Below are 52,376 nucleotides of genomic sequence, written 5' to 3' on the forward strand. Positions count from 1 at the left end.
AGGTATGAGATAAGTCAAGATAGAAACTCCATCTGACTTTTCTATTTTCTGGCCATTTCTCACAGCCAGAGCACTTGCTGAACACAAATGACGTCACAGTACAGTGTCACGCACCAAGTGTCATAATTCGCACTGTTGCAACTGAAGAGATATCTCCATCAGTAACGCAGGCAGAACTTGCTGGTGATTCAGACATTCATCCAGTTGACCTAGTGGACACTCCAACTTCCTTGGAAACAGATGCCTTTCCAGATGACATCCACCAATCCAAGTTGGCTGTTGGGGAGCAGTCCACTTACAGTGAAGATGACTCATCTAAATTTAGTGAGAGAAATAGCACTGAACTCATTGATAGAGTCATGGGAAGAACAGAAGAGATTTTGAATGCAGGCCTCAAGCGTGAAGATTGTCAGTCTGATTTGGCTGGACCATACGTTTCTGAGGTAAGGAAGCCATACATGACATTGTAAGACAAGCCTAGTGGGACAGGCCTAGTCTGTGAGATCAGCTCATGTTAAATAGCAGTAGCTATTTAAATTTTTACTGGTTTCCAAGGTTGACCAAGTGTCATATTATACATCTTTAGGTGTATACTAAAGGTGTTGTAACTGTGAATGTTCCAAATGTGTGCCATGCAGTTGCACTTGTTAAGAAATTTGTAACTGGTCACAGTTTCCTGTTGAGTGTTCATTTGGTAGTAAACCAAGACCAGTAGTCTCCCTTGGTACAAATCAGTTCCTTCATAATCATATCTATTGCTTTACTCCTTCCTTAGTTGTTAAAAGCTATGTGCAGTGTGTCAGCTAGACTTGTCAAGTGTGTGTAATTTCACAGAAGGGGAGAGACAGGCAACTAGAGAAGGGCATTTTTTTAGCCTTGGGAACCCTTGGAAGCCATATGCATTACCAAAAGCAAAACAAAAACTGGAAGTGGCTGTTGGTCTAGTCTTGAAAATGTTATCTCTTTTGATGTTGAAACAATGGGGGGGTGGGGAAGGACCCAACCAATAATTTTTGCTCCTGGAGGTTATCAGGAAAGGCAGTTCACCCTTTTTATGACTAGAAAAGGGGAAGTTGTGGTAAGTCTAGCAGATCAAAGGCTTCAGAAACAGCTGGAGGGGAGGACAGTATGTGGCCCCAGGGTCACACTTGACCCACTCTTACTTTGGGGTTGTAAGCTTTCTCCCCACTGGTTTGCAGTAAGAGTTCTGCTTTACATCCTGTTTAGTTTGATTTTACCATACTTTTTGAAACCCTTTACAGTTTTACTGAAACATTATTTGAGTTGTGACATATTTCATTCAGGGTGAGATAGGTAAGAAATGTACTGCAAGATCTTTTGTTTCCCAGTTCTAATTGCCAAGAAGTTACCCGATAGCTACACTATTTTATTTCACTTTGATAATCTTTACAACTAAAATACAAAGTGTACAGCTGGGAAGAAATTTCCATCTGCTACCCATAGTTTATTTAGACTTTAAAGTCTGGAGCAGACATGGCCATGATACTGGATCAGGAGACATAGCTGTAATAGTTTTCTGTTTGGCTCCATCCTTCTGTAGCCCCCTGGATCTAGCCATTAACCTTTGGTGGAAAGTAGGGTAAGCAGCAAGCGGTTATTTTCTTATAGATGGATGCACAGTGGGAGGCAGATAATGTCTCTGCTTTGTGATCAGCTTATAGAAGAACACTTGTCTGCTGCTCCACCTGCCCTCCACCAGCAAGGAAATGGCCAGCTTTGGGGAAAGTTTTGATCATCGTGCAGTCAGAAGGGAAGCCCAACCTCTGTAACAACTAAAAAGTTAGTTGTTATAGTGTATATCTAACTTAAACTACAAATTCAACAACAGGGTGTTAGCCAATTGTATGTTCTGCTATTAGAGACTTTATAAAAGCTCGTTTCTTGTCAGTGCACATTTGAAAAAAGCTGGTTTTGTCATGACAGGGTCTCAGTTCTCCCACAGTAGAAGAACAAGTTCAACAGTCTACCATGGATGAAACTGTCCTCATTGTACCTTCTCCCCATGGCTTTATCCAGACATCAGATGATATAGACAGTGAACCAGTCTTGCCTTTAACTACACTAACAGGTAACTGTGGTGCACCTAACCTTGACAAAGCAGTATGGATAGGGCCTTCCTAAAACAAGTTGTATATTTTGTCTTTTCTTCTCCTTTCTTGGAATAAATGGCCTCTTTTGCCTAGAATTGGAGTTGCTAAGAATTTTGGGCAGCACCACTAGACAATAGGATATTTTTTGTGGGGTGTGTGTGTGTGTGTTAAAGATGTAGGTCCACTCTCTTTTGTGAAGTCTGAAACTCATCAATTTGCTAGAGCGTCAGTCTAAAAACAATGTGGGTAAAGCTGTCTTTGATTGAAAAGTACCTTCACCAAAGGGTTTCTCGAAACGGATCCTTTTTAAGATTTCTAACCGTAATTAGCATGGCCTATCCAATTCAAGAATAGAAGAGAGTTGTTCTAAATAAACCCCGTGGAAGGGGTATGGAGAGCGAGACCTCTTTGTTAAGCCACAGCCCAAAAAACAATGATTGTGTCACTGTTTATGCTTATGATAATATTTTGTTACAGTAGCTAGAACGTTTGCAGATTCACAACCTTACATATATATTTTGCTTGTTCCAGATCCTATATTACAGCACCATGGAGAGAATTCCCATATCATTGGATCTTCTCTGGATAGTCCTGGTTCAGAAGACTCCAAGGATGTTGAAGACCTAGTCAGCTGTCACTAAACATGGTTTATAGTGTGACTTTGGTGTCATGTTAAACAGCTGTCTGTAACCCCTATACTGTACCACCTTTCCAAAGAAAGCACCTACGGAGATAGCATGTTACAGGCACAGCTGATCAAAGCCAAGGTTTTTGTCTTTCATCAGGGGTTCTTGGAAGAGCAACCAAATTGGGCACTGAGGGATTTTGTGCTGTGCATCAACATATAGTAACATGAGACAGTCTACAAAGAGGGAAGTAGTTTTTTCACTTTGTGCATTAACTTTCATATTTCAGGACAAAGGAATAGTCCTGCAGTAACTACAGAAACCAGTGAATGTCACTAGAAAAGCTATTTTCCCCAATACTGTTACTTCCAGTATGTGCAAACAGTATTACCGTATTTTCTGGTGTATAAGACGACTGGACGCATAAGATGACCTCCAAGTCGTGTGCAGGCAGCGCCCTGGCCTACTATAGGCCAAATTAAGGAGGTCTGGCGCCCACACGCACTGGCTTGAGGGGGCCTCTGTGGAGGCCTTGGAAGGCGGGTGTCACAAGTGGCAGTAGGTCCTCCCGCAGTCCGGCCCAAAAAGGCACTAGACGCAGCAGAAGAAGCTGATGGAGTGGAGTATCCCAAGCAGTGGCGGCGGGGGCAAGGCATAAGGGGCCAGCTCTTTCCCTCGGCCTGACCATCCCTCTCCTGCCAGACCGGCTCTGAAGCCACTTCTCCACCACCTTTTCCGGCTTCCAGCCCCCAAAACCAGCAACGGTGGCGAGAAAAAGAGAGCCTGGCTGCAGTGCCTATTGAGATAGGAAACCACAAGGGTCCCCCCCAAGACAGCGTGGTGGCTATGCCATTCACCTGTCTCTGTGGAGGCCGCCAAACACAACCCAGTGTATAAGATGAGGGTAAAAAATCATCTTATACGCTGGAAAATGCAGTACACTGCTCAGTTCACATATGTGACCTCAGTAGTTATTAAATAATCTGTTGCTGGCAATGGATGATAGGTAAAGAGTTATTAGATGTAGTTTTTAGACTTCTATTCCTTATGCTGAACAGTAAGCATAGAAGGAAGGGAAGATTAAAACGATGAAAGGGTTCTTTCCAATAAACTTTTTTTTTTTTAAAAAAAAGAACCTTCTAAGTCAGTCATTGAACATGTCTGTTCAAACTTATTACAGAAGATAAAATCAGCTCCCCCAATGAATTCAGTGCAGCAAATGTGGGTAGCATAACTTTCTGGACCATCGATAGAAGATCAATGATGAACATGTTTCCGCTTCTACCCACATAGGAGGGATCTAAACAGGACACTAAGCTGAGTGTGGTTTCAAGGAAATAGGACTCTACAACAAGGCTATGTTTTTAAAAAAAACTATTTATTGCTGTAATTAGCTTTCTCAGAAGTCAGTTTGTCTTCAGTCTGTGACTTTGTTCATGTGAAAATGAATTTGTAGTTAACAAAATCACCACTGAAGGAGGGAACAGGAATTACTGTGTTCAGTTTCATACAAGTGAAAACCTATTTGTCTTCTGTAGCAGTAGGATGTCTTTTTATTTATACTGTAGTACAGGCATTTGCAGTGCTGCAGTTTTTGTACAGTGTAATAAAAAATGCATTTTTTCCCAAAAGGAAAAAGCTCATGCCATTCTGAAAAAGAAGTGTACAGTTGGAATGTTCATTAAGTGCACTAATAGCTCTTCCTCTGCCCCCAGTAAAGCAGAGATGTCATGTCATATGGCAATCGTTGACCCCATCACAGTAGAAGGCTGTGAAAGTATACATCTCCATGAAGACTCAAGGACTGCTCCGCTCTTGTACTTGATGAGGCCTTTGTGACTTGGGATCAGTTATCCATCCTGAGATCATTTTACCATGGTGCCCAGAACCACCTTCATACATTCTAGCATATACTGGATGACAGTCATTTCCCTACTTCATGGAAGTAGAGGTTGGCACATATACATAACATAACAATAGAGAACAAGCTGTAGTAAATTAGATTCCTAAATTTAGGTTCCAGGTCTCCTTGTCGATACCAGTAGATCTGGGAAGGGAAAAGAAAATACAACTGCATTAAATGACTTTTTGAAGCAGAGGCACAACTTCGTATATATCCTAGTACTCCTGTACTCTCTACATCTATATTCATTCTAACACGCACATACCAGCCACCCTCCTTTACTGTGGCAAAGCAAAGCCATTCTGGTGTGCCACTTAATGTCCTTCCCTGAGGAGTGAGTGGAAAGGTCCTTGTCTAATGCCCAACTAACTCCAGGCTGAAACAGCTTATATTGTCATTGTAATGGTGTGGCAGAACTCAAAGCAGTAGGCTCATGTACCTCAGCACTAACACATGAATGGGAAAAGAGCACAGTATGCTTTCACTTCCCTCCCAACACACTTGAGTCAAAACAGCTAATCAGCTGTTTTTTCATTTTTCCATGACACACCATGCTTGACATTCCTTTCACATTTCTAGAAAGGGATTGGACACTTGGAAGATCTAATCTCTTACAACATTTACATAACCAATTCAGGCAATTTTAATTTTATCATTCTGCAATATAAATACCATCTACAAAATTCCACTGAAACAAGACAGCTTTTTGCTACTTTAAATCTGCATGTGGAAGGATTGCATTTCTGAACTGTCTAGAAACAGAGCCAGAGCTGAAAGTGGATGAGGTCAGTCATTTTCATTCTCTCTTCCCTCATGGGAGTATCCACATAATGCACAAATTATTTTTGCCAGAGGTCTGAACTGTATTGCTTACCCTTCCCTGTATGTTCTTATCTCTGAGACAGGTATTAGTAATATACACCAATTCAACATTGCTAAAACAGATCAACTGTCCTCCAAGGGAAATCCTGTAATTACAGACCTACCGTTTTCCACATGCATTCTACATTTGTAATATTCATAACAGTTAACTTAAACATTCTGCTTGTTTGTCATGCAAGCTACTCAAACTACTGCTGAGTTCTGCTCAAAGGGCCGAAATAAGGCACCAGATCCCACCTGATCTTGAAAACTAAGCAATGTGAGCTCTGGTTAGTACTTAGATGGGAGACCAGCAGCAAATACCAGGTGCTGTAGGCTGTTTCAGAGGAAGGAACTGCAAAACTAGCTCTAAGTATTCCTTGCCTAAGAAAACCTTATGAAATTCATGGGGTCACCCTAAGCCAACAGCCAACCTGAAGGCACACAAACACAAAACAGACTTTACAACATAGTATTCAATGAACAGGACACCAGCCAATGTGCATTAAAGGCCATATTAGCCAAGCTCTTAGGCAATACCCTCTCACTCCCACCCAAATGGAGCAAGATCCATTTAACCTTAACCGAAGCAAGTGCAGCAATACTTACAAGAATGCCAGCCGAAACACTACACAAGGAGATGCAGAAAGCAAAAAATATATTCACTGGTTTTGGAGGTAGTTGAGGAAACACAAAAGCACTGATTAGAGTGACCTATAGGACAGAACACAAGGATACAAGCATTACCTTCACGCTGAGAAAAAGGTGCAATCTTTGTTATGTACTTCACCATGGTGTCTAACATGGTCTGCAGATCTGTAGGAATGCAGTTTAGTCAGTTTCATGTAACTTTTTCACAGACACAATCCTGCCAACAGAACTAATTATGGTGAGATTCCCTCCATTTCTTTAAAGGGGGCTTTTAGCTACAGCTGAAACAGTGTGCACCCTCTATTTTTAGTTCCAAGTTTAGCCTACCTTTTGCCCGAGAAAGCCAAAAGCAGGTAACATTTAAATATGGCCTTCCAAGGTTTGCAAAAGCTACTAGCCCAGCTGTCTGTGTCTTCTTATGTTGGAACCATTCACTTGGGTGCTGGTTTCAGTTCACTTTCATTCCTTATTAACAGGGCAACAGTGTGTGAGCCCAGCCAACTGGATGAAAATCAGTGGTGCTCCAAGACCACACACCATCAAACAACTTGAGAAATATTCAAGTTCAAGACCTGATTGCAGGCTGAATTCCTTGGAGATTAAGGCTGTCCTTTTGTTTGACCATCTGGCTTAGTCAACCAGGCTGGATATCAGTAGCACTCTTTGTGCTGTGACTATTGTGCGTTATTCCCTGTGCCAAAAACACTCTGGCTTGGCTTTTTAAAATCTTTAGCAGCATAGGCAGGTGGTTACTTTGAACAGGAAAAGAAAGAATCCAGCCAGGAAAATAACATTGGTTTGGGCTGATTTAATTATATTAAATTGACAATTTAATGACATAAAATTCATGTAATTAAATTAATTGCCTCCAGGGAGCGCTTCACATAAATGTTAAGAATGCTGCATCTTGAACTAAATACAGTGCACCCTTACTTTACTCGGGGGATCTGTTCCAGACTCCCCTGCGTAAAGCAAATACCGCCTATGCTCAAGCCCCATTTTAATGAATGGGGCTCGTGCATGCGGCAGCGTGCAGGCGCCATGGGCGCATGCCAATTCATCTCTATGAGACGCACCGTCCCTTCTCCCCTGATGTGGGCGCACTGTAAATAAATGATTTCAAGGCACTAGATTCCTCACATAAAGCTAACATTTGAATGAAGAGCTCTCTGGAGACAGTCACACAAATGCTGAAACATAGTTGTTACCACATTTTCTATGCACAGATTGACTTTATTCAATCACTTTATGGTAATGCGTATGTTATTGGAAGCTTTGTAATACTCCTAAGGCAACTTAAAAATAATGTGCGGCTGTTTTAATTTGGGCAGGAGGTATAGATGGAAGACGACCTTAGGAAGACAAAATGTCAGGATAAGACATACAAATATGTAACCTGGAGTTACACATCTGTTGCAGATCCATATTCACAGTTCTGACGTCATCCCAATGGTGGCACTTTTGCCACATTCGTAAATCCATCCTGCAAATCTATGTCACTGGGCATCTGTTGTGCAGAGAGAAGGGAGACCGTTCTCCTGGCAATTGTGGGGTAGAAAATCACATTTCCACCCTTGCAATAATCAGAAACACAGATCCCTTGTAGCACTTCTTTGTTGCAGCCTCATTCACTGGCAGGAATGGGGTGGAAACATCCATCAATTCTCCAATCTCCAGCAGAATGGCCCCTCTCTCCAGGCAACTGATGGATGGTACAATAGATCAGGAATGGTCAGGCTGGGGTACACTAGTTAGCTATAATAGTTATTTAATGACAGCATGTAGAATTCTGGCCAATAAAGTTATGGAGAGCCCAGGTGAACCAAGTCTAACCTTCCAGATGTTGCTGGACTGACCTGCATAGCTCATGGTGAGAAATGCTGGAATTTGCAGTATAGAAATATCGAGACACTACACTTAGCTCATGCCAGGGTAAAAATAAGACTCTTACAGTACTAAAAACTCAGAGCTCTCATGCAGCTCATGCCAACCCCTAACATCTCTAAATAAAAAAGAACCAGTGCTGATAAGCAACCTTACAAATGTCAGCTTCTCAGAGTAATTAACGTACAGAATTCACTACACGATGTAGCAATAGCTGGAGTTTTAGTTAGCTTTTTTAAAACAAAATGGGAGCTGAAACAAAATGCTACCATACATTCCCATCTCCTAACAATCAGGTTCCTGTTCAATGCCAACCAGACATTTATTACTTCCAGGATAACTTCATCCTTCTCCCTATCCATTTTCTTTTCCTAAGTTAATATTCAGTCCTGAATCATAAGTACAATAGATCCATGGGATCAATGCTGAAGGGTGAGTCAAGAGATAAATCCCACTGATTCAATGGGTCTATTCTAGTCAGGACTTACAATATGAAACAGACTTCAGTTTTCTTTAGAATTTCTTTTTGGAAAGATGAAAACAGGCATCATCAAATAGCCATGGTTGCATACTGGTACTTGCCTTTTGCTTCTGTTGGCTCCTTTTCTGTCAGCACCCATCATCCAAGACTAAGGCAAAAACTCTCTGCTAAAAGGTGTATCAAATGAGCCATAATGTCTAAATGAAACATGTACAGAGCCAGTTATTCCCACTATTTCTAACAGAAGGTGCTGACCGGACTGAAGCTAACACAGGGCCACTGAACAAGAGGAAGGTATTCTTTCGGCATGCTCAGAGAACTTGAGGGTTTGAAAAAAGATAATTTAAAAATCGCACAAGGGCAGAAAATACTGAAGGGAGACCAAGGCCCTAATGTTCACTGCCTTATAGCTCCTTATAGCTGCATAACCCTGTTACAGTTCAGACGGTATGGCTTGCTGGCTATTAGATGGTGAGAATGCAAAGCAACATTTTGTGGCAGGCTCAAAGCAGCTGAGCTTGGCCCATACTCACTCTCTCATTCTTATAAACCATGATTTTGTATTTAAACTGAAGTGTACCAAACTAAACTGAATACTTACTGTAAGCAGCAAGGATGTTACACTGCCAACAGCTAAATTGATTATTCTATCCTAAAAAACAAAACAAAAAGTGGCATTATGCAAAGTCGTAACATTCTATGAAATGATTATAACAGGACTACCAAAAATCCACTTCTTTATGGTGCTAATTTTGTGAGCTTACAATCAAATAACATCTAAAGCCCAGACATTAAGAGTTTTAATAATACAAACATGCCAGATATAGATACAATTAAAATTATTTTAAAATACAAAGACAGAAAGGCCATTTGTGAGTGGTACATACACGCACATTCACACCTGATGACTGCAACACCAGTATCACCTAACACCAGTTAAAATACTTTTCTCTTCAGTAAGGTAAAGGATATTCCTGCCATTAAACTTAATAGCATCAGTTACCAGTGAAATGTGCAAACCTGTCTGCTGTTTAGAAATGCATGATATCAACAGAGAAATCCATCCATCCTGTTAACCCTCAGGCCAAATCACTTTAGCTATAGAGGTTGTTATTGATTTCTTCTTATTCTAGTGAAGCAGATACCCATTTAAGTGAACTTTTTGGATGGGACAGCTTTTGGCCTTACTGTTATTTTTAATGTAGTCTCCAGAAGTACAAGCTGAGCCAACAGTAAAGGATTATAGGAGAGAAGTACAAAATATCCAAAGACCAAAAGCTCCTCAACTGCTGCTTTAGGGTTTTTCTATTTCTCCATGGAGCAGGCAAACTACAGTACATTGTTACAATCTTTAAAGCTCTAAGCCTCATTGAAATTTCAGTGAACTATGATAATGCAGTTCAGCTCTTATGCTCTTCAGATGTGTTAGACTACAACTCCCATCTCAAGAGTCATTGTCCAACACTCAAACCACTACATTACCCTGGCTTTCTTGGTGCATACAAAAAACTCTTTTCAGAGTATAAAACTCTGTTCCAAAATCTATTAGTTGCCATTTGCAAGGTTAGAGATAAGCTTTTTAAAAAGAAATCCCTGCAGGCAGATTTTCAAATGCTTTGTTAAATATATTGTAGAAAGTCCTGCTTTATACAAACCAGACTCCCATTTGACTTGCTGTACTTTCATAGACTTTATTCCATGTATATGTTAACACAGTATACAAACATAGGCAACTTTCATCTGCTCAATTGATATTTTACATTAATGCCTGCATACTATCTCCTTTTCCTTAACAGCCCTTGAAGATGGCCACGCAAATATTTCTTGACGAAAAGATACCAGACTTTAAAAAAATAAAATAAAACATTTGTTTAAATACACAGATATGTTCCCAGACCATTCTTTCCATCAGCTTCTACTGTACTGGATTTTTCATTCTTGGGGCTGGTTGTTTTTGGGCCAATTTTCCCCAAGAGATCCAGTAACCATCTTGGCACTGGCTCTTCCCCCTGCCACCCCTCTTTCTAACTATTGTCTTTGCACTTCATATTACAATTCACATTGCCCATGGTCACATAGACCTGGTTGCTACTGTGATTCACAGCCTGCCCAATGTACCGAGTAACCAGGATGAACATTACCACAGTACTGCTTTGTTGTCAAAGGTTAAAGTTATCACAGCACTGAGATCAGCATCTCTAATGTTTGCAGTTGAAGCTGCTCAACTAAAGAAGAAGAGGCTGGCAAAAAGCTAGGACTGGAGACCAGTAGCTCATACAAGTCAGAACAGGTCTATGAAGGCGCAGTGGACCCCTTCATCTCCATATCAGTGGCACAGATGTCTGTATTTACTGGAGTGAGTACAGTTGTAGAGAAATGGCCTGCTCCTACCAGAAAGGGAGTTACTAGTTGTCCTGCACAGCGAAGGACTATTGTTGACTCAGTTCGTGTAGCTCCCATGGGAATCCAGAAAAGCTGACATCTTACAGTATACTTTATGCAACAACTGGGATTGTGAAGGAGAGGGGAGATGTCACCTAGTTTTTTATAAAACCTCTGGCAGAGAGACTGGGCTAGGATCTTCAGCATACTTTGTGCGTGGATTAACAGAAATATGCAACTGCCTATGATGTGTTATGAAGTTTTTAAAAAGCCATGTCGCTGGCAGCAAAATGTGAATTGGGAAGCTTTGCACTTCATGGTGCTTTGCTGTTCTGTATAAGATGCATGTGTATTTCTCCAACTGCAATTTCTGACTCCCAACTCATACAACCATTTTATAGTCTAAAAAATTATTCCTGGCCTCATATGGTACACAGGAAAGCTGGCCACCACTGTACTTTCAAATACAGAAGAAGAACAAATGCTGGATATGACCTGAGGCTAATGTTATTAAAACAGGATGGGTTTTTTTATTTAAAAAAAACTGATTTGTTGAAGAAATAAAGGATGTGTCTAGACTGAAGGCCAGTCCACTAAAAATCCTGTACAGATGGTCAGAGAAACAGGATAACTGTGATGTGGATGAAAGAGAGATCACCTATATTTGGAGTAAAATATTTTGTAAGCAGAGCTTTAAACACAAAAGGAACACCTCCCTTTCCCTTGAAATGCAGAATATATTAAGTGGTCCATTGAGAACATCAACCATTTTCAAAGGGTCTACAAGATAAATTCCCCGAAGGGACCGGATCCCATCTGATCTCAGAAGCTGAACAGGATCAGGCCTGGCTATTACTTAGTGACACTGCCAACAACGGGATACAATAAAAAGGAATGCAATCATGAATCACCTTTGAATATTCCATGCCTTTAAAAATGTCATGAAATTCATGCAGTCACCATATGTTGACAGGTGACTTGGAACACATGCTTTACTTTTACATGTGACTTGGAACACATGCTTTACCATACGTCTTGAAGAACTATCCATCCTCTGCCTTTGCATTCCCAGCCATTCTACTAGCTTCTGACCTCCATGAGGAGGTCACAAACTAAGTTCTGCAGAGCAGAAGGGAAAGGGAGGAAGTTTGTAGAATAAATTTGAATTAAGCAAATTAAGTGAAGCAGGATTTGGCAATACCAAGCTTTAAGGAAAACAAGCAACCAAGAGACAAGCTAGCCTGCCCAGCTGTAATCAGGACCCAGGGATTAGGATCAGTTGTTGTCATAGCATTAGGTGGCATTAAATCTGGCAGCCTTCTGTGGAGAATTAACAGCAACAACACTTCCACTTAAAGCTTGCTGCTTTAAGAAAGGAGTACGACAATTGAAGATAGCTCCTTCTTCCATGTCAAAGCCCAAATTCAGCTGTCTGTCAACAACAAAGTAAGGGGCTCTGCATACATCAAGTGTAAGCTTCAGTAACTGTTTTATGTGATTGTACTGTACTTTCCAAAGGTGTCTTTGGGGGAGTATAGAGAGAATGCATTAGCTTACAAGAGCAGAAACCCTTAAAGACCTGGAATAAATACTAAGAAGGATCAAGGAAGAAAGTGCAAAGGCAGACTTACTGTTTAACTTAAAGAAAACAAAAATAATGACCATGGAGAATTTACACAAATTCAACCTAGACCATGAGGAAATAGAAACAGTAAAAGAATTCTCATACCTGGGATCAAACATTAATAGAAATGGGGACTGCTGTCAGGAAATCAGAAGAGGATTAAGCATAAGGAGGGTGGCTATGAAAGAACTAGTAAAGATTCTAAAGACACACAACTCAGTACAAAAGTTAGAATCATACGAGCCATTGTATTCTCAGTTATCCTGTATGGATGTGAGAGCTGGACAGTTAAGAAGATATCAATTCATTTGAGATGTTGTGCTGGAGAAGAGTGCTGAGGATCCTGTGGACAGCCAAAAAGACAAAGAAATGGGTCCTAGAACACATCAAGCCAGAGATCTCCCCAAAAGCCAAGTTGACAAAACTGAGGCTGTTGATTTCTGGACACATCATGAGAAGACATGACTTACTGGAAAAAACAACAGTGCTTGGAAATGTGGAGGGAAGCAGAAAGGGTGGAAGGCTGCATGTTAGAAGGATGAATTCTATTAGGAGGTCACGGGTATGACTTTGCAGGAACTAAGAAGATCAATGGAGGACAGGGAGTCTTGGAGATGTCTTATCCACAAGGTCACTATGGGTTGAGATCCACTCAAGGGCAGTTAACAACAACAACAACAACTTCCCAAAGGTGTGTTTGGAGGAGTGTAGAGAGAGTGTATTAGCTTACAAGAAAACTATAAAAAACTCAACAAATTTTGTTTGTGGTTTTAGGGACTGGGCAATGCTGGTGTCAGAACTGCAGCCCTCTCTGTGGTGTGTTGTCCCTTTTAAAACTGAGCCATCACACTGTGCAGAGAGAACCCCTCAAGCTTTTACATTTGTCAACACAATGCAAATAGGATGACTGGACTACTGTGTCCCTGACATGTCTTCTCTCCTTCTGTGTTGTTGACAAGTGGAAAGTGATCACCTGTAATGCCTCCACCAGTCTGAGTGGTTCCTTGTTACTAGAGTGGAGTGAGACTGGACCAAAAGAAAGCCATTCCAACGTGACTTTGGAAATATACCGATTTAAGTTTATCATGAAAATTGACAGCAGTGGAGAATGATATAGCCAGTGACAAGGAACACTGATCTTTTGCACACATGCTTCTGAACTGCATACATTAGATTCAGCTATACACTTGACAATATTACTCTGAACAAAAATGTGGCACTGTGTCAAGTGTGTTGTGTTCATTTGAATTCCACCTGCATTGTTGGTTCACCCCAGATTACTAGACTTTTGTGGGGAGGGAGGGTCTAACTGAAGGAAAATTAATGTCTCTGTGGTGGCATTAAAAATTGCATGTATATTCACTTTGTTGTCTAAAGTTGGGAAGGGAATCATGTGGCCCTCCAGCTAGCAAAGCTAATGGTAAAGAATGCTAGGAGTTACAACACCTGAAGAGTGGCATGATTTCCTACCCTGCTCTAAAGAACAGTATATTTCCGTGCATTTTAAATAAACATATTTCATAGTAAGAGTAAAAAATAGCTAAGAATAGGGAAGGTGAACAATTTTGTTGCCTCAGAAGTTCTCAGCCAATTTTCTAGCCTTTCACATTTTAAAAATCTGTTATGTCTTGGACAAAACTGCCCCAAAATATGTTAATGCTCATGCCCTGCAAAAGCTAATAGGGTGGGAATTGTGCCCTTAGGTACAAGGGTTCCAAAACCAACTGAGCCATGGCCATTTATCCTTAAGGTAGGCTGATCCCTTAATCCATACTCACAGACCATTTGTTGATCTTCATGTTATAGAAAAGTACAAAATAGAGACCCATTAAGGCTAATCCTCTTCAGAATGTATCCCTTCAAAACTCTGGAAATTGTACTGTATAATCTTCACCCCCTTTAGTCTTTCAAGTGCTGTTTTTTGGCATCAAGTTGGCTTTGACTTATGACAACCTTCAAGAGACTGCTGGGAGATCTCCAAGAGCCCTTGTTGTCAACATCCCCACATAGGGCTTGCAAACACAGGGTTGTAACTTCTTTTACTGAGTGAACCCAACAGTCATATGGTCTTCCTCTTTTCCTGCTCCTACATATTACCATCTTTTCCAGAGAGCGATGACATCCCATTATTTGTCCAAAGTATGACAGCCTCAGTTTAGTCATTTTGACTTTTAAAGAGTTGAAGCTTGATTTGCTCTAGGATTCATCTATTTATCTTTTTGATAGACCATGGTAACTGTGGTATCCATAGCATATGTCCCATACATAGCTGCCCAAATGTATAGTTTTAATGCTTGTGCCCTGGGAAAACAAATGCAGTGGAAATTGGGCCCCTTTCAGATATAAGAAGAGCAAAGCAGCAAATAATAGACACTGTGTCTTGTGATACAACCAGAAGGACACTACAACTTAGTTTGACTACTTCATCCACTAATCAAACTAGGAAATTGGTTTAAAATTATTTCAACTTATTTTGTTATTTCTATTTATCAAATAGACTATTTGCCTAGCAAATAAATTCCTCAAGCATCACAAAATAATTTTTTAAAAATAAAACATCTGAAGAAAACCTAAAAGAAATCAACATCACTATGAAAACCAGAACAAAATCAATACAAAACAAGCTAAACAGAAAGTATACTGACAAAATCTTGCTCCATTTCATGTAGATGTTGAAAACCAGCAAGATAGGACCTTGAAATAAAAACACCAGGATAGAGGAAATAATTCCCAACCCCACCTACTTCAAGTGACCTTCCATGAATGGAATTATACAAAGTAGCCTCACCCATTCTAAATTCGGACAACTGCTCCTGAAAAATGACATGGAAATGGCAAATCACATCTGATTAATCCTTGACTAAAGCAGTATTATGAAATTTATGGGGTTGCCATGAGCTGGCAGGTGACTTGAAGATACATTTATGCATGCATACACACACACATATATTAAGTTTCCATAAAATTAGCAGGGCTGCACTCCCCATCCATTCATCACAACTCAATTTCTCCCTGATCAGGCACTCAAAAGCCAAAATTATCCCAGAAGGTGGTGAAGTCTGGTTCAGGCCTAAGAGCAGATCTGCATCTCAATTGAAACATACTCAGAAAATCAGGATCATCCAAGAGGGCCAGGAATCCTGTCCAAAATAACACACTTGAAAACCCTTTCCAAGGAAAGCTTATTTGCATCTAGCCTTTTGTTAATAAGATCTTCTGTGTCTATAGGTGGCAAAGACTACTTCACCTTACAAAATCCAGTGACTAACATCTGAATCTAATCAACTGTCTAATCCTTGCCAGATATACATCAGTTAAATCAGATGTAATTATATTTCCTCAAGTTTTCTTCACATGAGCTCAAGGTGTTTCAACTTGTCTCATGCAGCTCCATTGCCCCTAGTCCTGGAGTGTACCACATGGCTCTGTAATGGAGGATCAGCTACTCGGAAGCTAGTGTGCCACCAAATGACCAGGGCTATGACAGTCCACCATTCATACCAGTAACAAAACCATCCATATCCCTCTACTAGCTGTTAAGTCTTTTCTGGCAGATCATCCTAATATGTTACTCACCTTTCCACAGGGGAACAATTCAATATTTGACCATGACAAGGGACACGGTGCAAAATCTTCCCATCATTCTCTCATCACTGTTAGAAAAAAAACAACTCTCATGTAACCTGTTACGCGTTTGAGGCCAATGACATACTGCAACTGCCCCATTCTTGTCATGGTGGATATGAAGTGCTGGACCATTTCCAGATTTGGTAGACTCTCCATGCAGAATGGGAACTCCCAAGACATCACAGAGGTTCTCAATGACAAGTCTAAGGATCACCTCCCCATCAGCTTTGGAAGCAAAACTAATGGGGACCAGGGTAGGCAGAAAACCAGCAGAATCCTTAATTTGTCTCGCTTGCTCATACAAACACTCCAGATTGGCAGACATTAGGAGCAGAATCCCAAAGAAAACAAAATGTCTGTTCTCTTCCTTTGCCCTATGCGCTATTCTCAAAGCATCACTTCTAAAACCATTAGTGCCACATCTAGTACTAGTATGAGCCTTCAAACTGCTTGCTGACTTATGACAACTTCATTATTTCATTGGTTTCTCTTATGCAAAGAACACTCATGCCTTTCTTTGAAATATAGCCTACAGCACTTGGTATTCTTTGGTGACTCCCCTTCCATGTACTAACCAGCCCTGAGTTAGCGTCCAATACCTTCATGTAGTTTAGGCTTAACCAAAATTGGCAGCAAAAGTGGAGGAAAACCTACATTGTCTTTTGGATATTCCCTTTCAAAAAAGAAGAGAACTAGTGCCCTAGATAAGAGCAGGAACATTCCAGCACCTTCCTGCTTCTGAGAACTTATTTTTCTTACAGTTTAGCCCAGAGAAACACTATGCAGCCTCTGGCTCTTTCAAAAGGGGGATGTCCACCCAGACCCTCAAGAAATTGACCTGCTACAGTACACAGTGACTTCCCTACTCCCTTCTTCATGCTTAAACTGATGCTGAATCAAGTACCCAGAAGACAGTACCATTCCTCCATCTCTAAATTATGTAGAATAGGTTAGCCTCTTCGACCACAATCGGAAGATTTTACCACCCTCCAACCTGACATTCAGCAACAGCAGACCTCTCAGACCTGGGGGCTGACAGGTAAGGAAATCATGATGAATCTGGTTGTGATACTACTGATAGCTAAACACAGAGGAATATTTCATACTTCCGCCTGCCAAACTGTACTGGCCAAAATTCCAATTTCTAGCTAACAGAGTAACAGGATTCTTTTCCTTTGTAGCTGGATATCCCAGCTACATTTCTACTGCAGCCTAGCTTCAGAGGACTCAAAGCAACATGGCCAGGTGATCTCTCATCCATTTAACACAGCCAGACCAGCTTAGCTTTGGAGAACGGAACAACATCAAATGCCATTAGGTCAACCATCCCTAGACTGCTCCAACTCAGGCTGTCTCCAACAGACATTTTTACAATAATGAATATGGAACAAATGCAAGATAGTTTTGAGAGCAGACTCGTGTTTTCAGAGCTTCAAAGGAAACCCCTTTGCAAAGCAAGGCATTTGGAAAACCCAACATTAAAAGCAATTGAGCCAGGCATCCTGAGAGTGATGTGAAGCTACCTCCCCATAGTACTGTGTAACACCACAGTTTGCTGGCAGCTTAACCCAGTGAAAGGTTAAAAATACATCAGCCAAGAGGAGGTGGCTTAGCAGATCAGAAGCCCAGAAGGTCTCTGGCATATTCTTTTGATTACAAACGAACATCACAGAGAAGGAACCATACATGATGACATTCTCAGGTGGTTAACAATTTAAGACAGTAGAAAAAAGAGTACAGTTGAACACTGAACTGCAATAAATATTTTTGTTTATTAGCATAATAAGTATGCTTTTGCCTCCGGTAGGCATTTTTCCAAGGCTCTGAGCTCTTTCTTCATCCACACCCACTGTTCACCTACTACTGGTCTTTTTCATGCATCATTTTGCAGGGAAGTATGTTAGATCAACTACAACCGCAAATTGGTAACCATAATTATGCAGCCACCTGTGATTGCAGAAAACCAGCAGAACATCTCAATTTTGGGTCAAGAAAAATAATGCTCATGCAACCTCCTATGAGTTACAAATTTATTTCTGTTTTCCTAAATTTATTCTGATTTGTGTTAAGTGAAGAAGAGATCATGCCTTCCAAGACCCTGAAACCCCAACAACACCCTATATTCCAGTGGTGGCAATCCAATGGCACGCATGCCTTCTCTGGCATGCAGAGCTCTCTCTCTGGGCTTGCACACTTACTTCTCTTCTTCCCCTGCCCTCCTGTTCCTTCAACTGTCTCTGGGGAGGCAGTTAAGGGGACAGGAGTGGGGAAATAGGAAGAGCCATTGCATGCTTATTCCTCCTCATCCCCCAGAAGTCCTGTCCCCCCGGAAGGCAGAAGTCCCTCTCCAAAAGTCCTGCCCCCAAGCACCAGGTGACACCTGGTGCGAGAACACCACTTTTGGCACTCAGTCCCTAAAAGGTTCACCATCACTGCTATATTCTTCCCACCTGTCTCCAGGGATTTTTAATCAGACTTTTGTCTATATATAGTATTTTAAAATCATAACTAGTTACTTGAATTAAAAAGAAACTAGATATAAATCTCTCTCATCACTGAGATTTCTATTAAGCTGAATTGTGCTCCTAGAACAATTTTCTATGATTTCTCTGGTAGCACAGTTCTGAAAAATCACAGGAATGCTTGCAGAACAGTTCTTTGAACAGCCCCTCATTTTCTACAAATGTATTATAACCACTAACCCACTTAACAGGCTTTCAAATTGAAACTAAGCTCAGGTCCCAATAAGCACAATAAACATTAGGTAGGATTTACACTCTATCTAGTCTTGCGATGCTAGACTCAAAGTGTGAAGTGAAAAATACAAAGCAATCTTCTAACATCCAAACAATTATACCTTTATTGGGCCAACCAAAATGCATAATTACACGTTGCAAGCTTTCGAAGTCACACTGGCTTCTTCATCAGGCAAACAGGAGAAAGAAATTGAAGATTTCAGTCATAGGCTTGCATTTTTTTGTTTCTGGTCTCAGTTCAGATGGCAGGGAGGGCTATCTGTAGGCTATCTCCAGTGACCGCATGGCCAAAGGGGGGAGGTGCCAGCCTGCAGACAGCCCTCCCTACCATCTGAACTAAGACCAGAAACAGAAAATGCTATACAATCCACAACAGGGAGACAGAATTTGGGCAATTTTACTTACTAGTAAATTAGATTAAATAAGTGTTACATGGACAGCAAAACATCTTACACATACAGTGAGGCTTATTTCATTAGATGAGGGCCACTCTCTTAAAAAAAGTAGAATCCACAAACACATAGTTGCAGAGATGTTCATCTAGTTGTACAAAATTTAACAGTAGGAGCATATTAAGCATAGATCATGCCATCATGTGACACTTTGGCTATCTTTAACAGTAGGAGCATATTAAGCATAGATCATGCCATCATGTGACACTTTGGCTATCACTAAATCTATCATGCAAATTTTAGCTACGAACTATTTACCTATTACATATAACCCAATTGTTGAAAGCATTACGTCACTAAACTAACAGATGCTTAAAATGCAGTTAATGTTGAAGTTTCCCAAATGGCCAAAGAATGAAAGATGCAAAGCAAGTTTAACTTCCAAAAATCCTCACATAATATAGGCAGGTCTTCTATTTTGTCCATGCCACAAACCTATCTGTGAAGTTCAGGACTCAAACATACATTTTAAACTAATGGCCTTGGTTTTATTTTTAGCTGGAGTGTTGTACAATGCTTTTAAAAATGGCCACAGTAACCTAAATCTCTAAATGGACATCATAAACGCATACTGTGTTTGATAAAAGCATACTGTGTTTGATTTGAGAAAGTTAAATCCAGTTTCTGATTATGACAGATGATGAATTTGTTTTTCATTTAAGAGTGTTTATGGGATCTTCTATCATTATCAGTTCATCCTGAATCGCTTGGAAACTGGACTACAGCAATGCAGCATGCTTAGAGTTGCCCTTGGAATCTCTCATTTATATTAAAAATTAATAGCGCAGTTCCACAGCTTTAGCATCAACACAGTCTTGCATCAGAAAATGCCATTGAAAAGTTGTAGAGGCTTTTAAAGTTGTATGGCAAGCAGCATAACTTCGGGCTACTTTATGTAACAAAGAAAATTGGCCCAGGGATAAAACACATACCTGCAGTGTCATAACCTTGACAACTTTCAAGAGACAACCTAAACATTGGACTAATTGGGAAGCCTATCAGAACTGTCTGGATTCTCTTTAAAGAGCAGGTAAGAAGGTAGTAATTTTCATCAGGACCTCAGTATGTACGATGAAGAATTTACCCTAGTGAAATTTTTGTTTCTCAAAATGTTGTTTGGCCTCCTGCAAAGTTTGTGTTGGCATCCATAAAATGGGGGGAGAGGATTAATATCCATATAGTAGGGGTAATCTTAATCCAAACCATGCCAAGGAGAGAATTGCATGTTATAGTTATGATGAAGATTCTCACCCACACCCAACAGCATTATGAAAAAACAAGATGAGAGACACATACTAGTTTGCTCTATGGCTGTGTAAAGAGGTTCCACTAAAGGGTACTACACTTACATTAATGTCAAAAGATACAGACTGTCTCTGTAGTAAGCAGGCCTCCATTTCAGTATTTCAAGCAGCTGCAATAGAGCAAGGAGAAGTGGAGGACCAGGTCGAACCACATAGGACCTGCTGGGAATCTTGTTAAGGATGCCAAACTAACTCAGAAAGGCAATTCCTAAGTTCTTCAGCAGAGAGGTATAGTTCACATTACATTACACAGATCATTTATGCCTTTAAAGGACCATGACAGAATAGTAGAGCACATGCTACATGGACCAGTGCTCTGACTTTGTAAAAGGCTCTACGATCCTAAGAAGGCCTAAAATTTCAATCTTAACGTCCTTTTATTTCAAATGGAGAATCCATCTCAACAAAATCAAATGTAAATGAACTAAGCTTTACTTAGATCTAGCCCCAAGTATTTACATAATATTAAAAATAAAAACAAAATTATTTTTACATTTGAGAAAATAAAATGCAAACCCTGACACAGCCAAGTCTTCACTTGAATCTCATTTATGTATGTGTGAACCAGCCCAAAGAACAACCCACTTGCATGAGTTAAACAACCTTAAGAGGCATTAAGATGAAGAAATGTCACCTGTCTTGTTTATGACCATTATATTGTATCACAGAATCAGAAACCCCGACAAAGGAGTTTGTCTCCAGTATGAGCATATGACATCAACAGCTTTTTCCTTCACATTATGCTTTGCACAAAAATGTCTCTAGCACTTTTTCGTTTTGGGAATCAAGGTATTCATAGAGGAACAGATGCAGAAAGTAAAGAACAGGCTGGTTGCTTACAGAAATCCAGGTTGAGTCTCCTTTATCCAAACTGGTTGGGACCAAGTGTTTTGGATTTTGGATTATTTATGTATTTATTCATTTATTTACTTGAATTTTGGGATACCTGTATTTGCACATATATACATAATGCAATATCTTAAAGATGGGATACAGGTCTAAACACAAAATCCATTTATGTCTCATATACACTTTGCAATTTAATGTAATATTTTAATAATTTTGTCCATGAAACAAAGTTTGTGTACGCTAAATCAGCCACCCAAGAAAAAAAGTTTTAGTTCTGGGAGTATTTAGGATTTTGGAATTCCAACTAAGAGAGACTCAAACAGTATGAGACTCTACCTGTTCAAACAGCTCATTCTCTGTCTGTGTAATTCATCCTCTATCCATGCAACAAGGCAGCACTTACTGTAGCTTCATGCAAAAATAGAAATAAATTACACACACACACATATCAGGTACTTAAATTATCAGAGAACAAAAATCCTCTTCATTTTACAGGAAGAAAAATATTTTTTGTAATTTCATGTTTAGCATACAAGAATAGAACGGGTCACAACTAAAGAGTCCTGACAAGCATTTGGCACTTCAGTCAAGAAATAAGAAAACTAGGAATGGGTAGGGCAGATATGAAAGAACTAGAAAAGATGCTGAAGAGCAAAGATATACAACAGAGCACTAAAATCAGAACCTTGCAGGCAACAATATTCCCCATCACCGTGTATGGATACAAGAGCTGGACAGTGAAGGAAGCAGACAGAAAGAAAATCAGTACATTCAAGATGCGGTGGTGGAGAAGAGTGCTTAGGATACTACGGACGGCCAAAAAGTCAAACAAATTGGTCCTTGAACAGATCAATCCAGAACTCTCCTTGGAAGCCAAGATGATCAAATTAAGGCTGTCATATTTTGTCCACATAATGAGAAGACATAGATCATAACAAAACAAAACAAAAAATAATGCTAGGAAAGGTAGCGGGGAGGAGGGGAAGACCACAAATAAGGTGGATGAACTCAATCAGAGGGGTCATAGACATGGGTTTACAGGGACTGAGCAGAACAGTGGAGGATAGGGAGTCCTGGAGATGTCTCATCCACAGGGTTATTATGAGTTGGGGCTGACTCAAGGGCCTCTAACAACAAAAACAAAGAAAAAAAGCTGTAAGTGCTGGGAGCTCTAATGATTTTAATCAGCAAGTAATGAGAAGTATTAGAACACATGCACATAAGTGTATCCCACCAAAATGTAATCTACTCTTCAATAACTCAGTGTGGCAAGGAGTAATTCAGGAAAGAAAAAGATTTATCAAAAGGTCTGGTCAATGCCATGGTCTTTAGCTGCCATCAAAGAACAAGAGAAAAAAAGCAAAAGAGATGTTGACATAGTTTTAACATCCCCAGGCAACTGAAGAACAGGCTGTCAGCAGACTGATTCTCCCCAAACTCTCACCAGTTACCAAAACAGTGTAAGAAGTTATGACACCATAATTTAAGCCTGAATCCTATCCAGCTATACAACAATTGAAACTCAGATGTGTGGCACATCACAGAATCTGCAAACACTTTAAAAAGGTAATTGTAAAACAAGACATAGAGATGAAATCTGTGTTCATCAAAAAAGACATTTAGAAAAGAATTCAGAGGGGAGTAAAAATTCTTCACTGAACATAAAGAAGCCACAATGCTAAATGTCTGTCAATTACAAAGGGAAAAGACAAGACCCATTCTTAGAATCTGGGGATGGATTGTGCTAGAATCACTCAGTGTTAAATCCAAAGAATTAATTTATACTGGGATAAGGAGCAGGAGTTGTGCAGAAGGCAACTGTGCATATCAGAAATAGAGGCTAGTGTAAAAGTTTTATTGTTAGGTATGGAACAACACAAGTTAATAGTTGGTGTAGTTCTTTTTAAGAACCCAAAACAGAGCTTGGGAAGTTTTCCTTTTTAGACTACAACTCCCATAATCCTCCAGGATTTGTAGTCTCAAAAAGAAACCCATCCAACTAACCCTAGTCAAAAGGATGTGGAGAGTGCCAAAATTGTCATTTTAGCAAGCTGGCTATTCACTGCAGCACAAATCTGTTAGTAGCAAATCTGTAGCTGGAAGATGCAATCTATTTTCCTTTGCTTTAACATTTGTGGGAAAAGTCTGTCATAACTGTGCACACAAGACAAGAGTTTCCCCTTACAGCACAGACTAGATTTATGAGGGGGGGATGAGGTTGTAGAGTTGCCACCACTCTCATCTGTCCTTTAGCAATGGCTTGCTTCTCTACTAGAAGGCAGAGTGCCTATTATTTCTCTGGCTATCAAAAGTTTATTTAGTATTCCTTAGGTTCAAGACAGCTGGCTCAAAATGTGTCTTTGTAGCTTCCTTTTGTAGACATTTCTGAACTGAGATGGTAGGTATTGCTCATTATCAAGAGAAGAGATGTTCCTCAGGAGCAAGAACATCCATAATAGTCAAAGTGCTTTGATTAAGCCAAGCACAAGGAAAGGTTTGGGGCATGTGTCCCTTTAGACATTGTTTTAGTCCACCAGGCTTTACCAGAATAGCTAATGCTCAGAGATGATAAATTGCAGTTCTACAACATCTGGAAGACTGGCATAAGAGCAAGCGAGCCCATTTTAAATGCAGCTAACCACAATGTCAATATAGACCCATTGATGATTAGAGAACATAGGAAGGACACCACCCCCAATTCTGTTCCTCTGTCCCTTGTGCATGAGAGCCAAAACAGGCTCTTTCCTTACTCCTCCCCTTGCTCTGCATTTATCTATTCATTTTATCCCATTCTACTCATTTGTAGTTGCTCCCACTTTTGCCCATGCTTGACTCTTACATTTAATGACACATACACAGCACTCCTACTCACTTTTAAGCAAAGGAGTCTCCAGCACCATGCAGAATGTAGACAACAGAAGAGCCCTGCATTTTCTGTTATCTACTTTCTCCTTCCTTTCTTTTTGTGCATTTACCTCATCACCAGCAGCAGCCCATCTTTCATTCAGCTTTGCTTCCATGTTAGGTAAAGCTAGCAGAATAGTTGCCAGATCAAAAACAGAAAGCCAACTGGTGCCTGCTCCAAGTGACATTCTAGAGATGTCAATGGAGCTACATGTGGCCAACCCTACCTGCGCTGTGGCAATAGTGACCAGATGCCAAGTACCTCATGCTATTTACCTCCTTCCCATTCTCTGAGCAATGCCAACATGAAAGGAAATGGCAATATGTATTCCTACCATATGTTCTGGTTGGCACAAGTTGTAACTGTCATGTAGCATCGCCCATGCCAAAAGAGAACTTGTAAGAAAGAGCTTTTAGGCAGCAACTCAATGCACAGACATAATAGATATAAATCACTAGGTCTCACTAATGAATTGAGATGCATGGGACTGAGATGGTATGCTATATACTCACACTATTGGCCTTCAAATTAGGACCCCTGTGTAAACACATGTTGAGAAACACTGGGAAGCGGAAGAGAGAAGTGGATGTTGGTTTTCTACCTTGCACTGTGCTCATTTCTAGCAATGAGAAAGGGACACACTATTGCCACAGCTCAGGTAGGGTTGGCCACATGTAGTTTATGGTGCTCCTTTGACATCTCTAGAACATCACTTTGCTCAGGCATCACTTGGCTCTCGGCAGATCATTCTTCTTCTCTGCAAGCTTTACCTAACATGAAAGCAAAGCTGAATGGAAGATGGGGCTACTGCTGGGTGGGGGAAAATAAATGCACAAAAAAAGAGAAGAGAAAGAGAGGGAAGAGAAGATAAAAATAGATACACTATTTTCAGAATCAAGAGTCTCTCATATAACTTACACAACTCACCTCATTTAAAGTAGTGGAGGTGTCTACTACTTTTGACCAGCCAAATGAACAGTTTCACTGACTCTCCTACAGACTCCCTCCACCAATCAGGCCTTTCTCCCCCACAACCACAGCTTGGAAAAGATACTTGGGACACTACCTTCCCAGAGTCCTCCACCACACTGGCTGGAGAGTGCAGAAGCTGCAGTTTAAAAAAGATTTCCCCCAAAATTCTTCCTTGGGGAAAAGCAGGCAGAGTGAGCAGCCAGCTGGGCACCACTGCTTGTAGTAATCAACCCATATATCTACCAATCTTCCCTCTTCAGTGAAGAGGGTAGCTTGTTGGATATCACAACTTGAGTTTGATCCCAGGGCTCCAAGATTGACTCAGCCTTCCATCCTTTCGTAGGACACTAAAATGAGTACCCAACTTGTTGAGACAACCACTTACAGAGTCTGAATTCACTATGAAGCAGTATACAAATGTAAATGTTATTGCTATTGAAGGAGACCTTTTTAGCAGCAGAGGTCCAACCATCCCCAAAGCTGTCTTTGATGCTTCAGGAACAGGACAGAAGGGGTTGGTAGCAGTTTGGTTCTGCATGGCCAAGTATCTCAAGGGGCATGGAGAACACAACCACCAGACCATGCCAAGCCCTTTGTTCCAACCACAGAACTGGGAAGGTAATGGGAATCACATAACGACTACTAAAATGCTCTCCTTGCGCTGCTATGGCTAAAATGCTTGGAAGAAGGATGACCACTCCTCATTATACTTGCTAGAGAGCAATCCTACTATGCAGGGCAAATGGCCTTGTTGAGGCCTTGGAGGCATCATTTCACAGTGACACTCACACTGATTGCTGTCAATAGACAACAATCTATGCCAAACCACAGGAGTAAATCAACAGCAGATATTTTACCACTACATGACACCCCTCCTGTTCTACACTGCTTCTTACTTTCCCCTCCTGCAATATGAAGTCTGATTTAAAACAAGAACAGGACACAGCAAGTAACAAGCCAACTGTAAAACACAGTCTTACACATCCACACAAGCTTAGTCTATCTGGCTTGGCAGCTCCCACTGTCAGTCCATTTGCTGTATTACTATCCCCCTCCACTTTGTTACCAGTTAAGGGGATGGAGGAAACTGGCAGGCAAACTTTTATATTCATTAATTTTTGAGCAGTCATAATCTGTCAGCAGTAGTTTACTGATCAAGAAACGGCAGCTGTAGTCTGATGTGGTATCTTTTCCAAGCTCTAGATGACTGATTCCCAAACTTTGGTCCTCCAGTCACCATGGCCAAAAGCAAGAATCCTGGGTGTTGAAGTCAAAATTAACTGGAGGACTAAAATTTGGGAATCAATAGTCCAACACTCTGGTCCAACAACACCTTCTCCATCCCTTTTTATGAGCAGGGTAACAATAACCCTATGTGCGCTTACTTCGGAGTAAGTCTTGCCAAGCCCAGAGGGGTTTATTCCTGAGTAGACAGAAATATTTATATTCCCACCTTATATCAAAAGATCTCAGGGCAACACACAATAAAATTAAAGTAACATATACATTAGCGAAGGTTAGAGAGCCAGTGTGGTGTAGTGGTTTGAGTGTTACAATTGTGACTCTGGAGACCAGGGCTTGATTCCCTGCTCGGCCATGTAAACCCACTCAGGGGAAGGCAATGGCAAACCTCCTCTGAACAAATCGCTCCAAGAAAACCCAGGATAGGCTCACCTTAGGGTCACCATAAGTCAAAAATGACTTGAAGGCACACAACAACAACAACAACAACAACAACAACAGAAGGATTAAGTTTGCTCCAAAGCCAATACCCAGAAAACAAGAAGTCATTTCCTTTAACTCTCATTTTCCATTTGTTTTGCTTTGTTGTTAATTTCTACCTCTAAGATCAAATTACTGACACTATGCAGTTCAGAATTGTACCTCATGCTTTTTAATCTTTGTTGCTGTTGTTGCTGTGTGCCTTCAAGTCATTTCCAACTTATGGCAACCCTAAGGCAAACCTACCATGGAGTTTTCTTGGCAGAATTTGCCATTTCCTTCCCCTGAGACTGAGAGTGTGTCACTTGCCAAAGGTCACCCAGTGGGTTTCATGGCTGAGCCAGGAATCAAACCCTGGTCTCCTACATGTAGTGAAACAATGCTACTTTCTGGGTTCTCTTTGTTCAACATGGCAACAAGGAAGCACAATTAAATTTCTGGAAACTTTTCCAAGGCACTCTTAAAAGATCCACAGGCAAAGCACATGCTGTCTACATGGAATTGAAACTATCTCTTTTTCAACATTCACTAAAGAAGCCCAATATTAAATCTATCGTTTTTCTGCCTATCCATTTGCTTCAATTACAATGGCAAACCTCCACTGAACAAATCCTGCCAAGGAAACCCCATGATAGGTTCGCTGTCAGAAACAATCTGAAGGCACACAAAAACAGTAGCAACAACAACAAATAATTTACCCAAGAGCTGCTGCTGCAGCAAAACATCCAGAGATATCTACATTGCTTTCATAGAATCATAGAGTTGGAAAAGACCACAAGGGCCATCCAGTCCAACCCCCTGCCATGCAGGAACTCTCAATCAAAGCATCCCCGACAAACGGCCATCCAGCCTCTGTTTAAAGACCTCTAAGGAAGGAGACTCCACTACTCTCCAAGGGAGTGTATTCCACTGTCGAACAGCCCTTACTGTCAGGAAGTTCTTCCTAATGTTGAGCTGGAATCTCTTTTCCTGGAGCTTGCATCCATTGCTCCGTGTTCTAGTCTCTGAAGCAGCAGAAAACAAGCTAGCTCCCTCCTCGATATGACATCCCTTCAAATATTTAAACAGGGCTGTCATATCTCCTCTTAATCTTCTCTCCAAAATACAGATTGCATGACATTGCTTCAGAAAAAGTTAAGATAAAACAGCTCTGGAAAAATGCGAATACCAAATATTTTTGAACGGCTTCCTAAGAAAGTGAAATATTTATTATATTAACAAGATTCATTCCTCAAAATGCTTTTGTGGAAACCAAGCTGAAAGTTAAGTTGAGAAATACTCCAGGTTTATAACTTTTGGAACAACAGTTTACATCTTATCTTAACTTTTAAAATAAGCTGTGCTTGTATGCTTTTTTCCCCTCCCCTTCTCTACTAAACATTTTCTCTTTTTTCCCTTTTCTTTTGTTGGCTTTTTAAAAATAATTTATTATTTCTAAAGATAAACACGGTACAGTTGTCCCTCTCGATTTGCTTGGAAGACGGTTAACCCAAAAAAAGCTTGAGTGACTTGAGTAAGATACACCAAGAAACTACCAAATGCTCTATCATTCCAACACTGTCTATTACAAGAGTTGGAAATCTTTGACCTACCAAATGATCTGGGAACTGAAGTCCAAAACAAATGGAAAGCAAAGATTTTGCATTCCCAACCTATAATAAGCTGTAAGTTTCCATATAAATGTCTGATATATTGCAAAAGACAAACATGGGGGCTAGAAAAGGACGAACAGAATATATCCCACTAAAATTTCAAGTAATAGCTTCTGCAAGCAGGCAGAGAGAAGGTACATAAACTGTTTGGACTAGCTCTATAGATACCTATCAGTCAATCAATCTCAGATGCAGTCTTCAATATCCAATACTACCCTCTATAAACGTTGTTTGGTTTCCCTAAGTGCGCAGCACTAGCAATGCTGGCTCAAAAAGCTACTAGGGGGGCTTTCCCTTCTTCTATAAACTTGTAGCAGATGCTCAGACACACCTCTAGGAACCACATGGCATCAGTCAGGGAGCATCTCTGAAATCATGCACTGCAGCATCACTAGAGATGTTAGGGAACATTTAAGTTGTACTATCATTTAAGTTGTACTCAGCACTGGCATTCTTGATCACAGATTCTCTTGTATTCAGGCATACGCAGACAGCATGGCAGTTTTTAAATATATATATATATATATAGAGAGAGAGAGAGAGAGAGAGAGAGAGAGAGAGAGAGAGAGAGAGTTACCTGGAAAGACTACAACTGAAAACACAGGACCTAATGTCGATATTCTGCATGCAGTGTATGAAGCATGCCTTTCCTATGGCCTGCAGAATGCAGTACTCTGGTACCATTAGGATGCAGAAACATAGCAAAGTTATAATAAAAGGGAGTTGTTGGGGAAAACACAATGGATGAGAAAAAAGCTAGAGACAGCACAAATATGCAAGAGGTTGTCTACCGCTGGCCCATACAACTCCTTAGTCCCTTATAAAAAGAGATTTTTGATTAGATTAGTAAATACTAAGCAACTGAGACACCAATATTCTTTAATTCCAAGAGGAAATTAACAGGTAATAAAGAGCTTCTAGCTACTTGGATCAAGAGCTAGTGTGTAGTGGTTTAAGCACTGGGCTATGACTCTGGTGACCACAGGTCAAATCCTGGCTCAACCATGTAAAGCCACTGGGTGACCTTGGGTAAGTCACACACTCTCAGCCTCAAGAGGATGGCAAGAGCAAGCCTTCCTACGAGGAAACTTGCCAAGAAAACTCCATGATAGGTTCGTCTTAGGTCTGCCATAAGTTGGAAATGACTTTAAGGCACAAAACAACACAAAATTCCAGGTGGTTCCAGAGAAAGGCCCTTGAAGTAATCCCATTCAACATAAGGAAATTCCAAGGTATGTCCGTCATGGCAAATACTTTGTCAGATCACTGCAGCACCAAACTTTTCATTATCAGGAAAGCCCAAACTGAGCAAAAATGTAACACTGCATACTAAAGGCATGCTGTTGGTGCAAGGCTTGTACACATTTCACAATCCATCTTGTTTGGTGAAAAAGTGTGTCAGACATTACCAGCTCCTGACATCATATGCCACTGAGGATTTGAAAAAATGCTGGAAAAAATAATGCATCCTTTCCAGCAATTTTTTCTTCCAGAGCTGCTTTGGAGGTATCAATGAACCAGCAGAGGAGTGCATCCCAAAGTTCTTTGCAGTGTTAAGGGAATGTTAAGTGAAACTTTAGGACTGCTGCAAACAGCCACACATGGGCCAGGTTGTAGCCCACATCTGTTGCAAGACTGCAAAGGACTCCAGGGCACACCGATGCAACTTCGGAGCGTAACAAGTTGCCTTTGAGCCAGCTTTGCAAACAGACCTGGCTTCTGAAGGGCTGAAGACATGTTAAAGAAGCAAAATGTGATAAATTTCATTTTACCCTTGGTGACGTTTCTCCAAAGAGAGGCCTGTTGTCCAGGCCTCTGGTTCCATAGGTCCTGGTAGTGAAGTCCTCCATTATTTCCCCAAACCTTCTCTCAAGTTCAATCTTTCTCTTATTTAATTTGCTCTTTCCCACATAGGCAGATGCTCTCAGAACAAAGCCATCCCTTGTTTGAAAGATGCCTGAAGCTCACAGCACAGATGTAGCACCAGGCGGAGTGAAGAGTTTATTCATGCATCTCTCCTCGAGCGCCAGACCCGACGGACGATTTGCGACTCAAAGCCAGAAATCCAAGCCTTGCCACCACGCCTCAGCTTTCTTCCTCATGATCAGCAGCTGAGGAGAGACACAAATGTGATTAGAAGACCTGTATATTCTTTATATTGGCATGACCAATTTGTTAAAGATACACACTTGCTCTCTGTTGAAAATAGGAAAAGCTGCGGATTGCACTGTTTCGCGCATTTTATCCCCTTCTAAAAAAGAAATTATTTTTAATTAAAGTAAAATTTAATGAAGAAAATTAATATATATATATAAATAAAACAGAAATGGGAAACTTGCAGCACTCCCCAAAGGTCCACAGATTCCCAGTTCACATTGGCCTCAGCACTCAGGCTTCCAGAAGAGGATGGAAATTGGAGGGCTACAGGTTCCTGACTCCCAAGGGATACGCCAAAGTTTTCTCTTTGGCCACAGAGAAGGAGGTGGCAGAGTGGATTCTATATGTGTGTGTGTGTTGTATGGTTTCAAGACTTATGGTAACCCTAAGGTGAACCTATTACAGGGTTTTCTTGTTCTGTTTCTTCAGAGAGGGTTTGCTATGGCCATCCTCTGAGGCTGAGAGCCTGTGACATGCCCAAGGTCCCCCAGTGGGCTTTAATGGCCAAAATGGGGGATTCAAACCCTGGTTTCCCAGAGACCTAGTACAACACTCAAACCATGATGCCAGGCTGGTTCTCAGAGGACTGTACCCCCTTCAAACTGCAGTTACAGAACTTCAGCTTCCAGTACTCCATGATGGTAAAAACTTCCCAGCAAAGGATAATCCACCACCCTGGACCCAAGGGGTTTCTCTCCCTTGCTGGGGAGAAATTTCCCATAGGGAGTAAGCACCCCAAAGGTGAATACAGTCCACCCTCCAGAATCCCCTTCAGTATCCCATGACCGCCTCCTGTTGCTAGATGTGCTGACAGAGCCTCTTTTCCAACTACACTGTAGAAATAACGCACTTTGACACCACTTTAACTGCTGTAGCTCCATCCTGTGGAATCCTGAGATTTGTAGCTTTACAAGCCTTCTCAGTTAAAGAGTGTTGCTGGCTTTGGACTGCCTAGTTTGGCTCCAGAGATGAAGTCGGAGGGAGAAAGGGTCTGAATTTAGTTGGGGACGAGAGCAGAGGAAGAAATCCAAACCTGGCATCCACATTGCACCAATGAAGAGAAAAAGTGGTGTCAAGGTGCATTTATTTCTACAGCGCAGATGCACCCCTGAGATAGACAGAGCAGGAGTCTCTTCTATGTAGAGAAATCCCAGGGGAAAAAGGAACCCACACTGAAAGCGATGATCCAAAAGCAGGGGTGCCCAGGATTTGCAGTCAACAGGGACTCAACAGTCAACATAACTGGTTTCTTAGTCCTGCCAAGAACTGAAATCCTGGGAGGCCAGCCTTGGGTTTCTTTAAACCAAAGCCAATCTTGGTTCTGATGCCTCCGCCAAGAACAAATCCAAAGCCAGAGGGATTCCTTTGGGGGGAAAGGAAGGAAAGAAGAAGGAGGCAAAGTTAGTGGCTGCATGGATGGTTCCTTTCATTCATTTCCCCCCCAGCCCCATTTTATGGTGTCCTCCCAGTGATCTCTCAATGGTCTCCACTTTTAAATCAGAGTGCCATCATCACCTTTCACCTTTCCCACCAGATTTAGTCAGTTGCAGCAAAGGGGACTGAGTTCAAGTTCTGCCCTCAAACCCCTCCTTTTTATAAAATATAAACCTTTTCTTTGCCCAGCCTGGAGCCCTTGGCAGTTAAACCGGTCTCAAACCAGATTATTCCTACCATGTGGATGCCAAGATTGGCTTCTTTCCCCCTCAATAAATTCAGATCTTTACTCCTTCCCTCCAACTTGATCTCTGGAGCCAAACTAGGCACGTGCCTAGAAAGGGGACAAAAATAAGAATGCCACCAACGTTCCAAAATGGAACGCTCCGACGTTCCAAAATGGAACGCTGGCCCCGCCAACGTTCCACCGCCGTCTCTTACCTTTTTCCCATGCAGAGCCCCATTGAAATCAAAGCAGCTCCTGCTGCTGCTTCCACTGGGGCTAGTGCTGCAAGTTCCTGCCTTCCCCCTAATTAACCCAGCAGCACTGTCGCAAACTCCCCGGCTTCCTCCTGCCCTCCCTCTCTATCAAGTCCTGCCTTCTTCCCCTGCGGAGCTGATTGGCCTCCTCCTGGAGCCAATCACAAACCAGGGAATACCTGCACCTTGCTGCAAATCTGGGTTTCTCTCTCTTTGCATTCAAAGGCAGGGAGGAGTCAGGATGGCATGGCATGACTTCCTCTTTCTCAATTTCTCTCCCTTTTTAAATAGGATGATTGGCCTCCTTCCTTAAAGTCAACCTATGCTCAGAGGACATCTCCCTGTTGGCTACAGTGTGGTTTTGGTGCCTTCTAGTCCTTTCCCCAAAGACTTGAAAACCCATCATAGGGTTTTCTGGGCAAGATTTGTTCAGAGGGTGGTTGTTGTTGTTTTGCCATGGCTTTCCCCTGAGGCTGAGAGAGTGTGACCTGCCCACCCAGTGACCTCAAGGCTGAGAGGGGATTCGAACCCTAGCCCAACACTCAAACCACTACACACACTGGCTCCACTTTGGCTATACACATATTTGCTACGGTTAGGGGCACAAGACCTCCATGAATATGGAAAAGCTGCAAATAACAAAAACACCATGTTTTTACTTGAGAGGACACCCCTCTAGGGCTCTCTAGGTCCTCCAGTGCAACTCTACAGTCAATGTCCAACAGACACTGGCCATAGAATTGCGCTGGAGGAGCTACAAATGCCTAGTGGAGTGTTCTCTCTAAGAATCTCTAGGTCTTTCAGTGCAACTTTTAGTTAAAGTTGACCATAGAGTTGCACTGGAGGACCTAGACATTCCTAGAGAGAACGTAATCAAATCCGTGAATGATCAAATCCACAAATATCAAAGTCACAGATATGGAGGGAAGAGTGTAGAGCAGACCTGTGCAACTTGACAGTGGGTAGGAGGCCAAAATTAAATTAAGTTCTTCAGGCCACAAATAGGTTTTAATTTAATATTGATTTATTAAGTATTAATTATGAATAATAATTGATACTATTAACATTAATTCCGTCCTCTGTCCGGCGTTTCTTCCTACACATAGCCCTCTCCTCAGGAGGAGGCCAAGCAGTGGAGGAGCCTTGACATTGTTCCATCCTTGCGGGCTGTCCAAAATCCTTTGGCAGGCTGCATGCAGCCCCCCAGGCCATATCTTCTGCAAGCCTGCTATAAAGCAAGGTGCAATGACATCCAACATCCACAAAACAGGGATACTTTATTGGGCCAACCGCAATGCAACCCCCTCTGAACAAATCTTGTCAAGAAAACCCCACCTTTGGGCCACCCTCAATTGAAAACAACAAGTTTGCAACATGTATATTGTGCATTTTGGTTGGCCCAATAAGAGTGTCCCTGATTTGTGTGCTCAGGATGTTACGGTTCTCAGATGAGTAGGCACTCAAGGTGCTCAGCAATGGTTCTTCTTCATCCTGGAGACAAGTGACCAGTGGGGTCCCACAGGGGTCTGTCCTGGGCCCAGTGCTATTCAACATCTTTATCAATGACTTGGATGAAAGAATAGAGAGCATGCTTATCAAATCTGAAGATGACACCAAATTAGGAGGAACAGCTAGTACCCCAGAGGACAGGATCAAAATTCAAAATGACCTAAATAGATTAGAAAGCTGGGCCAAAGCTAACAAAATGAATTTCATCACAGAGAAATGTAAAGTACTGCACTTGGGGGGGGGGGGATGAAATGAACAGATATAGGATGGGGGACACTTGGCTGAATGAGACTACATCTGAAAGGGATATAGGAGTCCAAGTAAACCACAAATTGAACATGAGTCAACAATGCGATGTGGCAGCTAACAAGGCCAATGCGATTCTAGGCTGCATCAATAGAAGTATAGTGTCTAGATCAAGGGAAGTAAAAGTTCCACTCAGGCCCCACCTGGAATATTGTGTCCAGTTCTGGGCACCACAATTCAAAAAGGATGTTGAGAAACTGGAGCGTGTCCAAAGGAGGGCAACTAAAACAGTGAAGGGTCTAGAAACCATTTCCTATGAGGAACGACTTAGGGAGCTGGGGATGAGTTGGACTGGAAAGCCCTTGTGGTCTCTTCTAACTCTATGATTCTATGAAGGTGCACAACTTTGAGGGCAGCATCACCACATTTACCTGTGTGTGTTGTGTGCCTTCAAGTCTTTTCCAACTTACGGCAACCCTAAAGGAAACCCATCATAGAGGTTTCTTGGGAAGTTTCTTCAGAGGGGGGTTGCAAGTGATATCCTCTAAGGCTGAGAGTGTGTGACTTGCCAAAGGTTGTCCAGTGGGTTTTCATGGCATAGTTTAATTGTCCATCATTCTACCATTGTCTCTAATGGAAACAGGAACTCTGATTTTCATGTTGAGATCCTCTTTCATTTTGCTGCCAGGGAGGGCTTTTCAGCATCCAGCAATTGACTGATTCAAGCTTCAAGTGAAATAGAGCATTGAAGTCCAGGTCAGTCTACCTTTGGATAGCAAATCGCAGAGAAAATAACCTTCAATAGCTTGTTAGTGAAGGCTTAGAAACATGTGGCCAGACACTGCTGGAAACAGAAAAGGTCTGATCCAGTAAGGAATGCTTTCTGTGTTTTAAGGATTCTAATAGGTGAGTAGTCTGCAACATGCTGACCCTTAGATATTGGACTGTCATTCTGAGCGTTCCTCACCATTGGCTACAGAGGCTAGGCCTGATGGCAGTTGCAGTCAAGAAGTCTGGAGGGCCACATTTTGCTGGCTGTGAGTAGGGTAGCCACACACAAAAATAAAAGACAGGGTTCTTGCATCTTTAACAGATGAATGAAAGAGGGAATTTCAGCTCGTAAACCTTGCACGACAAGCTGCAAGAATCCCCTCTTCCGTGCAGCTGTTAAAGGTAAAAGAGCCCTGTCTTCTACATGTGGCCGTAAAATTGGAAGGAGGAAAGATAAGGGACAGAAGGAGTTGGGAATGATTTGAGAGAAGGCACGGCCCACCTGCATAGAGAAGTCCCTTCAGGTGATTCAAACCTACATGTATCTTTTACCTAGCTCAGTTCAATACTCATTCAGCTGCCACTATTGTGCTGATCTTGAAAGTGAGCCCTATTGATTGCTAATAAAGGTTGTAGTTCAAAGCAGATTTACCAGGTAGTAAAACTGCTCTCTGCTCTGGAGTAAATACAAATCAGGGGTTATAAAAAAAGAAAAAGAAAACTACTTTGGGGACTACAATTCTCAGAATCCCCCCAATAGCATGGTCTTTTCCTTCATCAAAGCACAGCAGATGGCCAGGGATGACAGGTTCTCTATTCCAACATCATATGTTTCACACCCAGGGAGAAGCGGGAGAAAGATGGAAGGTTAGGAAGGTACATGAAAGTGTTATGTAGAAGTTTCAATGGATGATATAGATATGAAACAGATAGATATAGATATGAAGTATAAGAAGGTATAAGTGATATGAGGGTTTGAGAAAGTGTAAGAGGGTAGGAGAAAGTCCAGATGAGTGAAAGTGTGTGAGCAAGTGAGAAGAAGACAGAAAAGGGAAAAGGATGTGGAATGAAGAGGGACAAAGTTGGAGAAAGAAAGTATAACACAAGGTTATGAGTGCGGTTGATAGTTGAATGAAAGGAAAAGGAAAGAATAGAAGTGTGATATTAAGAGAGAGTTTGATTAGGAGGAAAGGTAGGGTTAAAGATGTTTTAATGATTTGATAAATTTATGATTGTTACTGGTTATGAATGATGGATTGTATGTAGTATGTGTTGGTTACATGTGGTTTTTTTATATGCAATAAAATGTATTTTAAAAAATTAGAAACAAAACATATGTTTCCCATCTCTGGCAGAACACTTTCAGTTATACCCCTGTTTCAGAGTCCTGCCAGTTCATAAAACAACTTTTCTATCAGTCTGATCCTATGAATATTTACTGAGAAAGAGATCTCATTGAGATCAATGGTGCTCACTTGTTACTATTGTAAGCGTACATGGGCCAGGAGGCTTAAGTACCTCCAGATGTGATTTTTTTTTCATTCACAGGGGTGATCCTCCAAATTATTTTGTATAGACTTAAAGAATTACTAGGGAAATACACATTTTGATTTTCAGCACTTGGAAACATTTTTGTTAACTTTTTGTGTTACTTGCCACTCTCCAACCTAACTGCCTTACAATCTTAAGAGGTATGCATCTGTGATGAATTCCTTGTTTCTAATTTCTAGCATTGAGCTAACTTAAATCTGCAACTGAGCATTTAGAAATACAGTTTAGGCATCCAAAGAAAAAGGGTTAGCAAAGCCACAAAGAAAATATGGACACAACAAATAAGGATTCTAGATGTGAACAATTTTCATTATCTCTGCAATAATAGAAATTTGGGAAATGAAGGACAATTTCTTGTGTGGGGCAAAATGCTTACTTAAGGGAGCAATGTCCTCATCTCCCCCCTCCCATAACTACACTCTTGATTCGGTGTTGGTACTCTAGTCACACGTAGGCCATACCAAACATTTTAAATGTACTTTGTTTCTTTTTTAAAGATGCGATTTTACAATTGACCCTCCACATTTGTGGCTTTGACTTCTGAGGATTTGATTAGCCATGGATTTGATTAATATGTTCTCTTTAGGAATTTGTTGGACCTCCAGTGTAACTCTATGGTCATTTTTCATCAGAAGTCATGCTGGAGGACCTAGAGACTCCTGGAGAGGTATTTCCTCAAGTTTTTAAAAAGTGGTTTCTTTATTTGCATCCCCCTCCCCCCAACATTCACTGGGGTCCTGTGAATGTGGAGAGCCCACTGTCTTTTAGCTGGTACAATTATCTTCTTTGTTCCTGATTGATATTGAAACATTGAGGTTTGCCTTACATGCAACATATGATGATAATGATACGTATGGTCCTTTAGACAGTACCTGGTTTAAGGGTCTTCTGGTGAGAGTCTTGGCATCTAAAAGGGATGCCTCTTGAACTGTTCTCAGTGCCAGAGTTATTCTTTTAAATTCAAGCCAACTGAGTAATACATGTCTCTGCTCCAGTCCTAAGTACAATTGAAAAACAGTTCTTAGCGTCTTTGAGTTCACAAGTATATTTTCCTGCATGCATAAAGAACATTGTTCAGTCAAGTGGTTTTGTTCCCCTCAGATCTGATGGGGGCCCTTCACAGAATACAAAGGTGCAGCCTGACTTGAAGTGAAATCAGACCCGTGGAGGGTTCCAGACACTCCCTGCAATTTATAAGATGAAGCACCATCTTGTTTAACTAGCGTCCAATAACATCCCCATGAGGGTTTCTTAAGATAATATGAAGTATGCACTGAGGATTTTTGTTTGGACAGGGAGCAGCTGTATTGCTCAATATGTGAGAAATGATTTATATGTTCTGGAAAGGCAGAAAGCTATACAGGTACTAGACCAGGATCTGCACGTTTTATGTATCAGTGGGCCAGTTTTCGGAAAGGCCAACATCCTCATTTGGATGCTGACAGTTTGAATGTCCCCTCCATGACACTCCCCCCTATTTAAAAGCAAATGTAGTAAGTGGTTCCCATGTCAAAGGGATGGGAAATCTGCTCCAGGGACTTTATCACGCATGGCTTTTAAGCTGCAATTCTCATGGGAAGGAAGCGGCATTGCTGGCGATGATCACACAACGCCACTTCCCTCCCGTAGCTGTCCCATCCCTGGCCTGTGTTTTTTTTAATTCATGGGGAAAACCCGTGAATGAAACGCCAATCACGCTAATCTGCAAGTGAGCAAAGTAGTCCTTTTTATTTTCACTCCCAACCTACATCGGGAAAGGGGATGGTGTGATAAAGCCCCAGGTTTCAGTCTAAACTTTAAAGGAGTCGTCCAAGGTGCTCAAGCTGTTCTGGGAACAGGGTTCCACACCTTAGACAGTCCCTTTTACATTCAGACTAAATCCCAGAGGTGATTCACCACCTTACTGGCATGAAAGTCACAAGCCACCTTTAGGAGATTGGCAATGTTCTTTGTATAAGACATTTACAAGATTTCTTTAAAATATCAACATTCTCATTATACCTGTACAAATATATCTAAGGCGGGATACAAACCGCCGCTTTGCGGCGCTCCCCCGCCGGCGGCATTTGCTCCGCATGGGAGCCGCAGCAGCCAAACCGCGCGACTCCCGCGCGGAGCAAAAAAGAAGCTCCATTTCGGAGCTTCTTTCTGCGGCGCCTCTATGATGTCGCGAGGCGCCGCAGGCGGATCAGCGCCATCTGATAAGATCGCTATGTCTTGTACGTATTGTATACGTACTAGGGTTAGGGGGGTGCGGAAGCACCGCCCCTTCCTAACCCTAGTACGTATACAATACGTACTATATGGTGGTGTGTATCCCGCCTAAGATTACAAAGTAGATATGTTCCTGGACATTGCTTCTCTTATAGAAAATGTGGTACCAGTGGCAAAAATAACAAGGAAAGAATAGGGATAGGTTCCTACATCACAAAAAAGGAAAAGCAGTTCAACATGTTTCAGCAAACTCTTATTCAAAACTAGCAATATGCATCCTGAAATGAAACAACCAAGTCAGATAAGTCTTGCATAAGTAATGAAAAACATGTTGAACCTTCTAAAGATGACTTGAAGGCTGCTTCCAAAGTACCTCCAAAAATTACTTTTTCTTTCACCAGCCTCCACTTTTTTTTTATAACTTCCAATTTGGAGGCCATCTTAGAGATCAGTGCTTTATTTTTCACACTGAGAGGGAGCTGGTGGAAGAGGCTTATCTGTTCTCCACCTTTCTCTCTGTTTTGCTGTTCAGATGTGTTCAGTGAGGGATTCTGGAGGCAGCTGCTGTTTACCTTGCCTGTTGAATAGTTTCCCAATCTTTTCCAGCTCAAGCTGTACTGCATTGTATATTGCAGACATGCTAATGCAATATGGTAAACAAAAATTTGTATTTCTCCAGCTCTTTTTCGCCTTCTTACTAATGCTGCTGCTGCCAAAACACTTTCATCTAGACAGAGGAGGAGGAGGAGGAAGAAAGGGGACTAGTAATATAAAATGTTTTGTAGAGATGAACTTCATTGTCAGAGGCTTGGTTAAGTGGGGCATACCTATATTGACCAAGTTTTCGGCATTCCTTGTGGCACATACAGAAATCAGTTGTAATCATGAATTTAGGTAATCCAGTGCCATAAAGACTGGTCCCATGCCATCTTGGACATGGCCACATGGCCGGACATCTTAACTAGCCTGGCCAAAGCTCCCCTGTAAACCAAACTGTCTTCAGATGGTTTTCTTGGTGGCTCCCAGTGTAAAACCGCAGGGTACTGGCTCCCCTCAGGATACTACAGTCAATATATAATAGTTATGTTTAATAATATCCATGCGGAAATGCATTGCTGTGGCTGCACATGTAAAAATTACAACAGCCTTGGGATTACAGTTCATAATATGGGTCTGACTCTAAGGGACGTAAGTCAAGATGTGATTATGGTTTCCTCTCAACCCTGAACCCCATTTAATTAAAATGGCTTGGGAGCTAAGAATGTCATGTTCCTCTTTCTTATCCCCAGCCTTTGTTTTCCATTCTTAATTCTGCAGATCATTACCAGTCGTCACCTTCATTGCTGTTTACATTGGATTCCTGTCCCAGTTGGCATTTGGTATATGCATCTCTTCACTTGAAATTCATTACATATTCTCACTCCCCTCTTTCTTCACTGAACCCATGGCTCATTGTCCTTTGTATGTTTGTTCAGCTATAAATCTTTGCTCACATGAATTCCTTTCTCTCTTGTGTTTGCATTTAGTGGCAATGCTTTAGTGTTGAATCCATCACAATGCTGGCCTCAAGCATCTTAACGCCTACCTCTTTTCTTTTAGCTTTTCCCTCCTGGTACAATTTCTGCAAGGGGGAGTTGACAAGAGCTTTCATCAGTGTGCTATGGAATTTTTTTTCCTTGTTGTTACATCTTCCTCCCTCTTTCCATTCCTTTTTCTTGAGCATCTTATATCTATGTTGTATACATGGACATGATACATTCATTTATTGCACCTAATGCAAGAAGAAAGAGCTGCACCATTCCATAACAAGAGGAAAATAATCCAGTAGATGTGAGTTTAAGATAGACCAAGTTTCCTAGTGACTACTGGCCATTTTCTGGTAGGCCACCTAGCAGTGGCTGATTTCTTGGATTCTTACAAAGAACAGTAGACAGTTCAGTAGATTGGTGTCAGTTCATTCCATTCATCTGAGGAAGTAGACCAAGTCTACAAATGCTTATGCTAGAACTTCTTATGCACAACTAGTCTCAAAGGTGCTACAAGATCCCTTTGCATACAGATATTTCCTAACATGGCTATGGACTTTATCACACAGGGAAAACAGCGATTTTCACAAATAGTGCAATTGTGATTAACATTTTCACACGACATCACAATTAAAGTGCCATTATCCCAGGAATAAACAGGCAATAAACAGCAACAGATCATCCATGAGGAAATCCAGTGAACAATTTGCTCCTGTTTATTACCTGTTTATTCCCAGGACAATGGCTGTTTAATCACAATGTGAAAATGTTAATCATGATTCACAATTTTCACAGGAAAATTGCTGTTTAAACCCCCGATTTTCCCCATGTGATACAATCCTATGTCTCTGAATTTCAACCAGAAGTTAATATTAATGGTTACACCAGCCTGCAATGAAAAAAACTTTTCAATTTTGTAGCTGTTTTTAATGTGCTTTTTGGTTGCTGAATTTGAAAAACATTTAAAATGTACCACACACAGTTCCTTCACTCATTTGATATTTTTATCAGTTCAGTTAATCAGCTTTGATTAAATGCAGATGCTGATGTGCCAGTGCAATTTCTTGTAGTACTTTTGAGTGGGTTTTTGTGTTTCATATCAGTGAATTAAAGTATTTTGAAAGTCTATTAGAAGACTTTAACTTTGCAAAATTCTTTGCAAGATAATTTCATTCAGTCACATATTGCAACATAGAAATATCAACCCATGTTATGAAAAAATGGGACATGATGGAGCAAATCTAAGGTCACTTTTAGATTTACAACACCAAATTCCTATAGAGCTAGCATACATTTTTTTAAAGTGTTAATGATCCTCAAATTTTCAGGCCGAACACTATCATAACACAGATTATTCACATCTTGAGCATGTGAATAAAAAAGCATAAACCTTTTTAGTTCCAGCAGCCACATATGATCTTAGTGCATGGGTTGAGGAATACACATACACTCATCCACATATAGAAGTGTGTTGTTGTTGTCATTGTTGTTGTGTACCTTCAAGTCATTTCTGACTTACGGCGATCCTAAGAGGAACTTATCATGGGGTTTTCTTGGCAAGATTTGTTCAGAGGACATTTTGCCATTGCCTTCCCCCAAGGCTAAGAGAGCGTGACTTACTCAAAGTCACCCAGTGGGTTTCATGGCTGAGCTGGAAATAAAACCCTGGTCTCCAGAGTCGTAGTCCATGCCAGCTCTCATAATTGTATAGGTCCCAGTAATCTGCTTTTCTCACTGAGAGGGGATGGAAAGCCCTCTCTACACCCACTGTTTTGTTGTCCTGATATGCATTGAATTTACTTCTGTATATAAGATGGTAGTGATGGGAATCGCAAGTAATGGAGTCATCTGTGTGATTCTAAGAGTTGTAGACCCAAAAAATAATATTTCTAAGTTCTGAAGCAGGCCACTGGTTATCCCTCCCTCCCTCAAGTGATCCTGATTATGCCTTCCATTCCTACTTTAAACAACATGTGGAGGGTGGAGCCCATGTACAGTATATATTCAAGATACACTCCTAAGTTATGCCGTGCAATATGGAAGAGACACTCCTTCCCCTCTGCAGCCTACACTAATTGTGAAATACAGTCCCGTGTGTGTTCCTTACAGCACAAGTCTATGCATGTCACAAGCAAATTTGGCTGATCTCAAGGGGTTTTACTACCAAGTAACTGGATTCAGGATTGCAGCACTGCTTCAAAAAAGAAAATATCACAATGTGGGTTTCCAATGCACTTCCTTAATATATTCGACCTTCTTACTGTTTTTTTGTTTATCCCTGTTGCCACTACTAACTCTGGGTGACGTGAGGAGGAGGGCGAGGAGGAGAATAATGTTCAAAAGTAGTTTTATTAATGGTATTTGAAAAGAATTAATCAAAAGCCTGGACATAAATGACTACTAGTGCGCCTTGACCTTTTAAAGACCTGTGCTACGCCTATCTCAAAACACTTTGTACACAAGGTATTAAAAATGATGGAGCACTTTCATCTTCAGAAAGTATTCCCATTCAGGTCAAGAGAGGCAGCTTTCACAGAACAGCTTTGAAGTACGGTAGGTTCTTCAGCGCATTAAGAAGTACAAAGAGGTACTAGATTTTAAATCTTAGCTACTCAGAGTATGAGGTTTTTATTTGCAGTATTCACCAAATAATGTTTACCAGTGTACAGTGGTAAAGCAACCCATCCTTTAAATGATATACAAATGCAGAAGAAACAAAATCTTAATATAAACTAGTGAGCCAGTATATTTTAGTAGTTTGAGCATGGGATTATGACTTTGGAGACCAGAAATTGAATCCCCACAAAGCCATGAAAACCCACTGGGTAACTTTTGGGTACGTTATACTCTCTTGGCCTTAGAGGAAGGCAAAGGCAAACTCTGACCAAATTCTGCCAAGAAACCCCTGTAATTGGTTAACCTGAAATAGGGTTGTCACAAGCTGGGAATGACTTAAAGGCACACAACAACAACAACAACAACAAAAGGCAGCATTCACTCTAACAGGAAGTATATTATGGTGAACATAGTAAAACTCTGGAGGGAAGCGAGAAACATCTCCGCTTCCATGACCACTGAACACGGGAGAATATACAAGATATGAAAATACAACACATTGAATACAATGTCACTATAACCTCCCAATTGCTTTTGGCCATTCAAGACTAGCACATTTGAGAAAAAGTCTTCTTCTTTGGATATATTTTAAAGAAGAATTCAGGTGCATAGGAATGGGTGGGCAGTTTCTGGGCATGAAGTATCTTACCTTTAGGATTTAAGGTATGGTCGCTTCTGGCTTCTTTTTCTACATAGCCTTCTGGCTATTTTCTTTATGGAAATCTATTTTATCCCAGTGCACTCTCTCTCTCTCTCTCTCTCTGTGTGTGTGTGTGTGTGTGTGTGTGTGTGTGTGTGTGTAAATGATATCATGGCTTCCATTCAGTGTCTTGAAAGGTCAAGCCTGATTCAGAAGCATATGTTCTTCCTGTGCAGCTTCCAATTTCAAGTCATGCCTTGGATGTGTGAATGGCCTATTGCATATCTGGCACGCACCATACACTGCACTTTTCCGCCTCCTCACATGGTATGCCTTTCAGTGGAGCCAGTTTTCCCATTTCACACACTAGTCATGAACTGTGCAGGGATTATGAAGGGTAACCATATTTCAAGTGATATACATGGATGCGCAAAACCATCCTTTTGAGATCTAGCTTGTAAAAAGAACTCTGTTTTACCAGAGATGTGTGATGTAGTTGTGCCCTATAAAGTGGTGCTCAGCTTAGTCAAGAGTGTCCGAAAGACCATATTTCCCTATTTAAATCTGCCCAAATTTTTGGAACTTGTGGTGTGCGGATTTCTGTGTCCTTCCACCATCCCAGGCAGGTATAGTGGGACATATGGTGGCTGCTCTCCAAGTGCAGATCTCTCTCCCACAAGAGAATAGATTAGCCTCCTCTCTGCAATCTTTCTAGTGGTAAACAGAGGCATTTTTATCTGATAGCCCTTGGTTCTTAACTGGTTCCTTCAGAAAGATCTTTTAATGCAAGATTGCTGGACTCTAATTCTCACTGTTTTAAATATTTTAAAAATATTTTTACCGTAATATAGTGGTTCATATAACATTTTTATCATTGTGGGGTTTTTAACCATATTTTGTTTCAACTGTATTTGTTAGTTTGGGTCACATATGGGATGGAAGGAAGGAAGGAAAGAAGGGACGAACCACAGGAGAGGAATTAAGTCAGATTTTTAAAAAATAGTCATGCAATGCCATCCTGTTCACTAGGACTTTAAAAATCAATTTTTTCTTTGCCGTATTGGAATAAGTTGAATAAGGGTAGAGTGGAAAACTGTTAAACTAAAAGGATCTTGTAAATTTATAATTGTTAAAGTTAGTGAAGTTCACAATGGAATGAATTATTAGAGAAGAAACACAACATGGAGATCAGGATGAGTCGGTGGATTTTGCCACAGCTTGTAAAACCTACTTCTTGGGATTACAACTCCACAATCTCCCAGCCAGCATGGTTATAGTCATAGCATCTGGGGGATTATTGGGACTGTAACACAAAAGAGTAACTTCTTCAGTCTCTAGGATTTTATGGTATCTGGATGTGTGTTCACCCAGATCAATTGCAGTCTAAAGTACATAAATATTATGGAACTCAAACTGTGTGCCTAAAACAAATTACTTCAGTCAGATAAGCATCACAAATTTTAACAAAGCACCTGAAGTATAATTGCTTTCCTTTGGCTATATGTCTATGCCAAAGATTTATCCTAATATAAAAATCACAGAATTCTTTAAACTGTTTTATAAGAAAAGAAAACACATTTCCTTATCAGGATTCATGGGGGTTGGGGGTTGGCTGAGAAGAATCATGACAGTTGAACTGGCATAACTGAGCTCACAAAGGTTTGTGCATCACTGTAAATAAGTGTTTCCTTTTTTCATCTGTTGTGTGATTGTTTTGAGGGTTCACCATGGTAACTGAGATTAAGAGGGTGGGAATGGGATTGGTGTCCCAACCTTTTACAGTGGCAAATAAATCCAGCAGAGTGCTGCTTGTACTGTTTATTATCTCATGTGATAAGCAGAATCTCAGTCAGAAGTGGGCAAGTGTCTGCCATGCCCCCAAGGACTTAAGGTCGGTAAGTATACCTAATGAATGACCGAGTTTGTTTATATGTTGAGAATTTGCTGTCACACGATAAGCAAGTAAAATTTATTTTATACAAGGTCATTGAATAGTAACAAACCATATGTGTGCCCAAAACAGTATTAAAATATCAAGTCTGTACTGATTTTGTTCAAAGATCATTGTGACTAACCTTTTGATGCCTACTGATGGGACATAATACTCTAAAAGTGGGAGCTAAACTGTCTATTTTCCCACCATACGAATGCTATTTTGCTGAGGTTTTGTGAGAGTGAATGTGAATTGTCTGCATGGATACCACACCACACAATCTCACAGACACCCACTTCCCCAACCCGGAAAAAAAATCTCACTGATAAGAAATGGATAGGGCCTATTTTCATAACAAATGTTGATCAAGAACTCCAAAAATGCCCTTTATACCTGACAGAAAGGTATTTCATAGATTCTGGGATGTTCTTTAGAGAGTTACCTAGATCTCATTGATTGGTGAAAGATCTCTAGGAGCTGTAGCTTGATGAATGTGGTAAGAGTTCCGTTAGACAAGCCTTGTGCTCAACAACAATTCCTAGGATTCCATAGGGAGAAGCCATGGCAGTTAACTCATATTTGAAATGTAAACATGCCATCTTCTTAATGTCTTCCCCATATCACTTAGATAATTATGAAATATAAAATTACAACACATACATGTTATTTTTTCCTGTTTTCTTAGTCAGCCCAAGACCAAAGGGAGAGTTGACCCAAGCAATCATAGCATCTTATTGTATTGGCAAAATTCAGAAACATAGAGTTGGAAGAGACCACAAGGCTATCTAATCTATTCCAACTCCCTCCTGTGCAGGAAGCACTCCTGACAGATGGCCATTCAGCCTCTGTTAAAAACCTTCAAAAAACAGTGTATTCCACTGTTGAACAACTGATACCATCAGGAAGTGTTTCCTAATGTTTAGGTGGAATCTCTTTTCATGTAGTTTGGATCCATTGTTCAATGGCCTGTTCTCAGAAAACAAGCTTGCTCCATATTCAATATGACATCCCTTCAAATTTTTAAACATGGCTATCCTTTCCCATCTTAACCTTTGCTCCCCCAGGCTATATACCCAGTTGCCTTCTTCTCATAGGGCATAGTTTCCAGAACTTTCACCATTTTGGTTGCCTTTCTCTTGATATGCTCCAGCTTGTCGATATCCCTCTTGAATTGCGGTGCCCAAAACTGTACACAGTTGGTCTGATCAAAGCAGAATAGAGTGGCACTATAACTTATCTCAATTTAAACACTATACTCTTATTGATGCAGCCTAGTATCATACTGGGTTTTTTAAGCTGCTGCACCATACTGTTTAGAAAAAGTAGTTCCCATTAAAGTAAGTACGATTGACCCTCCATATCCATGGATTCCAACATCCATAGTTTGAAAATATTCAAAAAAGTATAAATTCCAAATAGCAAGCCTTGATTTTGCTATTTTATATAAGGGACACCATTTTAGTATGCTGGTGCATTTAACAAAACTTGAGTATCCATGGGTTTTGGTATCCACAGGGGGTCCTGGCAGCAAACCCCAGTGGATAGCAAGGGCCTCCTGTAGTTCCAGTTAAAGAAAGTACAGTATTGGACACTCCAGCTATGTATGTATCTGTATCTCACCCTTAATGCAGAGTTCAGAATAACATTATATCATTTAAGCAACCATTTGACATAGATTTGGGATGAGAGGTGGTGAGTTGCCCATGGCCATTCAGTGACCTTCTTCACCAAGTAGTTGCTTGACCCTGAAGCTCACATATTCAGATCCAAAACTGTTGTCACTACACTACATCAGCTCTCAAGTAAAAATAAAAAAATAAAATAATATGGTTACCATTCAGTGAACCTCTTATGTTATAGTTTTGTGAGTTTTTTTCAAACTGTATATCTCCAGGGAACTGTTCATAGACTTGCCTGCTGAGTAACACCCAACCATTTGTCACATTCTAAAAAATTCAAGGATGCACGCCAGGTAGATAGTGGTTTTCATGTTTCCTCCGGCAGAGAAACCTAGCAGTGTATCAAACTGTATCTGGAGTTTCTCACCGAGACAATCAATAACAGCAGACAAGCTTCCCGGAAAGATATGTCTCTCTGGATTTGCTTATAATCTACAGTTTTGGTGCTTTGTAAGTAGGCTTTACAAAGAGCTCTCAACTGAGCCAGGGCAACACTGAGGCACAACGTTAACTTAGACAGCTCCTCAAATCACAGCTCAAAATCCTATGCAGTGTGTAATCTAGGATTTACATGTTACAGAATCTAGGATTTCTAAGTATGGAAAAGGCACTAAAAGATTCATTCAATGTAGGAAATTGTGGAGTGCATGCTTAAATGGTATGGTGTTTCCACTGAAGACAGCAACCAGTTCTTGAGAAGGTAACAAAACCTTACTGAATTTGAACAAGCAAGGGAGCCTCTGCTGTTACCAGCAACATACATAAATTCAATACACAACAACAGTTTCTACTGTTTCTGCCTCTGGAAAGTAGATGACCCCTCTTCCATTTTACATTCCTTGCAGTAGTTTCTGGCATATCCAAACAGTATGCCCAAGAAAACACACAATGCATCCCTGTGAACTAATGGTATGCATGATATTCTTAAGGAGAAACCCCTAGACTTCCCAGAACATAATCTGAAAATGTTTGCCTTAGAAGAGTTACAAATTCTAGTCAATTCACAGTTGGCCAAAATGCAAAATGGTCTTATCAACCCAAAACAAAGCAAGCTGAAGAAGAACAGGATACAAACACGCTTCCTGAACTGTATGTAAGGAACTTCAAGGGATTGACAATTTTGGATAGCAGCCCAAGTTTGTTTGATTCAGTCCTGTTCCCAAAGGGCTCCCACAGTAAATCTAATTATTACAAAGCATTTCCTTTTGATATTGTTTTTCCTATTGTTTCAATATGTATTTAGCCATGTTTTCTCAAAACAAACACACAAAATGTGTTTTAGTGATTTGGTTGTTTTGTGTGATAAATATGGGAAACAGTACTTTTAGTATAATCTCAATATACTGAACCTTTTGTATTCACTTCACAGTTAAAATTTAGGACATGTTCTGACAGGCATGGAAGCATTTTAATTTTCAGCACTTAGTTATCATACACTTGCTACCTAAATGTTTTTCTTGGAAACCTTCTGTTTCTTATAAAAGTACGGTGTTTAAGGTGATGTGATAGGAACATTATAGCTATGCAGATAAATCTGTGGTGGCTCATTTATACATACAAGGTTTCCATATGATATTGCAGTTTTCCTGTTGCCATCACCAAGTAATGATTGTAATCTAACACAGGAGTTTATCACATGGGAGAAAATGTGGACTTTAAACAGTGATTAACCCATGAAAAGCACGCAATTGACATTAAAACACAATTAAAATGAGATAAACACAAAAGCCATTATCTCTTGAATAACTAGGGAATAAATAGGCAATAAACAACAAAAAGTCATCCACAGGAAAATCCTGTGAGTGATTTGCTGCTGTTTCTTGCCTGGTTATTCACAGGATAATGGTACTTTAATCACATTTCGTCTCGACGTCGTGTGAAAACCATTAGTGCAATTGCAGGATTATCATGAGTTAATCACTGTTTAATGTGTGATAAACTCCACAGTAAGAATGGAATGTTTGGGCTAACTAGGACTGAACAGAAACAGGATGTTTAGTCTTCAGAGCAGTTAGAATTGCACTAATATTTAGAATTGTGGGATATGATGCTGCAATCATAAATAGACTTATTGAATGTAAGCTCTAAAGTTTCCACTTGTTTGAGACTGTTTCCTTCCCAAACCACTTATCCTAGCAGTGTAGGTTCTGGGTTAGAATAAGTCTGGTTGTTCTCCCCTGGCTTACACCAACATTTATATAAACAACCTACGTAAATATCTGTTGTTAAATGAGTTGTTATCCTGTTGTACTAAGTACAGTCCACGTAATTTACAATTAAATGGTCAATTATTAGCCAGTGTATGCATCCTCTTGCTCTGAAATGGAAAACTGAAGTCAACACAGGAAATGGTGTGCTGAATGAGTGTTTTCGCTGTCACAACTTGGAAATGGCGAGTGCAACATTCAGAATATAACAGTAGACAGATCATTTAGGTACCTCGTAAGATACGCAACACACAACAGTGAATCAGATTAGTGATCCATCTAGTTCAGTATTGTCTTCTCTGAGGTATCTTTTCAAGCCATCCCCACTGAGATTCCTTTCACTGGAGTTGTTAGGAGTGAACCCTGTCACCCTTGTAAGGTTCCTGCTCTGCCATGGACTGACGGGAAAGATTTTATTTTTCCTCTGTTCTCAGGTGCTAGTCTCTGGATGATGCAACAAATCCATGAGGACAGTGTGTTCCTTTAGACCATTCAGTGAGACTTTGGGCAACGACTGTGCATGAACACTGAGGCCTATAATTCATACTTAAGTTATATATGTATATAAGCAAGCTTTATATTTTATTTGTTCCAAGCCACGTTATGATACTTTTGAATTCAGCTGGCAGTATTTCATGTGTCTAAACAATTCAATATTTTACTACTGAAAGAAGAAATCCAGGACTCCTGGTTGTGAGAGTTCGAATTCTGCAGCTGTGTATTTTTTAGCCTCCATAAAAGAACAGTCTTTTGCCTTGCTAGCCGATCATGTTTGCAACATTTCTTTTTTTTCTTTCTCGGGCACAACTTTGCGTTGCCCAAGAGACCCTTGCAAGTACTAAGTCAATATTTGTTCTCCAAAATAAGTTTTTATTGTAGCCTAACAGTAAACCTGATTTATTGTGACAGTTTGCATGTTGATGCCTCTGATGAAATAACTGTCATTTTATTCCATTATGTCTACAAAGTGAATTGACTCTTTCTCCAACTAAACTTTTAGTAATAATACAGCAAATGGTTTCGTAGGGCAACATAGGTAAATTTGGGTAAACATCTTCTGGCCCAATCCACAGAGCACAGATGGCGGTTGTTGAGAAAATGAAGGATTCTAAAGCAAGGATGGGCAACTGGTCTTCCAGATAGTTCTACTCTATTATGTTTAAAATTGATTGGAATCAACCCACGGGAAAAAGGGTAGTCACACCATTCTGAAAACATAAATAGACAGCATAGCAAAATTCATGTCTGCTTAATGAGTTAATGAAGCCTTTTTTTGGATGTGCAGAAGAAAAAACCACAATCACATGTGTTATTTTCCTCATTCCAGCATCAGAGGTAGGGGTCCAAAATTCTTCTTACGTTATGTTCATTGACTCCTCTTTCCCCCCCTTTAGAGAACCAGTTAGTTAGTTAGTCTTGCCTAAAATTCCTAATAATATAAGCTTATTAATAGAAAATAGGGGTATCTTCCCAAGGCCATCTAAACCACTTGGACAGGATTAAACTGATTTGAAGAACCAAAGGAATAAATAGAAAATAGAGGCATCATCTCAACTTCATCTCAGGTACTTGAACAGCAGAACTATATTGTTGTACAGAACTGAAGGAATATTAACAGAAAATAGAGGTATCTCAACTACTTGAACAGAACATGACTTACAGCCACCAGTCCTGACTATTCATGGTATGTACCACATTTTCTGCATGGTGTAGAGAAGCAATCAGCATCATTAGTTGCAAGGAACATACCCAGGCCCTTAGATTCTCAGTGGCCCTTTCATTCAAAGTATCTTACATCCAAATACCACTTGTATATATATATATATCTGCGAATATATCTTTTTATAATAGGTTTCCAATACAGTGCTGTGCAGATGTCCTCTTAAGAATGTGGAAGACAGAGTAAATCCCTAATACATCCAATGAATTGACTGGGTAAGCCTAAATGTGTTCTGGTATTGCCTTATAAACATTACAGTAACATAAATACTTGGTCTTATCCATCTTGCTACTGTTTGTATTGTCAAAAATACACCATGGTAGATTTCAGAATCAAATGAACTAAAATGTATTGCATAGAAACAGTGGGATAGAGATTCATATATTTCCTAATAATTGTATTTACTATGGTGCTATATAATCTTGCACATGGGAATATTTATTATGTTTGTATTTCACCTTTATAGTGGCAGCTACCACCACCATTAACACTACCCCCCCAAACCAACAGCAACTCTAGTAAAGCTGTTAGTCTCAGAGGCCAGTTGTGTCACTGAGGTTGGTATCACCCAGTGTAGGGGGTGGCCTCCAACTGCCTTGCCCACCCTCCCTCCACCTGCCGGTCTGCCCAGACCACTGCTGATGGGTGTGGCATTGTGGCCTTCAGATCACTGATTCAGGGTCTGTTGTGGCTGCTGGGTGAGAAGGAAAGGGAGGCAACAAAGGGAGGCACCCCACACATACTCATACCCTTAGTGATTTTTATTATTATTATTATTATTATTATTATTATTATTATTATTATTATTATTATATTTCTACTCTACTCTTCAGCCCTAAAGGCTATCAGAGCGGCTGCCACAGTCTCTCTCTCCATTTTTTAACACATGATTAATATCCATTGATTACATGTGCATCTAGAGAAAATAAAG

At 40.6% G+C, this 52,376-nt stretch overlaps 2 protein-coding genes across 6 annotated transcripts in view; one reads left to right on the top strand and one right to left on the bottom strand.

Annotated features, from left to right (window-relative positions):
• The window catches only part of DMTF1 (cyclin D binding myb like transcription factor 1), a 37,344-nt gene extending 33,588 nt beyond the window's left edge, over positions 1 to 3,756 (top strand). For all 4 annotated transcript variants that reach the window (XM_042468195.1, XM_042468197.1, XM_042468196.1 and 1 more), the window contains 3 exons: positions 66 to 443; positions 1,945 to 2,089; positions 2,643 to 3,756. In XM_042468195.1, the coding sequence (XP_042324129.1) occupies positions 66 to 443; positions 1,945 to 2,089; positions 2,643 to 2,752 (633 nt within the window). In that variant the 3' untranslated portion in view covers positions 2,753 to 3,756. The remainder of the gene's footprint in view (positions 1 to 65; positions 444 to 1,944; positions 2,090 to 2,642) is intronic.
• Positions 3,757 to 4,645: 889 nt separating this feature from the next.
• On the bottom strand, positions 4,646 to 32,945 carry TMEM243 (transmembrane protein 243). 2 transcript variants are annotated; one of them, XM_042468200.1, is made up of 6 exons: positions 32,795 to 32,937; positions 32,091 to 32,282; positions 30,535 to 30,873; positions 9,119 to 9,169; positions 6,111 to 6,215; positions 4,646 to 4,784 (listed from the first exon to the last, which is right to left on the bottom strand). In XM_042468200.1, exons 3-6 carry the CDS (start codon positions 30,610 to 30,612, stop codon positions 4,662 to 4,664), a joined length of 357 nt encoding a protein of 118 aa, XP_042324134.1. In that variant the 5' UTR covers positions 30,613 to 30,873; positions 32,091 to 32,282; positions 32,795 to 32,937; the 3' UTR covers positions 4,646 to 4,661. The 2 variants fall into 2 exon arrangements, with proteins under 2 accessions (XP_042324134.1, XP_042324133.1); XM_042468199.1 differs by lacking the exon at positions 32,091 to 32,282 and having other exon boundaries at positions 32,795 to 32,945.
• Positions 32,946 to 52,376: the final 19,431 nt, after the last annotated feature.

The sequence above is a fragment of the Sceloporus undulatus genome, chromosome 5 (genome assembly GCF_019175285.1).
Source record: "Sceloporus undulatus isolate JIND9_A2432 ecotype Alabama chromosome 5, SceUnd_v1.1, whole genome shotgun sequence".
NCBI classification, from domain to species: domain Eukaryota; kingdom Metazoa; phylum Chordata; class Lepidosauria; order Squamata; family Phrynosomatidae; genus Sceloporus; species Sceloporus undulatus.

Excerpts from the sequence above, each read along its gene's own strand:
- TMEM243 (XM_042468199.1), bottom strand. The coding sequence starts at position 30,612 with ATGGAGGACTTCACTACCAGGACCTATGGAACCAGAGGCCTGGACAAC. Across the intron at positions 9,170-30,534 it reads TTGGAGAAACGTCACCAAGG|GATAGAATAATCAATTTAGC; the intron begins GTAAAATGAAAT and ends TTTGTTTTTTAG. Across the intron at positions 6,216-9,118 it reads TAACATCCTTGCTGCTTACA|GTCACTCTAATCAGTGCTTT; the intron begins GTAAGTATTCAG and ends TCTGTCCTATAG.